Source organism: Procambarus clarkii, chromosome 84 (assembly GCF_040958095.1).
Source record: "Procambarus clarkii isolate CNS0578487 chromosome 84, FALCON_Pclarkii_2.0, whole genome shotgun sequence".
NCBI lineage: Eukaryota > Metazoa > Arthropoda > Malacostraca > Decapoda > Cambaridae > Procambarus > Procambarus clarkii.
The window spans coordinates 20,844,168-20,910,315 of NC_091233.1; the positions used below are offsets into that span (position 1 = coordinate 20,844,168).

A 66,148-nucleotide genomic window follows, 5' to 3' on the forward strand; every position below is an offset into this window, starting at 1 on the left:
CATGAAAGGCCGAGTATACCTCCATGAAAGGCCGAGTATACCTCCCATGAAAGACCGAGTATACCTCCATGAAAGGCCGAGTATACCTCCCATGAAAGACCGAGTATACCTCCCATGAAAGACCGAGTATACCTTCCATGAAAGCCTGGATATACCTACCATGAAAGACTCTTGCTCATCCTGTTATTTCATGTTTTATGTTGCTGAAAATGTTTGCAGTGACATGGAGAAATCTTTAGTTTACCCAGAAGTGCCAAAGAGATCATTTTGAACATATATTTTGTATACATTTCAAAGCCTCACATTTTTAAATATTGTTAATTTCCATTTAAAAACTTTCTAAATTTCTATCAAACTTACTTTCTACCTTTTCTGCTCCTTAATTAGTATGTAGTAGTCTCTCGATGAGAATTGACCTTTCCTAGCGTGCCCTGACCTGGCCTGGCCTGGCCTGGCCTAACCTGACCTGACCTGCCCTCCTCCCCCAAGGTCAGTACACAAGGGATGCTGCCGTAACCATCAAAGATTTATCACAGTATCAAATAATTCTTGTGTCAAACGCTTGATTTGTACTGAACTCTTAATAGAATAGTAAAATGGAGGGCCTTTAATGGTATATTTTAGGAATTAGATGCTAGGAGTGTGTGTGTATTTATTTATATTTACTATTTGAATACGCAGAATCGAGCTATTAGCTCTTGGACCCCGGCTTTCTAACAAGTATATCTTCCGCCATTATATCTGCTACATATATTTCTAATGCACACATTTTTATTTGTTTTTTTAATTTATTTTCCTTTTTTTACGTTGCAACAAGGTACAAATAAAGTTCTTATAACGTTGAAATGACGTTGCAGCAACTTTGAAATAACGTTGCAGCAACGTTGAAATAACGTTGCAGCAACGTTGAAATAACGTTGCAGCAACGTTGAAATGACGTTGCAGCAACGTTGAAATGAAGTTGCAGCAACGTCGTGGCTACGTTTTGCGTCTACTCCCCTTTTCCCCCATCACCATAAGCCACGTGGACCAACAGACAGCAAAAAGCAGTACAGAATTCACCCAAAATGAAATAATTTCTTTTATGCCACTGTCTTGAGTGTGTTTAGACTCGAGATGATGAGGAAAGAAAAAGGTATATTGCAAAAAATGAAAAAGTGAGGCAATAAGTGAGCAAAATGCAATGATTGTTGCAACTGAAGAAAACATGATAAATAACCACACTGTAAAATCACAGTAACGTGATTTCTGAGAAAATACCGAGGCAATGGAATGGGATCGAACTTGTGTCCCAGTGGAATATTCTGAGCAAAACATGTATAATTTGGTATGATATGCTTTTTTTTACCTGTTCGATGCCTGGGGGCATGTATACACAGATGCCTGGGGCATGTATACACAGATGCCTGGGGCATGTATACACAGATGCCTGGGGCATGTATACACAGATGCCTGGGGCATGTATACACAGATGCCTGGGGCATGTATACACAGATGCCTGGGGCATGTATACACAGATGCCTGGGGCATGTATACACAGATGCCTGGGGCATGTATACACAGATGCCTGGGGCATGTATACACAGATGCCTGGGGCATGTATACACAGATGCCTGGGGCATGTATACACAGATGCCTGGGGCATGTATACACAGATGCCTGGGGCATGTATACACAGATGCCTGGGGCATGTATACACAGATGCCTGGGGCATGTATACACAGATGCCTGGGGCATGTATACACAGATGCCTGGGGCATGTATACACAGATGCCTGGGGCATGTATACACAGATGCCTGGGGCATGTATACACAGATGCCTGGGGCATGTATACACAGATGCCTGGGGCATGTATACACAGATGCCTGGGGCATGTATACACAGATGCCTGGGGCATGTATACACAGATGCCTGGGGCATGTATACACAGATGCCTGGGGCATGTATACACAGATGCCTGGGGCATGTATACACAGATGCCTGGGGCATGTATACACAGATGCCTGGGGCATGTATACACAGATGCCTGGGGCATGTATACACAGATGCCTGGGGCATGTATACACAGATGCCTGGGGCATGTACACACAGATGCCTGGGGCATGTACACACAGATGCCTGGGGCATGTATACACAGATGCCTGGGGCATGTATACACAGATGCCTGGGGCGTGTATACACAGATGCCTGGGGCATGTACACACAGATGCCTGGGGCATGTACACACAGATGCCTGGGGCGTGTATACACAGATGCCTGGGGCGTGTATACACAGATGCCTGGGGCGTGTATACACAGATGCCTGGGGCGTGTATACACAGATGCCTGGGGCATGTATACATATCGTGTTGGAAGTATTGGATGTAACTCACCACTTGTTTGCACAGTTAAAAAAAAATGTATTTCTAGAAGAAAATAATCACTTTTTTACAAGTATTAACTCATTTTATCACAAACAAACATACAACAAATTTGAAGTTTAGTGAGTTTAAGTATGCAAGCTTTTGTATGAGCCAGATAAAAATAAAAATTAAAAATTCTAGAGATTTTTTTTATTTTTTCAATATTTTATGAAATAAAAAAAGCATTGGTAACTCACGTAAGATTCGTAACAAAATTTTGAGTTCATATGCCTGCCTTTATCACTAAAAAAAAAAATTAATAGAAATATAAAATGAGAAAAACGAGGATAAGTCATTTTTTTCAGTTTGTCAAGAAAACAATCTTTTGTTATTTGAAGATTGTTGCTTCTGCTGGAACAAACAGTCTGAAGCATCAGAAGAGTATTCTCACCCTTCAGTAAACAAATGAGACGAATCAACTTTATAATCATCAATCACAATCAGAATTCCTTGATTAGGGGGTCCAGTCGACTTGACAATGGTCCGGGTCGGACCGAAACATCGTCGTCTCTTCAATTACTAGTGTGTGGTCTGGTCAACATTGGGACATAAGGTTATCTTGAGGTTATCTTGAGATGATTTCGGGGCTTTAGTGTCCCCGCGGCCCGGTCCTCGACCAGGCCTCCACCCCCAGGAAGCAGCCCGTGACAGCTGACTAACACCCAGGTACCTATTTTACTGCTAGGTAACAGGGGCATAGGGCGAAAGAAACTCTGCCCAATGTTTCTCGCCGGCGCCTGGGATCGAACCCGGGACCACAGGATCACAAGTCCAGTGTGCTGTCCGCTCGGCCGACCGGCTCACCATGAATGAATTTCACCAAGAACATTCAACTAATTATACAGACACTAGGGGACTTTGAATTTATGCAACTCACATCTAAAATGCTTAGAAATTAGAGTCAATTACACCTTAAATGCTTAGAAATTAGTCAATTACACCTTAAATGCTTAGAATTTATAGTCAATTACACCTTAAATGCTTAGAAATTATAGTCAGTTACACCTAAAATGCTTAGAAATTATAGTCAACCACACCCAAAAAGCTAGGAATCTATTCCCCTGCCCACCCCCATACACCCGAACACAGGAGACACTGCGACAAGCGAAGCGTCGCTAAGAAATGGAATTTGTCTCTCAACATTTGAGGAAGACTCCGACGTGGGAAGCGACACCTGCAGAACCCGTACTGGGAGAAACTACTCCGAGTTATACTCTTAAACCAACGGATTGCAACGCAACATGGAAATATTACATTCGATTCCTGACAGTAAGTCAGGATAACGAGGTTGAAAATTGCACAACCAGCCCCTATTCCTGACAGTAAGTCAGGATAACGAGGTTGAAAATTGCACACCCAGCCCCTATTCCTGACAGTAAGTCAGGATAACGAGGTTGAAAATTGCACACCCAGCCCCTATTCCTGACAGTAAGTCAGGATAACGAGGTTCAAAATTGCACACCCAGCCCCTATTCCTGACAGTAAGTCAGGATAACGAGGTTGAAAATTGCACACCCAGCCCCTATATCTGCCAGCCAACCCACACACCTGAAGATCATGACAAGATCACAGACCGCCCTGGTTTAAGTGGTCCAGGACGGAGCGAAAGCTCCTTGTCATCGTATCCCAGCTCTTGGCCCCTTTAAATCCCAGCTCCTTGCCCCTCGAATCCCTTGCAAATGCCGTAGGGTCATACTGTCTTAGCATTTTCCCATCATAATTACCTTAAATAGTTGATCAGTATTATATATATATATATATATATATATATATATATATATATATATATATATATATATATATATATAAAACCATCAATAAACAACAAGTGATAATTGGTATAAAAACAAAATACGCATATTTTTGAAACCTCAAATACGACACAATGAACGACTGATTATGAATATATAAAATATATCCTCAATATATCATAGCAGGCCAGCATATACGAGCGACTTTTCCAGTATTTACCCATTACCAAAACAAGGCAACAAGCCAGGAGGACAAACTATTATTATATACTGTATTATATATCAAAATATACCACGCGAAGGAAAATATAGTCGGAGAGACTTTTTTTAGATACTTGGAAGAATAATGAGACAAAAAAGCAATTTAGGAACTTTATTGACCATAAATATTGAAGATAAACACTCAAGAGACTAAGGTCTAATAGGCTCTGAGATATATATCAGGTGCTCAGAGATGTACTGTGGGAACAGACCCCCACGCCGTGGGAACAGACCCACACACCGTGGGAACAGACCCACACACCGTGGGAACAGACCCACACACACCGTGGGAACAGACCCACACACACCGTGGGAACAGACCCACACACACCGTGGGAACAGACCCCCACACACCGTGGGAACAGACCCACACACACCGTGGGAACAGACCCACACACACCGTGGGAACAGACCCACACACACCGTGGGAACAGACCCACACACACCGTGGGAACAGACCCACACACACCGTGGGAACAGACCCACACACACCGTGGGAACAGACCCACACACACCGTGGGAACAGACCCACACACACCGTGGGAACAGACCCACACACACCGTGGGAACAGACCCACACACACCGTGGGAACAGACCCACACACACCGTGGGAACAGACCCACACACACCGTGGGAACAGACCCACACACCGTGGGAACAGACCCACACACCGTGGGAACAGACCCACACACCGTGGGAACAGACCCACACACCGTGGGAACAGACCCACACACCGTGGGAACAGACCCACACACCATGGGAACAGACCCACACACCATGGGAACAGACCCACACACCATGGGAACAGACCCACACACCATGGGAACAGACCCACACACCATGGGAACAGACCCACACACCATGGGAACAGACCCACATGCACACGCACCACACTTCTGTTACTATTTTCTACGTAGTGATCATATCTTTTTTCTATCTTCTAGCTTTGGAATACTGAACGCCTCTCCTCGTTGCTCGTTTCTCAGTTCTGGAAAACATTTAGTTGCACGTGTCTGCCCCTTTTACGGTTTGTTGATATGCTTGTTAATATACGAGCACCGTGCAACCGCTGCATATTCCAATTTTGGTCTCGCGAAGGTCGCGAACAATTTCTTTAATATTTCGCCCTCCATGTACTTAAAAAGCAATTCTAAAAGTTAGAAAACGTAGCACACGCTCCGCTTAGTGTGTTCTGTAAGTGGTCCTTAAGTGACACATAGAACAGTGCTTTCTAGATCAAATTCACATAGTTTTTATCTAGAACCACCACCACTAGACTTTTCTATAGAAAGATAGACGAACATTATAATTTTTGGCTGTTTGGAAAATGAAATAACATCTTGGATAGAGAGAAGAGCAGAAGAGGAAAGATAATTTAGAAATGATTGGTTTTGGAGGGGCCTGACGACTGAGTGGAGAGCGCTCGGGATTCGTAGTTCTAAGCTTCTGGGTTCGATCCCACGGTGGAGGCGGAAACAAATGGGAAGTTTCTTTCATCCTACTGCACTGTTCACCTAGCAGTAAATAGGTACTTGGGAGTTAGACAGCTGCTACGGGCTGCTTCCTGGGGGTGGAGGCCTGGTCGAGGACCGGGCCGCGGGGACGCTAAGCCCCGAAACCAAACCATCTGAAGGTAACCACTAAATCCATTTCCTTATCGCCTTTTAGCATAATTTGTAGGCTGTCTGGCCTATTTTCTCCTATTCCACATTCCTTAACGTGGTATTTAGTCACAAAATCCATTTACCAAGTGTTCCGTCATCAACCCGTTCTCGCAAATTTAATAAGTCAATATTGACTTATTAACTACGTGAATAGGTGATATTCTAAACATAATAGATACCCTTAAAAAGATTCATAGAAAACACTGACCTTACCTAACCTTGTTATTATCTTAAGATAAGCATCTTACTGCTTCGTAATTACAATTATTACTTAACCTATACCTATTATAGGTTAAGTAATAATTGTAATTACGAAGCAATAAGATGCTTATCTTAAGATACTAACAAGGTTAGGTAAGGTCGGTGTTTTCTATGAATCTTTTTAAGGGTATCTATTATGTCAAGTATGTCACCTATGCACATATTTAATAAGTCAATATTGACTTATTAAATTTGCGAGAACGGGTTGCCGTCATATTGCCATTTCATCCAGGTCTTCTTGAAGGGCATGTCAATCATTCAAGTTCATCTCCTCTAGTTACTAAAATCTGTGGCTCTATCATGGGGCCTCGTAGCCTGGTGGATAGCGCGCAGGACTCGTAATTCTGTGGCGCGGGTTCGATTCCCACACGAGGCAGAAACAAATGGGCAAAGTTTCTTTCACCCTATGCCCCTGTTACCTAGCAGTAAAATAGGTACCTGGGTGTTAGTCAGCTGTCACGGGCTGCTTCCTGGGGGTGGAGGCCTGGTCGAGGACCGGGCCGCGGGGACACTAAAAAAAAAAAAAAAGCCCCGAAATCATCTCAAGATAACCTCAAGATATCATAGAAACTTTCTGGACCGTCTTCTCGTAGAAACTTCTCCTCACCGTGTAGTTGTTTCTCGTTTCCTTGCATCACCGGTAAGTTTGAGAGAGGAAACACACACCAGGTCTCCTGGTTGGTGGTCTGGTCAACCAGGCTGTTAAACGCGGCTGCTCGCAGCCTTAGGAGTGAATCACTGCCCCGTGGATTTGGCATCATTTGGAGTTTATCAACAAGTTTCCTGCAATCATTTTGCACTATTTTGTAATTTCATGCAAATAGGGGGGTCACAGGGCTCGAACCTCAACCCCCTAATATGACCATCCTCGGACAAGGACCAGCTACCCTTTAAGATTTAATGAGACTAGCCGCAAACATCTGGACATAGATTCACGAAGCAGTTACGCACGTACTTACCAGCGTGTACATCTTTTCTTTAATCTGTGACGGCTTTGGTTACATTTATTAAACAGTTTACAAGCATGAAAACTTGCCATTGAACTGTTGTTATTGTTATAAACAGCCTCCTGGTGCTTCGGGGCTCATTAACTGTTTAATAATTGTAAACAAAGCCGCCAAAGATGGAGAAAAGATGTACAGGTTCGTAAGTGCTTGCGTAACTGCTTCGTGAATCCGGCTCCTGGTGCCTAACTCAAATTCTGTATTATAGATAAATATATAGATATACATAAATAAGGTCACAGCAGAGTGGAGCCCCAAGGTGACAGCCCTGAGATGACAGCATCAGTATACTGCCTTCACGAGACCTTCAGACAATCCATAGAAAAGAACCCTAACAAGAAGCTGCAGAAGCAGATCTTAGTTAACACTTTCTAGAAATAAACATCTAGAAGACAGTTCCCAGAAAATAGTCCCTTGGAGGCTGTACCCATCAGATAGCCTCGTAGAAATAGCACTCAGAACGCAGCTTCTCGGAAGACGGTCCAGAAAGTACTGTACCCATCAGATAGCCTCGTAGAAATAGCACTCAGAACGCAGCTTCTCGGAAGACAGTCCAGAAAGTACTGTACCCATCAGATAGCCTCGTAGAAATAGCACTCAGAACGCAGCTTCTCGGAAGACAGTCCAGAAAGTACTGTACCCATCAGATAGCCTCGTAGAAATAGCACTCAGAACGCAGCTTCTCGGAAGACAGTCCAGAAAGTAATCACCTCGAGATGTACCTCAGGAGATACCAACTTCATAGACAGCCCTCCTCAGACAGCCCCATACACACACTTGCAAGAGAGATCCACAGATACACAGTTCAATAGAGAGCCATTTAAGACGACCCACAAGTTACTACCTTCAGGTATAATCACGTCCCTCCAGGTCACACAGTACCCCAGGTGTCGCACAGGACCACCCCCCCAGGTCACACAGTACCCCCCAGGTCACACAGTAACCCCCAGGTCACACAGTAACCCCCAGGTCACACAGTACCCCCCAGGTCACACAGGACCCCCCAGGTCACACAGGACCCCCCAGGTCACACAGGACCCCCCAGGTCACACGGTACCCCCCCCAGGTCACACGGTACCCCCCCAGGTCACACGGTACCCCCCAGGTCACACGGTACCCCCCAGGTCACACAGGACCCCCCAGGTCACACAGGACCCCCCAGGTCACACAGGACCCCCCAGGTCACACACAGTACCCCCCAGGTCACACACAGTACCCCCCAGGTCACACACAGTACCCCCCAGGTCACACACAGTATCCCCCCAGGTCACACAGTACCCCCCCAGGTCACACAGTACCCCCCCAGGTCACACAGTAACCCCCAGGTCACACAGTAACCCCCAGGTCACACAGTAACCCCCAGGTCACACAGTACCCCCCCAGGTCACACAGTACCCCCCCCCAGGTCACACAGTACCCCCCCCAGGTCACACAGTACCCCCCCCCCAGGTCACACAGTACCCCCCCAGGTCACACAGTACCCCCCCCCAGGTCACACAGTACCCCCAGGTCACACAGTACCCCCCAGGTCACACAGTACCCCCCAGGTCACACAGTAACTCCCAGGTCACACAGTAACCCCCAGGTCACACAGTAACCCCCAGGTCACACAGTAACCCCCAGGTCACACAGTAACCCCCAGGTCACACAGTAACCCCCAGGTCACACAGTAACCCCCAGGTCACACAGTAACCCCCAGGTCACACAGTAACCCCCAGGTCACACAGACCCCCAGGTCACACAGACCCCCAGGTCACACAGTACCCCCCCCCCAGGTCACACAGTACCCCCCAGGTCACACAGTACCCCCCAGGTCACACAGTAACCCCCAGGTCACACAGTAACCCCCAGGTCACACAGTAACCCCCAGGTCACACAGTAACCCCCAGGTCACACAGTAACCCCCAGGTCACACAGTAACCCCCAGGTCACACAGTACCCCCCCAGGTCACACAGTACCCCCCCCCCCCAGGTCACACAGTACCCCCCCCCCCAGGTCACACAGTAACCCCCAGGTCACACAGTAACCCCCAGGTCACACAGTACCACCCCCAGGTCACACAGTAACCCCCAGGTCACACAGTAACCCCCAGGTCACACAGTAACCCCCAGGTCACACAGTAACCCCCAGGTCACACAGTAACCCCCAGGTCACACAGACCCCCAGGTCAGAGTATCATGCTTCACTCAGCTCTCACTCCAGCCAATAGTCTGAATGTCAAACTCCCTCAGGCGGGAATCGAACAGAAAATTAATATCACTTGATATGATTTCCAGCAAATACATTGCTTGTGGGAGTGTGGCAAGGTATGAACCGTCGCTGACCAGATAATGGGATATTAGGAGAGCCAGAATACAACAACAACCTCGTGTATCAACAAACTAGTGCAACACGTGTCAATTACTGCCAAAATTCTTAAGACTTTCTTACCACAAAAGACACCATTCTTTGACCATCTGTTACTTGGTGCTTTAGTGATATGGTTTCAAGATTAGTTATGGTGGCGATACTCTATCCCTTTGAGATGTCAATTCAAATATGTTTTGAGACAAAAAATACTTCAAGATCACTTGTGAGCATGGTAGAGTAGTCTCTGGCCGGGTATAATAGTGCAGACATCTGACACGGCTGTTGGGCATCTTAGGGTAAATTATTGGATTAATAATGGGTTACCTTCAAGATCAGACGTTAAGAGGAGTCGTTCATGGGACAGAAGTCATTCATCTGGTGAGGGTGTTATCTTGAGATCTTGAGGTTATCTTGAGATGATTTCGGGGCTTTAGTGTCCCCGCGGCCGGGTCCTCGACCAGGCCTCCACCCCCAGGAAGCAGCCCGTGACAGCTGACTAACACCCAGGTACCTATTTTACTGCTAGGTAACAGGGGCATAGGGTGAAAGAAACTCTGCCCATTGTTTCTCGCCGGCGCCTGGGATCGAACCCAGGACCACAGGATCACAAGTCCAGCGTGCTGTCCGCTCGGCCGACCGGCTCCCTCCGGATACCCTGTACCACAGGGTAGTGTATTGATCTTTAGTTTATAGTGTGTGTGTCTGCTTTGATGATCACACACACCTCATCCCTGAAGTTCGAGTCTATGCTGATGGCTGCACTCAAACCTCTGCATACAAAGAGGAAATATAAACCACTTTGAGGCTCGCTAATCACTTGCACCAATGTTTACTTGGGGTTATCTTGAGGTTATCTTGAGATGATTTCGGGGCTTTTTAGTGTCCCCGCGGCCCGGTCCTCGACCAGGCCTCCACCCCCAGGAAGCAGCCCGTGACAGCTGACTAACACCCAGGTACCTATTTTACTGCTAGGTAACAGGGGCATTCAGGGTGAAAGAAACTTTGCCCATTTGTTTCTGCCTCGTGCGGGAATCGAACCCGCGCCACAGAATTACGAGTCCTGCGCGCTATCCACCAGTGGGGTAGTGGATGGCAGGTTACATTTCTCAGACCCAAGGCAATAGGGGGGGGGACACACAGCATATTACAACATGCAATTGCAAAACATTAATGCCGGGTGATGAAGTTCAGATCTGCAATGACCATAAATCATTTGCTGAACCATGCAAAGCCGGTCGGCCGAGAGGACAGCACGCTGGACTTGTGATCCTGAGTTCGATCCCAGGCGCCGGCGAGAAACAATGGGCAGAGTTCCTTTCACTCTATGGCCCTGTTACCTAGCAGTAAAACAGGTACCTGGGTGTTAGTCAGCTGTCACGGGCTGCTTCCTGGGGGTGGAGGCCTGGTCGAGGACCCGGCCGCGGGGACACTAAAGCCCCGAAATCATCAAGATAACCTCAAGAAGATGCAAGCAAAGCAGCCAATAAACTTTCTGCACTAACGCACGTCTTGTACCTTCTCGACAGCAGTGGTTGCAAAACCTTATACGTAACGCAAGTGAGCTTTCTCATCTTGAGTACGTAAGAGTGTGCCCGACCTCTGAACAAGAACGAGGAATGTTACTCCTATCAAGAGATTTCCACCCAACCTCACTACTTTGTGTGTCCTGTACACACACACACACACACACACACACACACACACACACACACACACACACACACACACACACACACAGTTGATTGACAGTTGAGAGGCGGGACCAAAGAGCCAAAGCTCAACCCCCGCAAGCACAAATAGGTGAGTACACACACACACACACACACACACACACACACACACACACACACACACACACACACACACACACACACACTAACTGCTTCTTCACACCCTTAACTCTCATCAGTTATCAGTATACATAACATTGTATGTGTGTATATCACGAAAATAAACACGTGATTAAAAATGTGACCGTGGTCTGACACTGAGGAAAATTTAAAACAGGAATTTCCTTAAGTACTTTCGTATATTAATACATCTTCAGAAGGAGTCAATATACAATAACATTGTATAAAGCACCTTGAGAAAGGTGCACTTGAAATACACTTTAATCATAAATTGGGTCTTACATTAATCTTCAAAGACGTAAATGTTACAAACTTGTCCCAATATTGCTACTGTAACCTGTCACGTAGCTCCATTAATCATTAATGGAGCTACGTGACAGTATTAATACGTATTAATACTCACGTATTAATCAAATTAATCATTTGACAACTAATCATTCATAACAACATTAACTGTTAAACATGTTCTGCTTCTTCAGTAAATGCTCTTCACATCAACATTGTCTCAACTCCATACATAAAATTACTCATCACAGACTTAGCAATGTCTGCACAATTAAGTGTACTGTAATAACTTATGTTAACCTTCAAGAATTTCCAGCTTGAGAAAATTGGTGGACCACTTAAACTTTTCTTATAAGAGTTTTCTGTTCGAGATCTTGTCAGTACTTGGAAGGGAGGAACCTGGATGCGTTAGCAACACTGCAAGGAGGAACCTGCCTGGATTAGCAGCACTGGCTTCCCATATCTGACTTTTCATGTAGTGGAGGCTGACTCCATACACAGTCATGTGGTGGAGGCTGACTCCATACACACATGTGGTGGAGGCTGACTCCATACACAGTTTCGTGGGGTGGAGGCCGACTCCATACACAGCTTCGTGGAGTTGGAGGCTGACTCCATACACAGTTTCATGGGGTGGAGGCTGACTCCATACACAGTTTCGTGGGGTGGAGGCTGACTCCATACACAGTTTCGTGGGGTGGAGGCTGACTCCATACACAGTTTCGTGGGGTGGAGGCTGACTCCATACACAGTTTCGTGGGGTGGAGGCTGACTCCATACACAGTCATGTGGTGGAGGCTGACTCCATACACAGTTTCGTGGAGTTGGAGGCTGACTTCATACACAGTTTCGTGGGGTGGAGGCTGACTCCATACACAGTCATGTGGTGGAGACTGACTCCATACACAGTTTCATGGGGTGGAGGCTGACTCCATACACAGTTTCATGGGGTGGAGGCTGACTCCATACACAGTTTCATGGGGTGGAGGCTGACTCCATACACAGTTTCGTGGAGGTGGAGGCTGACTCCATACACAGTTTCATGGGGTGGAGGCTGACTCCATACACAGTTTCGTGGAGGTGGAGGCTGACTCCATACACAGTTTCGTGGAGGTGGAGGCTGACTCCACACACAGTTTCGTGGAGGTGGAGGCTGACTCCATACACAGCTTCGTGGGGTGGAGGCTGACTCCATACACAGCTTCGTGGGGGTGGAGGCTGACTCCACACACAGCTTCGTGGGGGTGGAGGCTGACTCCACACACAGTTTCGTGGAGGTGGAGGCTGACTCCATACACAGCTTCGTGGGGTGGAGGCTGACTCCATACACAGCTTCGTGGGGTGGAGGCTGACTCCATACACAGCTTCGTGGGGGTGGAGGCTGACTCCATACACAGCTTCGTGGGGGTGGAGGCTGACTCCATACACAGTTTCGTGGGGTGGAGGCTGACTCCATACACAGTTTCGTGGGGGTGGAGGCTGACTCCATACACAGTTTCGTGGGGGTGGAGGCCGACTCCATACACAGCTTCGTGGGGTGGAGGCCGACTCCATACACAGCTTCGTGGGGTGGAGGCCGACTCCATACACAGCTTCGTGGGGTGGAGGCCGACTCCATACACAGCTTCGTGGGGTGGAGGCCGACTCCATACACAGCTTCGTGGGGTGGAGGCTGACTCCACACACAGTTTCAAGTGTAGATATGAAAGAGCCCAGTAGGCTCAGGAACCTGTACACCAGTTGACCGATAGTCGAGAGGCAGGACCAAAGAGCCGAAGCTCAACCCCCGCAAGCACAACTAGATAAGTACATCAAGTTAATTTCTCTCTACAACTTCATATAATACTAACATGCTCCAACTAATCAGACTTTACAAACTTATTCAATAACCATCAAATCTATTTAGACAATTAAAATAAAGTCAGATGACAGATTCCTCAAACAAAAAAAAAAAAAGTTTTCTTCCACATAAAAAGTTTTCAACACGCTCCCAAAACCATCAATATTTTTATTTGCAACTGGTATCTATAGTGTTTTTTTTTGTAGTAAAAAATAATCTCAGCCTTTTAGTCTCTAGCGCGCCTTTATTTTACCAACCTTTTGTTTTGACATTTATTTCCACTTCAATCTTACCATAATTTCCTGTAACGTCTACTTTTTGCTTTTGCACAATCCTCTGTTGTCAAAAATAAATGACCCAAACTGTCTTGGGTGGAAATGGTGAAAATTTCAACCTATATACAAGGAGAAAGCATCGGTTTCACTTTGAGAAAGTTGCATATAAGTATAAACAGCAAAACCACTGTTTTTCACCGTCATTGAGGTAGTGAAGGGAAGGGTAGAGGGGTATCGAACTCAGGAACGTGCCAAGAGACAACAGTGGCCTTCGAGGCAAACCCCACACAACCAATTCTGCTACAGAGACCAACGAGCACTCACACACACCTGATTCAACCCAATCACCACTCACACACACCTGATTCAGCCCAATCACCACTCACACACACCTGATTCAACCCAATCACCACTCACACACACCTGATTCAACCCAATCACCAGGAAAGGATTCACCAGTGAAAACCCGCCAGAAGCAGCGACTGTACAGTGACGCCTTCACTGTACTGCATTATCCCCCACAATACTCTCAAAATAACAACACAAGCGCAACACTACACCAACTCACCACAAAGGTCCGAGGGAGGTCTTTCTCAATTTCCTGGACCTCATTTGACCCTTTTGGTGGTCTGCCACTCACCACAAATACGCAGGTGGTTGGCAGTCATTCCTACCCTTCGCCCAGAGCAGTTGCTTCAAAACTACCCCCACCTGCTTTACTGGTTCTTGGGGCACGAAATACCTTTCCCCATGGACAGTAGCGTCCTTCGGAGTGGACGGAAGGGGAAGGGACGAACGGGAGAGAGACAGACATAACTAGATAAACAGAGCTACAGAGGTAGATAGAAAGGACAGAGGTAGACAGGTAGCTACAGGGGAAAACAGGAAAGTAGAGAGGTAGACATTATATATAGGGACGATATATAGAGCTACCCTGTCGTAGCTCAGTCGATTAAGGCAGTGTCTGGGATGCTCCCGGACGCAGGTTCGAATCCTCGTCACGGCCCTTGTGGATTTGTTCATTTATAGGGGAGCAGATAGACCCGAACTATCAAGTCCATATACGACAATGCCACTAAAAGTGTCATTATCGTAGCCCTAAGCTGCCTAATTTACACCTCACTAGAGGCAAAATCTTATCAGCATCTTCGCACTTTTCTATAATAATAGTTTAGGTTTTACCCATCGTGGGTCGAGAGTCTGAATAATGATACTCGCACCAACCATCAGTTTCATAGACCTAACTGCCTCACAAATCAACAGACTCAAATCATTCATTTTGCCCCGAAACGCTATGTGTACTAGTGGCTTTAGGTATTGTATGTACTAGATCTATCTACAAATCCAACATTATGTAACTAATCCTCTATGTATGTACTTTTAGCTGAATAAACATTTCATTAAACTTACAGACCAGAACATTCCGCGACAAAGATCAACACACTTCTAGAACCACAGAAGAACAGTCAAGCTTACTAACTAATAGATTTGTAAATATCAAATTCTAATTCAAATCAAATTCAAGTCAAACTAACAGAGGGACTTAACAGGGGAAAAACACCGATGATTGATTAGATTAAGTCACCCAAAGCTATAAATAACCCAAGAGGTGGCACGGGCATGAATAGCCCGTAAGTGGTGGCCCTTTGGGAGCCATTACCAGTATCAATAGATGATACTGGAGATGTGTGGAGGTGCGACTGCACCCTGCGTGACGGGAGATGTCTCCCGTCTGGGAAAGCGCCAAGCCATTACGACTATATAGCACTGGGAAGGGGTCAGGATAAGGCTTTGGGATGGGACGGGGGGAAAGGAATGGTACCCAACCACTTGTGGACGGTTGGGGATTGAACGCCGACCTGCATGAAGCAAGATCTAGCGAAATTACCATTTCAGTGTTGAATTCCAGCCTGATAAACACTCCTTTGCAGTGAAATACTGCAAAAAATCATTATGTAATGCAATTACAATTTGCATTCAGCCAAGTTGCCATTAAAGGTTAAATTACCTTGAGAGAGGAGAGCAAGTTTAAAGAACATAGACCCAGTTCCTTTGCGGTATTTTTGTGATCTTACCTTATGAAAGCCGTAAATGGTCTGACCTTCTATGGCCTGAATATATAAATCTTGAATGTTGATTACGTGGGAGGCGGAGCTTCCTTTCAAGAGAATTCAAGGAAGTAATCACAAAGACGTGGAGACAAGCCCCGGAGCGGCGATCAAGGCCGCCTTACCCCGTGAAGAAAGAGAAAGATGGAGAGAGAGAGAGAAAGAGGGAGAGAGATTGAGCAAGAGAGATTAAGCAAGAGTGCGCGCGAGCAAGAGAGAAAGAGTGAGAAACTTACATTCACTACCCTTTGTGTCACTATCCACTCTGACCAGAGAGCAGCCACGACCTCTTGCTGTTCAGAGTTCGATCCCCCAATGGTCGAAGAGCCAGGGTTCCATTACAACTTCCATATCCTCATAACCCGGTCCTAAATCCATCTTCATTTCCATCCCTTCCGAGTGCTACACAGGCATACCAACTGAGACTTTTCTCGTAATAAGTAATTTTGCATTTGTGTTTCTCTATTTCCAGCGTTTCCAAATCAATGCAAATGTTACACATTTCAGTCACAAAATTACTGAAGATTGAAGGTTGTAGCAGCAATCTAATTCCTTTACCTGAAGTTATTTTCTTCAAGGTCATGAGAAGTTTGCTTATGGCGTTAAGGCTAAAGAAGGGCAGAGCAAATGAAGTTGTGATCAAGAGACATTCTCGTTTCTTGCAAGAGAATTTACAGCATCTCGTAGGAAGAGGTGTATCAGCCTCCATGTTAATTTAAAATATAAACATTACAAGAATACGAGTCAATAACTGCACTACAAGCCATTAACCCTTCCCCTCCTCCCCTTCAGCTGTGGGTCTGGTATTTAATACATAAAATATTATTAGGAAGCCGGTCGGCCGAGCGGACAGCACGCTGGACTTGTGATCCTGTGGTCCTGGGTTCGATCCCAGGCGCCGGCGAGAAACATTGGGCAGAGTTTCTTTCACCCTATGCCCGTTACCTAGCAGTAAAAATATGTACCTGGGTGTTAGTCAGCTGTCACGGGCTGCTTCCTGGGGGTGGAGGCCTGGTCGAGGACCGGGCCGCGGGGACACTAAAGCCCCGAAATCATCTCAAGATAACCTCAAGATAACCATTTAAACACCCTAGTTTGTCAAAAAACACAATCAAATTTTATATATAAATTTATAATTAAATACTCATTTAAACTAAAGCTGAATCTGCTCCTAAATAATATTTCACATTGATTTGCGGGGAAACCGAGCTTTACTCAGTGGACTTCAGTGTCAAATTGGAGGATAGAATTACCCATAAGGTCTGAGCTAACAGCGACACTGTTGACTGTAGCTCAATACATTTCAACAACATTTCCTATTCAGTTCATTTAACTCAGGATACTAAGGTGTTCTCTCAATGTAATCACACGTGGAACTTTTTTTTTTTTTTTTTTTTTTTTTTTGAGATATATACAAGAGTTGTTACATGGTTGTAGAGCCACTAGTACGCGTAGCGTTTCGGGCAAGTCCTTAATCCTATGGTCCCTGGAATACGATCCCCTGCCGCGAAGAATCGTTTTTTCATCCAAGTACACATTTTACTGTTGCGTTAAACAGAGGCTACAGTTAAGGAATTGCGCCCAGTAAATCCTCCCCGGCCAGGATACGAACCCATGACATAGCGCTCGCGGAACGCCAGGCGAGTGTCTTACCACTACACCACGGAGACTGCTTAACTTAATCACAACGTTTTATAACATTTGTTTACATTATTGCAAAAACGTTATTATTACGTTATTAAAACGTTGCAAAAAGTAACAGCTAAAAATGTGGTGATATTGTATTCACTTAGTTAATCTAGTATATATAGTTCGTTGATTCACTTGAATCCTAGTATACATTAGCTATGGTGTATCGTAGTTCAGTGGGTTAAGGCATTCCCGTTCTCAAACAAAGGCTAAAAGTCCATTCCATCCACCCGCCAAACCCACCTGTTTATGGAATGAAAAACGGTTTACACACGACTCGCAACTTACGACATTCGAACACTTCCGGAACAAGTGCTTCACTGACTACTTGTGTTCGAACCACAACGCTGTAAATGCTTCACCCACGTACTACAAATACAAATAATCGCCAACAGAACCTAACCTATGCCTAAATATGCACAATTTGCTAATATATATTAATTTACATTTGAGAAAATTCCTATTTTGAATGAACAGCATGTTAAAATTCATGAATGCATCTGTGGGGTCGACCGCTGGATGGAATGAACACAGACTGAGGACGGATTGGTTTTAGTCTTTGCTTGGGAGTACCCAGGCAGCATGTTCGAGTCCGCAAAACTCGCATCCATTTTTTTCACTGACGCATCAAAATAATGTGAATTCCTTGTGTATCATACGACTAAACTTAAAAATTTATAGAATAAACATTTACCAATATAAGGAGAGGATTATTTTTCCAAAATACTGGACCTTTACTATCCTCTCATATCCGCACATTTCAAGCTACCGACAGACAGCTATCCTTTGAAACCACACACATTTAACTGTGAGGACGGGACCCATCCGGCCTCGCTCTCTAATTTGTTTCTGGATGAAAAACATGAAAGTTTGTGGCATATTTCGTGTTTGTTTGCCAATATCCACCACTATAAAATACTCCCTACCTCTCAATCTCTCATTTTATAATATATATATATATATATATATATATATATATATATATATATATATATATATATATATATATATTATATATTATCTAAAAGGGGTACCACCACTTGTGCAAGTGTAGGGACCCATAGCCTCGGAGAAGAAAATAAGGAGTACTCAAAAGACCTTGTGGATCCTCACTGAACCCTTTGATATTTTCTTTTCCTACCACCCCTATTCTTTTTGTGTATTTATTATATTATTAATATATTATATATTATATATATCACTTAAAATTTCATTACACAAAAAGGGTTACAACATTTGTTACATGCAAGGTACAAGGCTGCTTGTCACAGGTTGTAGAGCTCCTCCAGCTCCTCAGATGGCGGGCAGGAACCATGGATGTAGTGAGCATGTCCTCTCTGGATCGCCACACTAAGGCGCTGAGAGAGGAAACTGGCACCTCTAGGGTCTCTTAGTTTCAATTAGCTTGGACCCCAACTCCTTCAATACACCAGCAGCACTTTTACCCCAGGCACCAAGTGTCTCTGAGGCAATGGGGACAAAATTGTAGTGGTGATCAAGGTCTCTGTATTTACGCGACTTAGCTGCTTCCCGGTGATTGGCAGCACCTCCTGCTTGTGTAGCACTGAAGTTAACATAGGTGTTGACTAAAGTTGAAACGCAAGTGTAGTCCCACACCAAATGTCTACCATTCTTCCAGGGGTTCACCGTCATCCCGTCTGGGCGACCGACAGGCTCATTAAAGTTGCCGGGCATTAAGTAACGGGGCTCTCTCTCTGCTGGACAACCGGCTGTCGTAAGTCTTACTACAAGCAAGCAAGCAACTACTACAAGTATGCATCTTCAACTACCCCTTTTTGTTTTCATCATTTTGTTAAAACTAATTTATGTACGAGTTTTGTTAATTAATGATATGGAGATTAGGCTTCACATACATGTCTATACATTTGTTCTGGGCAAATTAACATGGCACTTAAGAGATCTTTGACGTCCCTAACATCACCACTCCACCCTGTGTCATTTGAGCCAATTAGAGGCGACCTGTGGTGTCAAAGGCACTCTTGCATATGACTGCTCGGCGAATGGTCTAAGGTCATTGAGACTCATGATTAAGGACATTGAGAGCGGCGCCCCGTCGACCTCGGCTCGCAATCTTAAGTCTTACGTAACTTAAGGAAGCGAGGTATTCAACTTTGAGCAAGGACGATCTGAGAATGTCATCCCCTGCTTGAGAGAGCGAGCCTACCTTGAGGTTACCTTGAGGTGCTTCCGGGGCTTAGCGACCCCGCGGCCCGGTCCTCGACCAGGCCTCCTTTTTGTTACACACCCCCAGGAAGCAGCCCGTAGCAGCTGTCTAACTAACAAGTACCTATTTACTGCTAGTAAATAGGTACCTGTAAACCTGTACCTGTGTATAGGTTACTGCTAGTAAATAGGTTGATCAGTCCGGCCTGGTTGCCGGACTGATCAACCAGGCTGTTGGACGCGGCTGCTCGCAGCCTGACGTATGAGTCTCAGCCTGGCTGTGTTAATGGCACAAAATGGCCTTGATCCGGATGAGGTGAACGAGCAGTGGGCTACCTCGTATGAATAAGGCCCTGGGGGTCAGATTCACGAAGAGGTTACGCAAGCACTTACGAACCTGTACACCTTTTCTCACTCTTTGGCGGCTTTGTTTACAATTATTAAACAGTTAATGAGCTCCGAAGTTGATTGGCAGGTTTTCATGCTTGTAAACCGTTTAATAAATGTAACCAAAGCCGCCAAAGATTGAGGAAAGATGCACATATTCGTAAGTGCTTGCGTAACTGCTTCGTGAATATGGCCCTGCCTGTGAAGATAATGATACTGGCAAATACGCTGATGGTGACCCGGTTTGGTCAATACTATTAGTTCAACAACGCGTCAATAATGGTGATGTAATAAGTAATGTGAAACTTAGCAACGGAGTCTCCAACTCTGCTACTCCAAGCAGCGGCCGACCCCAAAGACACATTACCGAATTTGAATACAAAGTTTAAATTGAGGATTCTCATAATTATTAATTGTTTTAAAGTTAGACGTATATTAGGTGTTTAGGTTTTATTGGCATTTTTGTAGTTCGGGATTGAAGCATTTGCAGAGAGGCAATTCGAACAGCGAGTCACTTATCAATGTTCGAATGCCATCAGTTGTGAATCGCGTATAATGTGTCTTTTTCACTCAAACAATGAGATTTAGCGGAACGTATATGAAATGAACAAAACAAGGAAATACAGCACTTTAAAAGCATACATACAAAACCATTTAGACACCATTTAAAAAAAACCATTTAAAAGAGGAGAGACAGCACTCTTAAAAAGTTTACATTTTCAAAGGATTCCCGCCAAACACACCGAAACTACGACGTTGCTACAACGTTCGAACAAGTTTTAACACTTCCTAAAGAGTTATAACAACCAATCTAGCAAGTTGTAACAACGTTCTAATACGTCATAAACACGTTAAGCCAAGATGTAACAACTTTATTACACGTTGTAACAAGCGGAAAATAGAGACAGTTTCGGTTTGTGTTTCCAGGGTTTAAGATGTGAACCATTGTATTAAATGGCCGACGACTGGAGAGTTGGAGTACAAGAGCTTGGTGCTGCAAAACAATTTATAAGAAATAGGTGAACACACTCAAACATGCACTCTCATATGCACTCTCGAGGACAATTTTGCAGTTTCTGATTGAGTGAACACCAACGGAAGGGCAGAGCAACACAGCCAATCACTAATGGGAGGGGAGAGTGGATCACTGCAAGGGAAAGGGAGAGAGAAAGAGGGAGAGAGAGATATGGGTGTAGAAATTGAATCAGAAAGTACACACACAAAATATTTAACAACAATCATTTGGATACATTTGTAGTGTGAATAAAGAATCATTTGAGGCAAGGGGCAAAACTCAGTCAATTAAGGCAGCGTGTGGGATCCTCTCTGACGTAGATTCGAACCCTCGTCACGGCCCTTGTAGATTTGTTCATTGCAAGGGGGGACAAACTTTTCTTTTCCAAGAGGTATTCCAACATAGGTCTTAAAAGCCACTGACAGACTGGCTATAAGAAGCTGAAGAACATGTGAAAAATAACTTAAGAACAAGCTATCATTCAAGATAAATTATTTACCCATAAAAGCATCCAGAAATGCTACAAGTGTGTGTTAATAGTTGGACACTAACCAGAGAAAAGGGGTTAAGGGGACTTATACAGTGTTAGACCACATAGAAACGTATTGTAGATGACCCGAGACGCGAGCAGCCGCGTCTAACAGCCTGGTTGATCAGTCCAGCAACCAGGAGGCCTGGTCGACGACCGGGCCGCGGGGACACTGAGCCCCGGAAGCACCTCAAGGTAGGAATGACAAATGGAAAGAACAGTACAGAGAAGCTGTAGATTGGATGTTGACCGAGGTGGGAATTAAGATTAATTAAGAATATACAAACATGAATGGTTTTTAGACTATTAAACCAGGCACGCCCAGTGACGCAAAACTCAGTGACGCAACACCACCCCCCAGTGACGCAACACCCCCCCAGTGACGCAACACCCCCCCAGTGACGCAACACCCCCCCAGTGACGCAACACCCCCAGTGACGCAACACCCCCCCCAGTGACGCAACATCCCCCCCAGTGACGCAACACACCCCCCAGTGACGCAACACCCCCCCAGTGACGCAACACTCCCCCAGTGACGCAACACCCCCCCCCCAGTGACGCAACATCCCCCCCCCCCAGTGACGCAACATCCCCCCCAGTGACGCAACACACCCCCCAGTGACGCAACACCCCCCAGTGACGCAACACCCCCCCCAGTGACGCAACATCCCCCCCAGTGACGCAACACACCCCCCAGTGACGCAACACACCCCCCCAGTGACGCTCAACCCCGTTATTAAAGACAACTGCACAAAGTATAGCTCTGGCTTGCAAGATTCAAAACAAAAAACAGGAAAATAAAAATTTGCCACCAATTAACATGATTATTCTTAAGATTTTAAATAGACCAATAATGTGTGACTTATGAACCTAGGGCCAGATTCAGGAAGCAGTTACGCAAGCACTTACGAACCTGTCCATCTTCTCAATCTTTGGCGGCTTTGGTTACAATTATTAAACAGTTAATGAGCTCCGAAGCACCAGGAGGCTGTTTATAACAATAACAGTTGATTGGCAAGTTTTCATGCTTGTAAACTGTTTAATAAATGTAACCAAAGCCGTCAAAGATTGATGAAAGATGTACACGTTCGTAAAGTGCTTGCGTAACTGCTTCGTGACTCTGGGCCCAGGTTCGTAAGTGCTTGCGTAACTGCTTCGTGAATCTGGCCCCAGGTTTGTAAGTGCTTGCGTAACAGCTTCGTGAATCTGGTCCCAGGTTCGTAAGTGCTTGCATAACTGCTTCGTGAATTTGGCCCCCAGGTTCGTAAGTGCTTACGTAACTGCTTCGTGACTCTGGCCCCAGGTTCGTAAGTGCTTGCGTAACTGCTTCGTGAATCTGGGCTCTAGCCAACAGCCGTCTTCAAAAACGAGACCTGGGAACCAATCAACAGCCTGAACTTGCTGCCTCCTAACTCCCAGAAAAGTCCAAGACGGAATCTGGTGCCTTTTGAAAGTGTGTTGAAGAAAGAGGAACTCGATTAAGTGAAGTCAAGCACCAGAAGTATAGCCTTTTACCTCTCAGTTCCCTGACCAGTGATTAAATGACCGTTTCATTGCCTTTTTGAACAACTGAATGAATTGTTACACCTGTCTTAATTACTTCCTTAATTACCTCCAATATCACGTCTTCCACTTACATAAAGTAGGGTAGCATCAGTCATTGCGAAAAACAAGTAGATACCTTGGAAACACAAACCGAAACTGTCTATTTTCCGCTTGTTACAACTTGTAATAAAGTTGTTACATCTTGGCTTAACGTGTTTATGACGTATTAGAACGTTGTTACAACTTGCTATATTGGTTGTTATAACTGGTTAGGAGGTGTTAAAACTTGTTCGAACGTTGTACCAACGTCGTAGTTTCGGTGTGTGTTTGGCGGGTACGACCGTCAATGTAGATGTTAAATATTAAAATAATTAAAGATGTAATTCACTTAAAAAATGTAATTCTCTTAGTCCATTATACAGCATCACCGGTGAAACTGACTGAAGATTGTAAACACTGCCCAACCACTTGAGCTGGACGGTAGAGCGAGAGTTTCGCTTCATGCAGGTCGGCGTTCAATCCCCGACCGTCCATAAGAGGTTAGGCCACCATTCCTTTCCCCCCCCCCCCCCGTCCCATCCCAAATCCTTATCCTGACCCCTTCCCAGTGCTAGTCGTAATGGCTTTGCGATATCCCTGATCATTCCCTTCTCTTTCGCCTGACCTGTACGGGTCTCGAACCCTGTTACGACCTCTCACGCTGGGGTACCCGGTTCAAGTCTCTTTGAGCCCAGGGGCCAGATTCACGAAGCAGTTACGCAAGCACTTACGAACGTGTACATCTTTCCTCAATCTTTGACGGCTTTGGTTACATTTATTAAACAGTTTACAAGCATGAAAACTTGCCAATCAACTGTTATTGTTATAAACAGCCTCCTGGTGCTTCGGAGCTCATTAACTGTTTAATAATTGTAAACAAAGCCGCCAAAGATTGAGAAAATATGTACAGGTTCGTAAGTGCTTGCTTAAGTACTTTCGTGAATCTGGTCCCAGAGTCGTGGAGCAAATTCAGCTCCTTTAATTTCTCTTGGACGAGGTGTTATGGAGATCAGAGTAGTGTTCTTCCATCATCAACACGCTGTCAACAAACACAAATGCAGTATCTTTCCGAAACCCGTTTATCTAATCATTTCTGGCCAGTTAATGTTAGTAGATATAGGGCGAACCGGTTAGAACACAAATAATCGACTCAATAAAGGTAATGATTTCTTGGTCCTTATCTATTATACAGTGTTTTCTCTGATATAGCTGTCATATATTAGGATTCTGGCTTTACAGCTAGCACCCTTTGACAAACAATTAGAGGAAGCAAGACTTGGAACAACAGTTACTTGGGGTATAAGGAAGCTAGCCTCACTTGGGGTATAAGGAAGCTAGCCTCACTTGGGGTATAAGGAAGCTAGCCTCACTTGGGGTATAAGGAAGCTAGCCTCAAACGAGGATAATTTGGTGTCTACATCCTGGTTATACATGGTGAACTAAGCCTGCTGTACAATAAGATAAGGAACCTCCTCAATGTATACCAATATATGTAGTTTAATACTGTAGTTTGATTGGCTGCATATATATAAATTTAATATAAACCCCCTCCCCTAATGTGTAAGGATCAATTTGTGAGATTATTGCAGAAATACAGTCCACTTAACATCATACAAATTGCTATCGAAAGATATAAATTAACGTAAATATAACGCTTATCATACAAATTGCTATCGAAAGATATAAATTAACGTAAATATAAATTCATATAAATTAAATATAAATCTCACAGGTCGGTTCCAACACCCGCATCGTGATGTAAACTTCTCATTGTAGAGCCTCTTGGAGTTTACTGTAGCCGCTGCTGGACTTTGTCTTGGGCAAAATTGTATTCGCTGGTTGGCCTTAACCTTCCAGAGGTAGACGGGCCTTAATAACTCATAAGAGCCTGATGAGCCTTAAGTCCAACGCCAAATCAAATTGATGATTTTTTAGGGCACAAATGTTTCCCGTACGCAAGATAGCCACTCCCGCAGCAGCAGGGCGGTCAAGATAGCCGCCCCCTACAGCGCCGCGGTCAAGATAGCCGCCCCCTACAGCGCCGCGGCCAAGATAGCCGCCCCCTACAGCGCCGCGGCCAAGATAGCCGCCCCCTACAGCGCCGCGGCCAAGATAGCCGCCCCCTACAGCGCCGCGGTCAAGATAGCCGCCCCCTACAGCGCCGCGGTCAAGATAGCCGCCCCCTACAGCGCCGCGGTCAAGATAGCCGCCCCCTACAGCGCCGCGGTCAAGATAGCCGCCCCCTACAGCGCCGCGGTCAAGATAGCCGCCCCCTACAGCGCCGCGGTCAAGATAGCCGCCCCCTACAGCGCCGCGGTCAAGATAGCCGCCCCCTACAGCGCCGCGGTCAAGATAGCCGCCCCCTACAGCGCCGCGGTCAAGATAGCCGCCCCCTACAGCGCCGCGGCCAAGATAGCCGCCCCCTACAGCGCCGCGGCCAAGATAGCCGCCCCCTACAGCGCCGCGGCCAAGATAGCCGCTCCCCCCTCCCCCCCCCCCCCCAGCAGCACGGTCAAGATAGCCACCACACAGCATAGTGAAAAAAAATATATATATATTACGAAAAAGTTTTCACACAAAAATATTATTGTTGACTATGAAGCATTAGACTTAAAACAAAAAATTAACACAAGCTGTTCCTCCAGACTATAATGTTACCGGGATGCTCCTAATGAAAAAAAAGCCTCGTTTCCAGAGCTCGTAATTCCTAACAACTCCCATTTCATTTTCACGCCCAAAAGGCTTGGTAAAGATCGGGGGGGGGGGGGGGGGGGGGGGGGGGGGGGGGGGGGGGAAGAAATGAATTATCAGGAGAAATGCCAAACCATTACGACTATATAGCACTAGGAAAGGATCAGGATAAGGATTTGGGATGGGACGGTGGGCAGGAATGATGCCCAACCACTTGTGGACGATCGGGGATTGAACGCCGACCTGCATGAAGCGAGACCGTCGCTCTACCGTCCAGCCCAAGTGGTTGGTAGGGGGGGGGGGAAGAGGGATGAGGACTTGAAACTCAGGCAATAGGTTGAAGATGGGGAATGAGTAGGTGGAAAAGTTTAGTTGCCTGGGGCCAGATTCACGAAGCAGTTACGCAGGCACTTACGAACCTGGGGCGAGATTCACGAAGCAGTTACGCAGGCACTTACGAACCTGGGGCGAGATTCACGAAGCAGTTACGCAAGCACTTACGAACCTGGGGCGAGATTCACGAAGCAGTTACGCAGGCACTTACGAACGTGTACTTCTTTTCTCAATCTGTGGCAGCTTTGTTTACAATTATTAAACAGTTAATGAGCTCCGAAGCACCAGGAGGCTGTTTATAACAATAACAGTTGATTGGCAAGTTTTCATGCTTGTAAACTGTTTAATAAATGTAACCAAAGCCGTCAAAGACTGAGGAAAGATGTACACGTTCGTAAGCGCTTGCGTAACTGCTTCGTGAATCTGGCTCCAGGTTCGTAAGTGCTTGCGTAACTGCTTCGTGAATCTGGCTCCTGTCCCTCTTTGACTGGGATTTTGGTTGCTGTAGTCTATGGTTATCTCAAGGTTATCTTGAGATGATTTCGGGGCTTAGCGTCCCCGCGGCCCGGTCCTCGACCAGGCCTCTTTGTTACACATCCCCAGGAAGCAGCCCGTGACAGCTGTCTAACTCCCAGGTACCTATTTACTGCTAGGTAAACAGACGCATCAGGGCAAAAAATTCTGCCCATTTCTTTCCGCCTCCACCGGGGATCGAACCCGAAACTTTAGGACTACGAAACCCGAGCGTTGTCCAACTCAGCTGTCAGACCCCACAAGTCTTTGATACATGTTGCAAAGAAACACCAATCAAAGAAAGTCCTGTGTTGCTGAGGGTCAAGCCTGAGCAACTTGTAGGAACTTGATATGATTGATATGATTGATATGATTGATATGACACGCAACATGGAAATGTCATATCCCGGCTGGAGTTTGTAAACTGCTCTCAAAATTGTGTGTGATTTTTTCAGGCATTCTAATATTGCTTTATTAATAATATTTGAAATGTAATTTAAAACATTTGTTCAAGTCGCTACTTAACGCTAACTTTGGAACCTGTTAGAAATTTTTATTTTTTTTTTTTTTATTTAACGTAAAGTGTTTTTTATTTATTTATTTTTTTATTTATATATTTTTTTCTTCTTTTTTTGCTGTTTTCTGTAGTTACGTTGATAACTAGTTTTTTTTATTATTGAATATCTCTTCTCGGCGATTTTATTTTATACAACTTTCGTATTTATTTTATATATATATATATATATATATATATATATATATATATATATATATATATATATATATATATATATATATATATATATATATATATATAAAGGTGTTTTTTGGTACATACGATATTTTATGTATATTCTTCTTAATGTGTTTTATGACTGGAAATTTAAGAACCTGCCGTAACCAGATTGTACGTGCGTGTGTGTGTGTGTGTGTGTGTGTGTGTGTGTGTGTGTGTGTGTGTGTGTGTGTGTGTGTGTGTGTGTGTGTGATGACACTAGAACAATTGGAAGGGATATGAAATACCAAATTAAGGGACGCACTACCCACTTGGACCATCGGGAATCCAACCCCGACCCTGCAAGAAGCGAGGCTCTCACTTTAACAACCAGTTCAAGGAGTTGTGGAGGTGTAATATAACGGGGTTACCTTGCGATGATTTCGGGGCTCAATGTCCCAGCGGCCCGGTCCTCGACCAGCCCTCCTCCAGCCCTCCTCAAGGTGGTTGTACACACACACACACACACACACACACACACACACACACACACACACACACACACACACAGGGACCTGGTGGATAGCGCACAGGACTCGTAATTCTGTGGCGCGGGTTCGATTCCCGCACCAGGCAGAAACAAATGGGCAAAGTTTCTTTCACCCTGAATGCCCCTTGTTACCTAGCAGTAAATAGGTACCTGGGAGTTAGTCAGCTGTCACGGGCTGCTTCCTAGGGTGTGGTGTGGAAAAAAATGTAAACAGTTGATTGACAGTAGAGAGGCGGGCCGAAAGAGCAAAGCTCAACCCCCGCAAACACAACTAGGTGAATACACACACACACACACACACACACACACACACACACACACACACACACACACACACACACACACACACACACACACACACACGTGTCAGAGTAGTTAGTAAATGGAATGCATTAGGCAGTGATGTGGTGGAGGCTGACTCCATACACAGTTTCAAGTGTAGATATGATAGAGCCCGATAGGCTCAGGAACCTGTACACCAGTTGATTGACAGTTGAGAGGCGGGACCAAAGAGCCAGAGCTCAACCCCCGCAAGCACAATTAGGTGAGTACACACTCTCAAGAGCCCAAATGGAGGAAGAGTTCAGCTTCTCCACGTGTTTCTCTAGAGTTTATTGGTTCATTAGAGACAATAAAACAGTTTAATTACTGGGCCAGGTTAATTAATACGTGCAACGGAAATTATCAGGAGAAAGGGGCTTGTTGTTTAAGATTCAGCTACTGGGAACAAAAAGTTGCAAGTAGCACGGGCTATGGCGATCCCCTGGTGGACTACCCTGGCACAGGAGCGGGGCTGTGACTTGTTAAAGGGGTCAAGCCAGTGTGATTATACACCACTTCGAAGGGGTACGAGGATAAGAAACTAGAACGTGAGAATAGGATGAAGGAACTGTGCCCAACCACTTAAGACCATTGGAGCTCAAACGCCGGCCCAGCAAAAAGCGCTCTACTGATGATTCTAAGTGTTTGCTTATTTGAAAATGATGATTAGCCGCAATTCGGCTATTTCTTACCTGGCAATTGAGCCCCACTGAAAATACGAGAGTTAGTCAGAAATCACCATCTATTGCTCTTCCGTAGCTTAGCTCTTAGGCACAAATCCACAAGGGCCGTGACGAGGATTCGAACCTACGTCCGAGAGCATCCCTTAGCTCTTAAGGCATTGCTGCAGTGAGCAAGCGAGTTCTCTCTCACGTATAAACACGACAACACGGAACAAATCCACAAGGGCCGTGACGAGGATTCGAACCTGCGTCCGTCCGGAACTTTCTTGTTTGGACGCGTGTCAGTCAATCCCTTGGGTGTACCTTTGAAGCACACTCAAGGGTGTCGTCTGGAGGTGTCAGGTCTTCTGGGTGTCGTCTGGAGGTGTCAGGTCTTCTGGGTGTCGTCTGGAGGTGTCAGGTCTTCTGGGTGTCGTCTGGAGGTGTCAGGTCTTCTGGGTGTCGTCTGGAGGTGTCAGGTCTTCTGGGTGTCGTCTGGAGGTGTCAGGTCTTCTGGGTGTCGTCTGGAGGTGTCAGGTCTTCTGGGTGTCGTCTGGAGGTGTCAGGTCTTCTGGGTGTCGTCTGGAGGTGTCAGGTCTTCTGGGTGTCGTCTGGAGGTGTCAGGTCTTCTGGGTGTCGTCTGGAGGTGTCAGGTCTTCTGGGTGTCGTCTGGAGGTGTCAGGTCTTCTGGGTGTCGTCTGGAGGTGTCAGGTCTTCTGGGTGTCGTCTGGAGGTGTCAGGTCTTCTGGGTGTCGTCTGGAGGTGTCAGGTCTTCTGGGTGTCGTCTGGAGGTGTCAGGTCTTCTGGGTGTCGTGTGTACGTTGGTCTGACCTCCAGTCAGTAGGACCATTGTCAACTAAGTGGTGATCAGGAAACTCTCACTGACGAATTTATCAGTGTCAGAGAACGTATATAAAACCATGGGTGGCCTTTATAATATATTCCCCATATTTATAATATATTCCCTCCTAACACCGAAAAAGCTTATGATATGTACTATTAGAATAATCAAAATAGAACAAACTATACATTAACACCTATCCTATCCTAACCTAATCTATCCTAACCTAATCTATCCTAATCTATCATAACCTATCATAACCTAACCTAACCTATCCAATCCTATCCTATTCTTACCTAACCAATCCTAACCAATCCTAACCAATCCTAACCAATCCTATCCTAACCTAACCCAAAATACGCAACCCAAGGCCTTACCTACGCAATCTTGGACCTAATGTATTATATAGTTTTATTATACAATGGTCAAGGAAAAGTTAAGATTTAGTTGCGGTGTTCCACGGGTCGTCGTCCTACACTCACTAATTAGCAAGTTACCTGCAGGTGCCGGGCTAAGGAGTCTGCTGCCGACTCGAACTATTGAAGCGAATCCTATTGTGTACACAATTACGGGCTCACCATAGCCCGTGCTACTTGGAACTTGTTCCGAGTAGCTTAATCTATAACAACAACAACAACGTGTACACAACAAATGCTTCATATTAAATCTTATCTCCCTCTTGTCGAGGAAGACTACTTGGGGTGGACGGTAGAGCGACGGTCTCGCTTCATGCAGGTCGGCGTTCAATCCCCGATTGATGAAGATTAAGCCACCCCAAACGTGGCACGGGCATGAATAGCCCGTAAGTGGTGGCCCTTTTGAGCCATTTCCAGTATCAAGAGCTGATAGTGGAGATCTGTGGAGGTGCGACTGCACCCTGCGTGACGGGAGATGTCTCAATCCCCGACCGCCATTGCGACTATATAGCACTGGGAAGGGGTCAGGATAAGGATTTGGGATGGGACGGGGGGAGAAGGAATGCTGCCCAACCACTTGTGGACGGTCGGGGATTGAACACCGACCTGCATGAAGCGAAACCGTCGCTCTACCGTCCAGCCCGAGTGGTTGGGCGGCGATAAAGTTCTCTGGAAGTGTTTAGTGTTGGAATCATAAACAAACCTCTCCACTCAGCATTACTCACTCTGCGTTAGAGGATGTGCCTACTCACTCCGGCTGCTTTTAACCTGTTATCTTGAGGTTATCTTGAGATGATTTCGGGGCTTTAGTGTCCCCGCGGCCCGGTCCTCGACCAGGCCTCCACCCCTAGGAAGCAGCCCGTGACAGCTGACTAACACCCAGGTACCTATTTTACTGCTAGGTAACAGGGGCATAGGGTGAAAAACTCTGCCCATTGTTTCTCGCCGGCGCCTGGGATCGAACCCAGGACCACAGGATCACAAGTCCAGCGTGCTGTCCGCACGGCCGACCGGCCCCTTTCAATTGTCCCTATCCAATTCCTTTCTGTATACACAAACTCAAGTTAATATATTGCTTGCCGCAGTTACAACTTAAGAAGTAAGGGCGGCAGAGCAGCGAATCTTCATTATATTTTAATTCGTGGAAACATTTTGAAACGTTCGACACCATTCCATCCCTCCGTCCCATCCCAAATCCTGATCCCTTCAAAGTGCTATATAGCCGTAATGGCTTGGTGCTTTCCCCCTGATAATTTCCTTTCCTTCGGCTTGGGCTCCTAGTGAGAAATATCTTTGTATATTGTACGTTGTATATTTTCCCACTCACATACATCAACCCCTTCTCGTACTTGCTTATAGTCAATATCTTACTTATTCATAAGTGCATGTGTGACATACTAATTTATTGTGAATATTTGAGTTTACCTTGAAAAGCTCAATAGAAAACTACAACTTAACCTACTTAGTATGTTAAGATATTACAATTAGTACTGAACCTATACCTTTATTGATATTAGTTTTATAAAAATAATAAAACTAAAATATTTAAATAAATTATAAAGTAACTCAGGATATTGTCAAATTTTATATGAAATCTCTATTGTTTAATAAAACAGAAAAAGTTAGTGCCTTGAGAAAAAATATGGCTTGGAATGTCACATATGTACTTATTTATAAGCAAAATAGTGACTATAAGCAATAAGTCATACATGTGCTGTCTTGTGCGAGAGCAGGTTGGACTTTATAGTGTGATTGCATAGTTAGTTCCCCGCTGAAGAGAATTCGTTGTCGTTGGAGAGAGAGAGATGTCACATCACACATTCGCTTTGATGTCTCGTGCGTTGACTGTCGGCTTTACCAACATTTCATATATAGTGGAGCTGCAACTGAGGACAAGCATTGCTTGCATTCTGTATATCCTAACATTCATATTTACCAGTAAATGTATATTTTTTGGGGGTGGGAATTTATTCTGTTTTCAGATTTGAAATTATTTGGTTAAAAATGTTCTATCCTATCTACCTGCCCCCCACCCCCCAAGCACTATCTGTGACACAAGCACGCCAGATCCCCCCTTGAAATAGGGCCAGATCCCCCCCCCCTTGAAATAGGGCCAGATCCCCCCCCCCTTGAAATAGGGCCAGATCCCCCCCCTTGAAATAGGTCCAAATCCCCCCCCCTTGAAATAGGTCCAGATCCCCCCATTGAAATAGGTTCAACACCCCCCCCTTGAAATAGGTCCAGATCCCCCCCCCTTGAAATAGGTCCACATCCCCCCCCTTGAAATAGGTCCACATCCCCCCCCCCTGAAATAGGTCCAGATCCCCCTCCCCTTGAAATAGGTCCAGATCCCCCCCCCCTTGAAATAGGTCCACATCCCCCGCTTGAAATAGGTCCAGATCCCCCTCCCTTGAAATAGGTCCAGATCCCCCCCCCTTGAAATAGGTCCACATCCCCCTTCTTTGAAATAGGTCCAGATCCCCCCCCTGAAATAGGTCCAGATCCCCCCCCTGAAAAAGGTCCAGATCCCCCCCTTGAAATAGGTCCAGATCCCCCCCCTTTGAAATAGGTCCACATCCCCCTTTAAATAGGTCCAGATCCCCCCCCCTTGAAATAGGTCCAGATCCCCCCCCCCTTGAAATAGGTCCAGATCCCCCCCCCTTGAAATAGGTCCAGATCCCCCCCCCCCTTGAAATAGGTCCAGATCCCCCCCCTTGAAATAGGTCCAGACCCCCCCCTTGAAATAGGTCCAGATCCCCCCCCCTTGAAATAGGTCCAGATCCCCCCCCCCTTGAAATAGGTCCAGATCCGCCCCCCTTGAAATAGGTCCAGATCCCCCCCCCCCCTTGAAATAGGTCCAGATCCCCCCCCTTGAAATAGGTCCAGATCCCCCCCCCCCTTGAAATAGGGCCAGGACCCGCCCCTCCTTGAAATAGGTCCAGATCCCCCCCCCCTTGAAATAGGTCCAGATCCCCCCCCCCTTTAAATAGGTCCAGATCCCCCCCCCCCCCTCTTGAAATAGGATCCACGTTAAACAACCAGTGAGTTGAGTGATTTAAATCTCGGCTAATACCTGAATATGTCGATGTAAAATGCTGAGATTTCTATTCTCAAATCTTGTTAATTTATTCAGTGTGTTTTGACAATCTCTCTTTCCTCCGATTGTATGATACGAGTATTGTACTACTCTACACCTGTGCACTCCATCCACACCTGTAATTGTTGGCATATATATATACTTACGAATGTATCTTCTAAATCTAAATTCATCTGATAAAAGCCCTTATAGACGATGAGTTACATAGAATCATCTACTCTTGGAGTTTCTTTTCATTGAGTCTACTTGCAAAAGTTCTCCGTTTAACAATGGATTCTAAGAAACAGTTTTGTTTTATTTTCTTTACATATACATTACCTATTTTTGTAGATTAATGTAGATATATTAATACCTGTCTTATTACAAATTACGTGTGAATTTGGCCGTTTACCCTTAAGTCCGAAAATGGCCGTAATTTGAAAATGAAAAAAAAAATTAAATAAATTTTGGATATTTTTTCTAAAATAATAAGTTAAAGGTCCTCTAATAGGTTACGAGGGTAAGAAATTCTCCTAAAGTTTCAAGACATCATGAAAAATGTTAATTGAAAGTTTCCTCTCCTAACTTAACCGAGTAAGCCGGACGACTCAAACAGAAAACGGGACAGTACGTCACTTTCGCGAGCAGATTTCATTTCAATACGTCTATTTTTGGCCATAGCGCGCATACGAGCGAAAAGCGCCGTTATTTCTAAGAGGACTTAGAGGTTACTTTAAGACATCGTCCTAAGAACTACTGCAGATTTTTATTTCTATTAACTCCTATGGTTAACGCCAGTAGGCCTGGTCGACGACCGGGCCGCGGGGACGCTTAGCCCTGGAAGCACCTCAAGGTGGTATACTGCAATATTTTCGACTTCCGCCTCACTTTCTTACCTTATATAATAATTTACTTTCTCTGCAACTCAGTAAAGGCGAGAGATTTATGCGTTAAGTCCACTACGGGCTCACCATAGCCCGTGCTACTTGGAAATTTTTGTTCCCAGTAGCTGAATCTATATCATCTGCCACTCTTTCACCGATGATGGTCCAGGATGAACCGAAACGTGGGCACTTCATTTATTTTCAGGTGTGTAAGGGTTGGGTGTCAGATGTGTAAAGGTTGGGTGTCAGATGTGTGCACGATTGGCGTCAGATCTTTCCAGCCACGATATTGTAACTTACTTACTTTACATCGCTTTTAATACTAAAATTGGTAAACAAATATATCTTAGACATGGTTTAATAGTTGTTTTCTGAATAATTTCACGTTGTTGTACAATCTGCAAAAGGGAAATAACTTAAAATAATCCACTCAACCATAAACTCTATAATCCTTGACTTGAAATGTTCATTTTAAGAGAACGCTTTAGAGTCCTTGTTGATCTAAAGAGCGAGAGAGCGAGAGACAGACAGACAGAGACAGACAGACAGACACAGACAGAGACAGAGAGAGAGACAGACAGACAGAGAGAGACAGACAGAAAGAGGCAAGCCAACAAACAATGTTTTATTAACATACCCAAACCGATACATAGTTTCCAAGTAATGGTTTAAGTATTCTTTACGATATCAAAGCAAACGGAGTATCAATGTCTTGGCTCTTAAAATACTTCAACACTATTTTTAGACAAACCTTCCATTATTCCCCGATACACAGCGCTAACTACCATACGCTCAAGCTCCAGCTGTATTCAGATAAGCAACACATAAGCTCATTAAGATCTAATGACGACTTTAATAATCTTTCCCGCGGGTGAAAGGCCATAAGCCTAAACCAAACTCCATTCTTAGACACAACACTACACACAGATCACAATAGCGTGATGCATCAAATTGAACAAATCCACAAGGGCCGTGACGGGGATTCGAACTTACGTCCGAGAGCATCCCCAGACGCTGCCTTAATCATTTTAACCATGTCGTAGAGCTCAGTCGATTAAGGCAGCGTCTGGGATCCTCTCGGATGTAGGTTCGAACCCTCGTCACGGCTTTTGTGGATTTGTCCATCCTTAGTTTCTGTGGACAGAAGGATAGCGAGCAAGCGTCTATCCACGTGTACAGAAGAGGTGACCGTAACATCATAGCTGTCCCGTCAAGATGGTACAAAAACTCAACTCATGAACCACTTATTTTGATGTAAGTGAACAATAGGAGGACAAAGATGCACTTACAGCATCAGCAGCATCACGCCTCTATGCCCAAGAACATGGGGAAATAGGGTCCAGAAGTGGAGAGGAAATTGGCATTTCTCAATACCCACAACAGATCGCTAAAACATCTAACACACTGAAGCATTACACACCATCTATGAACATTAACAAAAACACTAATGTGTGTTTTGTGTAAAATACACAAATACATAATATAGGATAAACACTCACACACTTGTGTCTAAGAAGACATTATTAACTTAAGTAATGGTCAAATTATTAAGTTATAGGGGCCTGACAGCTGAGTGGACAGTGCTTCAGATTCGTAGTCCTGAGGTTCCGGGTTCGATCCCCGGTGGGGGCGAAAACAAATGGGCAGAGTTTCTTTCACCCTGATGCCCCCTGTTCACCTAGCAGTAAATAGGTACCTGGGAGTTAGACAGCTGCTACGGGCTGCTTCCTGGGGGTGTGTAACAAAAAGGAGGTCTGGTCGAGGACCGGGCCGCGGGGACATTAAGAAATCATCTCAAGATAACCTCAAGAAGATAGTAAAGAAGTTATTAAATATATTGGAGATAACCTTATTGAAGCCAACAGGAGTGATAACTTATTCAAGGCCAGACTGAACTGAGTATGCAGGCGATGAGTCACAATAACGTGGCTGAAGTATGTTGACCAGACCACACACTAGAAGGTGAAGGGACGACGACGTTTCGGTCCGTCCTGGACCACAATCGACTTGAGAATGGTCCAAGACGAACCGAAACGTCGTCGTCCCTTCACTTTCTAGTGTGTGGAATGGTCAAAATGAACCGAGTACGACTCAGTGAACCAACCAGCTCTGAACCCGAATATCCATTTAGAAAACCTAAAAAAACATGATCCAAGAGCTAGAGCTCATCTCTTGGGCACTAGCAGGTAACAACTGATAGGTCAAAACCAACAAATACATTCTATATGTGTATACATTTAGGCAATTCTCGCCTGAAACATTTCAAAAACAATATTAACTAATCACAATGGGGTTTCACTTAATTACTGAGAGAATCCTTCCAGCCTTAATACAGCGGGAAAAATACATTAATTTAACCGCAAGTAATCAGCCATTCCGTTTCATAATTAACTTATATCCATTAGGAAATTAAACGTGGACCGTGTAGAGTAAAAAACGTTTCATAATATACAAAATGGGAACGCCAACAAATTATGCAAACAATACACGAAATGTTTAATGATATTGTCAGAATTAAACATTTTTTAGGCAAAGAAATTTATGGAAATATAAGTGTGTGTCAACTAGACAAGTCATTCATTCTCAGGACAGGATGACTAGTTGAGTAGTTAACAGGAAGTTATTAAACGAATTGACTAATTCAAGCCAGAGATAGTCCCATCCCCCAGGGCCAGAGTGTGTTTACCAGGGTGCTGAAAGAATGTGAAGAGTCCTTGTTTACCAAATTCAATAAATCATTAGAGGCAAGCAGAGTATCAGAGTGTTGGACGGTTGCTAATGTGGAACCTTTTTTGAAGAAAGAGATACTGAGAGATAGAGACAGAGAGAGAGAGAGAGAGAGAGAGAGAGAGAGAGAGAGAGAGAGAGAGAGAGAGAGAGAGAGAGAGAGAGAGAGAGAGAGAGAGAGAGAGAGATAGAGACAGAGAGAGAGAGACACAGAGACAGAGAGACAGAGACAGAGAGAGAGAGAGAGACAGAGAGACAGAGAGACAGAGAGACAGAGAGACAGAGAGACAGAGAGACAGAGAGACAGAGAGACAGAGAGACAGAGAGACAGAGAGACAGACAGAGAGACAGAGAGACAGACAGAGAGACAGAGAGACAGAGAGACAGAGAGACAGAGAGACAGAGAGACAGAGAGACAGAGAGACAGAGAGACAGAGAGACAGAGAGACAGAGAGACAGAGAGACAGAGAGAGAGAGAGAGAGAGAGAGAGAGAGATCACTTGCACAGAACTATCTAGGGTTATTAAAGCCACTACAATAACATTGGCCAACTATCCAGTTTACTTTTGTCCTGAAAATAGTCCAGGATATGTTGTTATAAATTCAGCTACTTGGAACAAAAGTTCCAAAGTAGCACGGTCTATGGTGAGCCCGAAGTGGACTTACCTGGCACAGGAGCGGGGCTGTAACTGCCCAGTCCAGAACAATAGTAAACTGTATGTATACCGAGGAGTGTGTCAACGCTGTGTAAACCTTCGAAACGTATGCAATTTCTTTAAGAATATCATTGAAAGAAAGATTTCTTTATTTAAAGTTTTCCCCCCTTTATTTATTGTTTTTAAATGACTTATTTTGGTAAATTATGAGAGCATATTTTCATGTGAAAAATTCATGTGTTCCATTAACTTGTCTTATTTGTTGACTATCTGTAAATTATGTTAAAAGAATTTCCAAACTTGTTATGCATATAAAAGTTTCCAAAGTATCGAGTCTAAATTTGTTTGATTCTCTAAGTAAATAATGAAAAAAATCTGATCATAATCTTCTCATTAATTTTGGAAACAATCTGGTGTAATTATCATCAACCTATCTCGTATTGATCATAATTACTCATCGATACCTAATTTCAGCAATATACCACATTGACATTGAACCGACAAACCAATAATTATATGTACGTCATCATTTAAGTGTTACTTTTCGTTATATGCTAATATAATAATTTTGAAATTACAAAATATGCACATTAACACGCAACCCTGTACTAAGAACAGGCAGAGATATTGACAGACATCAGTAATCTGTAATAGTCCAAGTGTTCAAGCAACTCTCAAGTTGAAGAGTAGCATTGTGCCATGATAAGTGTTTGCAACAATATGTTCATTGCTTTCTGTTCATATTTAGCCATGAAAGCGAGACATCAGATGCATTCTGAGGTGCATTCTATATGCATTCAGATGCATATGCAGGCGATGAGTCACAATAACGTGGCTAAAGCATGTTGGCCAGACCACACACTAGAAGGTGAAGGGACGACGACGACGTTTCGGTCCGTCCTGGACCATTCTCAAGTCGATTGTGAATGGTCCAGGACGGACCGAAACAACGTCGTCCCTTCATCTTCTAGTGTGTGGTCTGGTCAACATACTTTAGCCACGTTATTGTGACTCCTCGCCTGCACAATCTATGTTCATTGCTTTCTGTTCATATTTAGCCATGAAAGTGAGACATCAGATACATTCTGAGGTGCATTCTCTATGCATTCAGATACATAGATATTATAAAATCAAGTTATGCCCCAACACCAATACTGAAACCCTTCCTTGGCACTTTCCCAAATGTAAACAAAACCTATAATCAATACCAGTTATTTAAATTCATTTAATGCCAATAAAGAAACGTGGGAATTATGAATGTAATAAAATGACAATAGATCTATCTCTAGTCTCCTTATCAGGTTCCACGATAAAAGAATATTGGTTCAATATATCAGCTGGTTCTGGTAAATATAGGAAACAATACTTATATTGTTATACCTTATATCACAAATATATTGTTATACCTTATATCAAATATATCATTATTCTTATATCACATATTTCATGTGATATTTGCAGGCTCTAGTGTAGCAATTTTTAGTTCCTGCTGTAATAAATTTAATTCTTGCACCATTATCTATAAATATTCAAATATTATGCTGGTAGCATGATAGAAGGTACCATACTTATTTTTAAATCATCCCACAGTATTGCATCAATATTTTCTCACTATTGTCATTCTTGTGATTGCACAGTTCTACTTGTGTATGCTATAATCTATTGACACATTATGCGCAAAAGATCAATAATTATATCTTGACCGCCTTCCCCGTAAAAAGAAAGAAGAAAGAAGAAGAAAGAAGAAAGAAGGAAGAAGAAGAAAGAAGAAAGAAGAAAGTAAGTTTTTAAAAAGAAACCCTGAAAAAAACAAATAACACCCAAAAAATGGTTATACAAATTTTCTTCAAAAATGGGGTTTCTAATTACCAAAATAAAAAACAATAAATCCCCCCATGCAGGGAAAAAAAATGTAAAAAGAATCCCAAATCCCCCAAAATAAATTATAAAAAGTAAAAAAAAAAAAATAAAAGAGAGGCCCAGGTATTAAAAGTTATAATAGGGTGATTAAGAAGAGATACAGGCATAGTGGTGGACCCGCGGCCCAGAGGCTGAAGGTAGTGTGTCTCAAACGTCCTGTCTTGGCCCCTTCTTCCGAGGGGGGAGTCTCCCCCCCCCCCACCCCCCACCACCGAACTATGTGTGTAACACAGGTTATCTTGAGATGATTTCGGGGCTTTAGTGTCCCCGCGGCCCGGTCCTAGACCAGGCCTCCACCCCCAGGAAGCAGGCCGTGACAGCTGACTAACTCCCAGGTACCTATTTACTGCTAGGTAACAGGGGCATTCAGGGTGAAAGAAACTTTGCCCATTTGTTTCTGCCTCGTGCGGGAATCGAACCCGCGCCACAAATACGAATCCTGCGCGCTATCCACCAGGCTACGAGGCCCCTACAGGTAGTTAAGACGTTACAACCTCAAGCAATTATCTCAAGATAATTGCCAGATAAACTACCTGAAAGTGAACAGATCATGACAAAAATGTTGCCGAGTCTTACTCATATATTGCAACAGACGTGAAATAAACACGATTATTAATCACAAGAAAAAAAACGGAATTCAGGCGAGTTTGGAATGTGTTGAAATACATAATATTTACATAATTATGACACACACGAGGTAAACGTGTCTTCCACAGCTCTGAGTATGACTGATCGGTTTGTCAGGCGATTAAATCTCATCTCCCACCCAGTTAGCGGATAATTAATTAAACGTGAAAGAAGTTTTAGTCTGAATAATATATTACTGCTTGAGGTCCTCGGCGGAGTTAGCCATGCACGCACAGAAAATGGGAAAGTCATAGAAAACTGGAGTTGTGGTGATGTGTGTTCCAGTAATGTATAAATAGTATTTTTATCTTATTTTATCTGAAGATGGTCGAGAAAGATGAAGAAAGAAAGAGAAAGAAAGAGAATGTGAGGCACGAGCTAAGAGAAGGAGAGAGAGTTCAGGAGAGACTTGGGAGAGAAGTTACAAGGGATTATAAGAGATTACGAAGAGTTACTAAACTATTAAAGGGGATTAAAAAGTAAGTCAAACAGCAACATAGAATTAGATCTAATTAAGTTGTGTGTTTATGGAGTATTTATGTCGGGACGAACATTGCAAGGACTAAAATAAGGAAGAAATGTGTCGACTATTATTAAATGTGAACAAATTAATAATAATTTGCAAGACATTGTACGAATTACAGTTTTTTAAAATTTAATGTTTAAGTCAAATAGAGACATATGTTTGCATATAATTGTTAAACGAATATTTCATGCAAGGTTTTTTGTTTGTTTAAATGTGCTTAAGATCAGCATTTTACACATTTTAAAAAATATTTGTAATTAGACACTTAATTGCCCATTTTTAAACTCAATGGATTCGTCGAGCAGAAGCTGAATATCCTCGTTTATCATAATCTTCAATGAAATTAACTAACACTTTATACAACAACCCAAAATGAACAAATCCACAAGGGCCGTGACGAGGATTCGAACCTGCGTCCGGGAGCATCCCAGACACTGCCTTAATCGACTGAGCTACGACAGGGTTAAAAAACTGTGTGAACCCAAAATGTTTTTTGTAGGAGGAGGGGGGGGGGGGGGGTTTGAAAACTAAAAAGATCTGAGAGTAAAGTCTAAAAAAAACAATTTCAAACTTTTCACTTTTCGGAAGTGAAAAGTTTCACTTCCACCTTCATCTCCCTCGACCTCTACTCTGGCCATACAATGGCTTCCTTCCCTCTATATCATAGCTCTCAGTTGGTAAAGGTGCAGCTGGCTGGGTGAAATGTTACCAATCTCCCGCCTTCTCGTTCGTGGGGGAACGGGTGATATAATTTGACATTGCGGCCGAGCAAATAAAGTGTGACACTGACGTACCCAATGTTGCAACCCAGTTCCCCACATCACTGCAAGAATGTACCCAAAACGTTGCAAAAACGCACCCAAAACGTTGCAAAAACGCACCCAAAACGTTGCAAAAAACGCACCCAAAACGTTGCAAAAAACGCACCCAAAACGTTGCAAAAAACGCACCCAAAACGTAGCAAAAAACGCACCCAAAACGTTGCAAAAACGCACCCAAAACGTTGCAAAAACGCACCCAAAACGTTGCAAGAAACGCACCCAAAACGTTGCAAAAAACGCACCGAAAACGTTGCAAAAGCGCACCCAAAACGTTGCAAAAAACGCACCCAAAACGTTGCAAAAACGCACCGAAAACGTTGCAAAAAACGCACCGAAAACGTTGCAAAAGCGCACCCAAAACGTTGCAAAAAACGCACCCAAAACGTTGCAAAAACGCACCCAAAACGTTGAAAAAAACGAACCCAAAACGTTGAAAAAAACGCACCCAAAACGTTGCGCCCCGAAATCACGTAAGATCGCCTCACCCAACTTTCACACGGGAAGCCTAGGAATGGGGTAGAAGTACAGGAGGGGGGCCTCGTAGCCTGGTGGATAGCGGGCAGGACTCGTAATTCTGTGGCGCGGGTTCGATTCCCGCACGAGGCAGAAACAAATGGGCAAAGTTTCTTTCACCCTGAATGCCCCTGTTACCTAGCAGTAAATAGGTACCTGGGAGTTAAGTCAGCTGTCACGGGCTGCTTCCTGGGGGTGGAGGCCTGGTCTAGGACCGGGCCGCGGGGACACTAAAGCCCCGAAATCATCTCAAGATAACCTCAAGATACAGGAGAGTCATATAGGGCCTTCAGGGTCGCCTCAAGTATCACACTTTAAATACTATTGACATCTAACCCAACCTCCTGGTGCACCAAGTCTGAAATGTTGGTCTTGTTGTCCGTAGACTGAATTCAGTTCGTTAAATAATTTTTACGAGAAATATAGGGGCGAGAGGAAGGGAGAGAGGAAAGAAGAGGGGATGAGAGGAGGGGATGTTTGAAGAAAGGAAAAAGATGGAGAAAGGAAGAGATTTGAAAAAATGGGAGAAAGGGGAAGAGAGAGACCCCGGACAAAGTCGGGAACCCACTCAAGTATAGCACAAGATATACAATAAGTTTACTGTATAGTACAACTGACTGGTCAATAATTACCGCGTCTTGGAGGCGACATTAACAATCTTACTCCTGTGAATTGCTCTTGTTAACGATAATACATTACCAATTGTCAAAGGTAGTCAAAAGTTTATTTCTAAACTCTAATAATCTTGGATGTAATTAATCAAACTGAGAGCATATGATGAAGAATAAACAGAGATGGAGAATGAAGGAGAGAGATAAGCTTGGGGGACTATGAGAGCAGACGTATGAGCTGAGAGAGAAGCATAATTTAGAGAGCTCAGAGAGAGAGAGAGATAGAAGGATAATTTAGAGAGCTGAGAGAGAGAGAGAGAGAGAGAGAGAGAGAGAGAGAGAGAGAGAGGAGAATTTAGAGAGCTGAGAGAGAAACGAAAGAACAAGTACAAATAGTAAGAAAAGGCAGTTTAGCCACAATATCAAACGGAAAACGCAAGAAAATGAAAAAGAAAACTACCTGAAAAAACGAGAAAGGGTGAGAAAACTCGAGAAAGAGAGAGAAGGCAAGAGAGAAATCGTGCCTCACGCCAATCCCACGAGCAAATTTCAGAGAACGACGAGGTGTTTGCTCTCTCAACCCGGCTTCTACCTTCCCACATGGGGTAATTTTTCAGGCAAGGACATATCAGGTGGTGAGGAAGCCAAGGCCACGCTATCATATTCCTGTGTGCGAGGGAATGGAAGCCATATTGATAGTGGTCAGGGGCCAGATTCACGAAGCAGTTACGCAAGTACTTACGAACCTGGGGCCAGATTCACAAAGCAGTTACGCAAGTACTTACGAACCCGGGGCCAGATTCACGAACCAGTTACGTTACTACTTACGAACCTGGGGCCAGATTCACGAAGCAGTTACGCAAGTACTTACGAACCTGTGGCCAGATTCACGAAGCAGTTACGTAAGCACTTACGAACGTGTACATCTTTTCTCAATCTTTGACGGCTTTGGTTACATTTATTAAACAGTTTACAAGCATGAAAACTTGCCAATCAACTGTTGTTATTGTTATAAACAGCCTCCTGGTGCTTCGCAGCTCATTAACTGTTTATTAAGTGTAAACAAAGTCGCCAAAGATTGGGAAAAGATGTACACGTTCGTAAGTGCTTGCGTAACTGCTTCGTGAATCTGGCCCCAGGTTCGTAAGTGCTTGCGTAACTGCTTCGTGAATCTGGCCCCAGGTTCCTAAGTGCTTGCGTAACTGCTTCGTGAATCTGGCCCCAGGTTCCTAAGTGCTTGCGTAACTGCTTCGTGAATCTGACCCCAGGATTTTTTATACGATAATTGGATCCTTAATTGTTGCTGATTTTTTTTTAGTAATGTCTGTTTTTTTAATTATCTTTTATATGGTTCTGGCTTTTTCAAAAAGTTATTTTTTTATGTCCTATTCACGCATATTTTCATTCTTTATATCTGTTCTCTATTTTTAAATATATTTATCCATTTCTCTCTCGAGAAAACGGCAATTAATAACTTTTGAGATCAACTTTCCTGTCGACACCAAGAACCAAAAATTAAACACTTAGAAAATGTTAAAGTTTTATTTCATAAAAGACTTTTATATCAGTTTAATTATATACACAAAAACATTTTCAAATATATAAACAGCGCTGACAGCTTTATTTAAATTAGAATTAATATACTTTCTAATATTTCCCTCTAATTTATATGCCAAGCAAGGGGTTATCTTGAGATGATTTCGGGGCTTTTAGTGTCCCCGCGGCCCGGTCCTCGACCAGGCCTCCACCCCCAGGAAGCAGCCCGTGACAGCTGACTAACACCCAGGTACCTATTTTACTGCTAGGTAACAGGGACATAGGGTGAAAAACTGCCCATTGTTTCTCGCCGGCGCCTGGGATCGAACCCAGAATCACAAGTCCAGCGTGCTGTCCGCTCGGCCGACCGGCTCCCTACGGCCGACCGGTTCAGGGTTCTAGAAGAAAAAACTCTTAGAAGTTACTGGCTACCTTCAAGTGTTTCTCAAACTTTGCAACGCAGTTAATTGCAGTGAAAGTTGCAGGAGAGATGTGCATTGTTGACAATTTCAAAAGACAAAGTCATCCACTTAATGTGTAACATTAACACGATTGGAAATAATACACATCACCAATAATGAAAAAAAACATTTAACGTATAGAACGACGTGCCGTTGTGTTTAGCATGAACGTCAAAGATTACGTCTAGGTGACGTTCGTGGATTAGTGATTACGAAATTGAATTGAAATAAGTTTGAGGTAAAACACACACAAAGGGATGAGGTAGCTCAAGCTATTCTCACCCCGTTCAGTACATCGTGTTAATACATACATAGACACACATCACAAACAATAAACATATTACCAAACATTCTGAGAGAGATATGATTACGAGGATTATGTCTATCACAGACCGTAAGCCAGGTATGTATTGTGCCACCACGGCTACAGTCAGGTGTGTGGTTCTCATGACCAAGTGCATGGTATAACAGGCAGATATATCAACACAAAATAGAACACAAAACGATAGAAATTGGATAATTTTAGATGCATATGCCTGGGGACCATTCAGGCTTGTTCACATAAATAATAATCATAATAAATTAGTATTATATATATATATATATATATATATATATATATATATATATATATATATATATATACATATATATATATATATATATATATATATATATATATATATATATATATATATATATAACCTAGAAGGGGTACCACCTCTGGTGCAAGTGTAGGGACCCATAGCCTCGGAGAAGAAAATAAAGAGTACTCAGAGAAGACCTTGTGGATCCTCACTGAACACTTTGATATTTTCTTCTCCTACCACCCCTATTCTTTTGTGCATGCATATATATATATATATATATATATATATATATATATATATATATATATATATATATATATATATATATATATATATATATATATATATATATATATATTTGTAAACTTGGCATAAAAAATTCGTGTCCAAAGGCCATGTGTAAATAAAGTATAAAAGGAAGATGGATCCATCAAGGCACAAGACTGCTGCGAGGGGCACAGTAAAGATGGATTGATCCCCGGATCAACCCGACGACCGCCACAGGGGCGCCGTTGATCCCTTCATCACAACAACCCTAACACGAGTCTCAGATTACATTACACCACCGATGGTAATTTATGCATTCGACCCCCGTCTCGGGCGAGGCGAGTCTGTGAAGACAACCTGCCTCAAGGAATTAGTTTTAACGGGTTACAGAAATGGCTAAACAAATCACAAGTTGTTGTTGTTGTTGTTGAACAAAGCCACAAGGGTCGTGGCGAGGATTCGAACCTGCGGCTGAGAACATCCCAGACGCTGCCTTAATCGACTGAGCTACGATATGGTCCATACGAGGCAGCTCCTATTGGTCCACATACGAGGCAGCTCCTATTGGTCCACATACGAGGCAGCAGCTATTGGTCCATATACGAGGCAGCTCCTATTGGTCCATATACGAGGCAGCTCCTATTGGTCCACACGAGGCAGCTCCTATTGGTCCACACGAGGCAGCTCCTATTGGCCCATATACATGAAATTTTGCAATTCAACTTCTAATACGGTAACATGTTAAATTAATAATTAGAAATTGGGATAGCAATGATCGACTCCTGACGGTCACTGGTATTTAGAGCAAGATAAATAGAACAAGGATAATTTAATAATAATTGACACCTGAGACACATTAATGTAAACATTACATAGAACTGGGTACATTTACAGTCATACAGGTGAACAGGTGATGAGTGGCTTGTGTGACTGGGGATGAGTGGCTTGTGTGGCTAGGGATCCGGGTGAGTGTGAATGTTGGTCATAGAGGTAATTTACAGCCACATACAATGCCTTGCTAGTTTACTACTACTCGCTCCCGTGAGGACCAGACCACACACTAGAAGGTGAGGGGACGACGACGTTTCGGACCGTCCTGGACCATTCTCAAGGCAAATGCCTTGAGAATAGGTCTTGGTTTTGATATAATGGTCTTGATAACTGATTTGATATTGGTCCAAGACGGACCGAAACGTCGTCGTCTCATCTGCTGGGGGTTTCTGATCATCATATCTTCAACCATGTTATTGTGATTCATCGTCTACTTCCCTCCTACCCTCTCTCTGTCTCCCTTCCCTTTTACTCTCTCTCTCTCTCTCCTTCCATCCCTTTTTTGGCTTCTGTCAGCCCCTAGAGTGTTCAATATCCGGAACATTCTAGATTTTGGAAGCTGGAGACCCTCTGTAAACAAGATGGACCTTTGTTTACAGAGGGGCTCCTGTTCTCTCACTCGAGAATTCAACTTTGATCAGAGAGGGTCCTCTCTGGAGTATTTAAGTGTTGAGAGAATGGACAATTGGATTTTATACCCATTTCATGTTTAACTTCCTAAGAATATGATTTGTTTTTATTGATTTTTGTTAGTGTGAGCGTTGTGGGTGGTGTGTGTGTGTGTGTGTGTGTGTGTGTGTGTGTGTGTGTGTGTGTGTGTGTGTGTGCGCGCGCGCGCGCGCGCGTGTTCACCTAGTTATATTCACCTAGCTGTCCTTGCAAGGGCTGAGCTCTGACAGTTGAGAGCCGAAAGCGCAATCAATCAACTGTTACTAAGTATTTTTCACACACACACACACACACACACACACACACACACACACACACACACACACACACACACACACACACACACACACACACACACACACACACACACACACACACAGATAGCTGCTACGGGCTGCTTCGTAACACCCAGGTACCTATTTACTGCTAGGTAACACGGGCATCAGGGTGAAAGAAACTCTGCCCATCTGTTTCCGCTGACGACCTGGATCGAACCCAGACCCTGGGATTACGAGTCCCAAGCTCTGTCCATTCACCCACGGAGCCTTACGTACGTACGTGTGTATCCGTGGATTGTACTTTAACAGTTAAATCCCTGAATGCTTTGCCAAAATCTTTAATGAACACTTATCACTGATAATGAACATTTCAGCTCACTAGTACTCATCACAAACAATACCATTATAATTAAACTTTACTTGGAACAAATCAAAGCAAAAAATCTGTCTTGATAGGAAAATCAATTTCAAATCCACCTCACTCAAAACTTTATAAACAAAAAATCGTCATTGTAATAGGAAAATCAATGTCTCCTGCCCCAAGAACATTTCCTCAGCACCAGGACGAGGAGGCGGAAGTGCGCACCAACGAAGCGAGACCCATATTAGACTGCTTCGTTACCCACCGCTTAATTTCATGAATAAATCACCACCACCGTCTTTGAAGCCATTAACGGCAATTCCGTTACTTGAGCATCGTGACCAACGTTGACGGTACCAGAGACATTAGTTATTGCCTTGTCTGCCTCCTCGATGGACATTTTACCGAGATAGATAGATATATATTATATATATATATATATATAAAAAGGTGAAATATGGATGAAGAGAATGGAAAGGGACAGTTAAGCGAGATTAATACTGCAGGCTAGGAGAGGCAAAATTAATAGCATTTTATTAAATTTTGAACGTGCTTTGAGTCCTGGCATCCACTTAGCTATTTCGGTCTAAAAGGCGCAAGGCAGGAGGAATTTTGGGTGAAGTTTTATGGTTAATGTCCCCACGTGTTGAGTCTGGTTGAGGTGTGAGGGTGGAGTTCAACGTTAAGTGATTCAGCGAGGTGTAGTTGAAACAGGAGTGATTGAATATATAGTGCAAAGAACTAAAACACTCATTCAGTCTTCGTGTCTGATCTATTCTCATTGCTCTCTCTCTCTCTCTCATTATCAGTCATTCTCACTATCTCTACGTATCATGGGCACGACCCCACAAGCTAACATTATATGATGCTTCACAGTTATTACATTCCTCTCATTCCAGCCAAAAAAAATGTAAAATATGTCTCGGTGTAGACACGAGACATCTGCTTCCCCGAAGCCTAGAGAGACGACACAGCGTTCATCAACCGCCCGCGGACAGTAATAAAACGAGATAGTTTCATCATTTGATAAAACCAAATGATTCATCATTTGGGACGAAGGGGTCAACGACTTCATGTGAAGACACGACGGACCGAAATGTGGTCGTTTCTTGACTTTCTGATGAGTAGTTTGGTTATCATATCTTCAGCCCCGTTATTGTGACTCATCGTCTGCAGGGTGGAGGGTTTTGGGCAAGGGAAGGACCCTCACTCTCAGGATTGGTTCTTTAATTCAACTTTATATAGTTTGGAAGAGGTATTGAACTCGTGCCTGAGTTGAGGGGTGATATCCGAGTGTAAGGAATTAGGTAACATATATATGTACACATATATACACACACTACTGTATCTGGTGAAGATGGTGAGGGAGTAGTACATCTTGTGATGGTGATAGTGGAATGTATCTGTTACTAAGGATAGTGAGGCTGACTGCTCCTGTCAGTCGTGGATACTGAAACACGAAGATCAACTTCCTAAGACTTTTAAAGGCCGTTCTGATTTTAATGTCCAAACACTCAGGTCTCAGGAAAGAAATTACCGACTCCCAACGACCTGAAAGTACTAGGATAAAAAGCTATGATTTGTTCAGATCTGAAACCTATATCTATGGGCAGCACAAAACGTGGACCAGACTGTGCGACACAGTGGTTGCCAGGATCAGGTTGGGTTACCATTACCTGTGGCAGGTGGCTACCGTTACCCGTGGCTACCGTTACCTGTGGCAGGTGGCTACCGTTACCCGTGGCTACCGTTACCCGTGGCAGGTGGCTACAGGTGACGGATCTCCCAATCCTGAGCAGTCAAAACTGCAAACTGATCAGGAATTAGATAACGCCCACCACGATATAGAATCTCCAGTCATTAGACCTCAACAGACCTGCCGGTATGGAAGTACCTGGAGCGTTGCATCTACACTATTTCCTTGGGTCGTGTTCTTGAGAAAACATTATGCTCCCAGAGCTCACCAGTGTGGGACATATGCTCCTTGATGACTAAAACTTCTAGAAAATGAGAATTTTTTAGCGTCACGTGAACAAGTAAGCCTTCATATAGTCTAGCGTAGATAAATGAACTTGTATCATGTAGTTAGCTTTTGCCATACACAATGTGATCGTTCATGTAGTCTGAGGTAGAGGTTACCTTGAGGTGCTTCCGGGGCTTAGCGTCCCCGCGGCCCGGTCGTCGACCAGGCCTCCTGGTTGCCGGACTGATCAACCAGGCTGTTGGACGCGGCTGCTCGCAGCCTGACGTATGAGGTAACTGCGTAAATGTGGATGTATCAAAACATTAATAACAAATGTATTTCACATTAACACTGATACAACATTCATTAACCTTTAGTTCTCCTCAGCTAAGCATAGAATTGACTTGTGTTAAGCATAACTGAGCATTTTTAAATGGAGAAAATTGTTAGTACAGAAAACTGTAGTAACAATATATGCTAAAAAGTTTTCTTCGATAGATTTCGATAAATGAACGGAATTCTCAGGTATACTAAAATAGTTTTCTAATTCCATATTTCTCATCAGTTATACACTGTAGAAACAAACTTAAGGAAACAAATCAAATCTAACAATGGAGAGAGAGTAGATAATGTGACTAAATGGTCATTCTTAATCCAGTTGTGACCGTATTTCCTCCCAGAAGACAGGTTGCTCGCACATCAGAGGCGATGTGGATGGTTCACCCGTCATCACAACACTTTACGTTGTAACAAAGTCAAGTTACAGTGTAAGAAATACATGTGATTGCTAGGATGGTCTGGACGCTCATGTCTCAACCCGTTCTCGCACTTTCTTACAGTCAATATTGACTTATTAAATACGTGCATATGTGACATACGTAAGTCAATATTGACTATACGAAAGTACGAGAACGGGTTGCATATCTAGTCAGCTAGTACGTTGCTACAACGTTGGAACAAGTTTTAACACCTCCTAACCAGTTATAACAACCAATATAGCAAGTTGTAACAACGTTCTAATACGTCAAACACCTAATAAAGTTGTTACATCTTGGCTTAACAAGTTCTAACACGCGGAAAATAGACACAGTTACGGTTCGTGTTTCCAGGGGTGTCTAGTCTGCTATGGTTGCCTACACAACATAGGAGATGTTACACACAGAAATCACAATAGCGTGATGCATCAAATGAACAAATCCACAAGGGCCGTGACGTGGATTCGAACCTACGTCCGAGAGCATCCCAGACGCTGCCTTATTCGACTGACCTACGACATGGTCATTTTAAAAATGTCGTAGCTCAGATGATTAAGGCAGCGTCTGGGATGCTCTCGGACGTAGGTTCGAATCCACGTCACGGCCCTTGTGGATTTGTTAATAGATGTTGCTTTCGTAGGCAATATTAGATATTGTCCGATAGATGTCTCTGCCCAACCACATCTAATATAAACAGTGTATATACCTCGTAGCATCTTATATCCGTGAGCATTACAGATAACCGTTGGGTAAATTTGGATTCCAAACATAATCCCAATTACACATAGATCACACTAACGTGATGCATCAAATGAACAAATCCACAAGGGCCGTGACGAGGATTCGAACCTGCGTCTGGGAGCATCCCAGACACTCCCTTAATCGACTGAGCTACGGCAGGGTAAAAGGGTTGAAACCGAAGTTCTACTGAACTGTCGTAGCTCAGTCGATTAAGGCAGTGTCTGGGATGCTCCCAGACGCAGGTTCGAATCCTCATCACTGCCCTTGTGGATTTGTTCATATTTAACTCTGGTGTAAGGAATTTCATAAGCAGCTTTAAGAATGATAAAGGACGAAGATTTCCTTATCTTATCACGGCAGAGTTGACCTTGAGAAGTCTATAGCACGAGTCTGGAGCACCACACCACAACGTTTCCACAACATTATGTTTAAGTTGTAACATAACGTTGCTGCAACATTGGAGCTACGTTGTGTGTGTTTACTGGACTATTTCATGGGGGTAGAGAGACTCAGTCAATATCATGGACAGAGAACAATTTTGCATCAGTTTCAACCGGCTGGAGAATTCGGGAGAGACAGTTCACTGACTGTTACATGAGCCGACTAATGAGTATAGTGCCAGAGGGCCCCCTGGAAACACAAACCGAAACTGTCTTATTTTTCACTTGTTACAACGTGTAATAAAGTTGTTACATCTTGGCTTAACGTGTTTATGACGTATTAGAACGCTGTTACAACTTGTTATATTGGTTGTTATAACTGGTTAGGTGGTGTTAACACTTGTTCGAACGTTGTACCAACGTCGTAGTTTCGGTGTGTGTTTGGCGGGTCGGGCCACTGAGAAGAGACCACTCACTCTCTCTGTCCCCTGACAGATCTTGCAAGTGTGGAGCCGAAAGGTCATTGAGAAGGTGATCACAGACTTACGTCATAGAAGACACGCTTCAAATTCAAAACTATCTTAATTTTTATCTCCCCGGAACAGATAAATAATTGCCAAATGAAAGGACTGGTCGCGTGGCGAGTTTTATCACCCACAATCACGAACTTAATTGGCGAGTGAGGCAGTGGAAGGTAATGTAATATCTGTGACATGGTTTTGGGCTGTGATTGGTAAACACGCTAAGTGTGTTATTAGGGGGGAGAGAGAGAGACAGAGGCAGAGAGAGAGAGAGAGACACACAGAGGCAGAGAGAGAGACACACACAGAGGCAGAGAGAGAGAGACACACACAGAGGCAGAGAGAGAGAGACACACACAGAGGCAGAGAGAGAGAGACACACACAGAGGCAGAGAGAGAGAGACACACACAGAGGCAGAGAGAGAGAGACACACACAGAGGCAGAGAGAGAGAGACACACACAGAGGCAGAGAGAGAGACACACACAGAGGCAGAGAGAGAGAGACACACACAGAGGCAGAGAGACACACACAGAGGCAGAGAGAGAGACACACACAGAGGCAGAGAGAGAGAGACACACAGAGGCAGAGAGAGAGACACACACAGAGGCAGAGAGAGAGACACACACAGAGGCAGAGAGAGAGACACACACAGAGGCAGAGAGAGAGACACACACAGAGGCAGAGAGAGAGAGACACACACAGAGGCAGAGAGAGAGAGAGACACAGAGGCAGAGAGAGAGAGAGACACAGAGGCAGAGAGAGAGACACACACAGAGGCAGAGAGAGAGAGACACAGACAGAGACACAGACAGTAGTAATGTAGTCATTATCAGCCCACTACCTATACCAGTATCACCCCCCCCAGCCTGAGGCCAGGCAGCTCCCACAACAGAAGCTGCGGATGGCTCACTCGTCTAAACTTTAATCCTTCACAAAGGCAAATTCTTAAACCGTGTCGTTCTTCCCATTCTTTATTTCCACCACTCGCATCGTAAAGAACTTTCCCCCCCCCCCCCCCCGACACACTTTGACTCGAGTCCTCCGGCACAAAGTCTACAAACTGCCCTAACTTGAAAGATTAATTTACTGTTTATGGTGACACGGAGTTTGGCAGCCTTGTGCCAGGGTGTGTGGTTGGGGGGAGGGAGGGGGGGCAGGTGTGGAGGAGCTGGGGAAGGTGTGGGAGGGAGGCGGGGAAGGTTTGGAGGAGGCGTACAGTTGTGGGGAAGGTAGGGAAGGGGGTTACTGATGACACTATTCCTGTGTCAACAGCTAATAAGGAATGTGTTAATTACTCTACAAGTGTCATGATCCGGACATATATCATGACACAACCGTCTTGTCCCTCTGGCCCTTGAAGGAACCTGTTGACAAATGGGTTTTATAGAAATAGCAATATCGAATATACATCTACCTCATATTAAATGTATACGATGTAGAAGACATTAAATTTATGATGCAAAAAAAAAAAAATATATTGAATAATTATCCAACTCCCAAGCATGATTGGAAAGGCAATACCGTTCATAGGAAATAAAAAATATATGCTAGAATGCTTATAAGTCTCGTAATTCAGCCTTGCCCAATCTCCTAAAGGTTTTGAATCGTGAGATTTAATAATCGGTGCATTCTGGGATTCGATTCACCAGAAAATAGATTGGTACTATTCAGAAACTAACTAAAACCCTATTCTTGAAAATGTTAATATAAAAAAGGGATAGAATGTATTATCTCAGATGTTTCTGACAATGTGATAAACTCGAAAATAATTATCACTGGCGGCTTTACGTAGAGCTACAGTGTAGCTTAACATAGCTTTAATCCTCCTCCTTCGTAGCTTTACTCGTCAATGTTCAATATACCACGTGAAATGTCACAGTCTTTAACACACACAACACAGGTCTTCCCAGCACAGCACACGCCTCTCCTCCCAGCACAGCACACGCCTCTCCTCCCAGCACAGCACACGCCTCTCCTCCCAGCACAGCACAGCGCCTCTCCTCCCAGCACAGCACAGCGCCTCTCCTCCCAGCACAGCACAGCGCCTCTCCTCCCAGCACAGCACAGCGCCTCTCCTCCCAGCACAGCACAGCGCCTCTCCTCCCAGCACAGCACAGCGCCTCTCCTCCCAGCACAGCACAGCGCCTCTCCTCCCAGCACAGCACAGCGCCTCTCCTCCCAGCACAGCACAGCGCCTCTCCTCCCAGCACAGCACAGCGCCTCTCCTCCCAGCACAGCACAGCGCCTCTCCTCCCAGCACAGCACAGCGCCTCTCCTCCCAGCACAGCACAGCGCCTCTCCTCCCAGCACAGCACAGCGCCTCTCCTCCCAGCACAGCACAGCGCCTCTCCTCCCAGCACAGCACACGCCTCTCCTCCCAGCACAGCACACGCCTCTCCTCCCAGCACAGCACACGCCTCTCCTCCCAGCACAGCACACGCCTCTCCTCCCAGCACAGCACACGCCTCTCCTCCCAGCACAGCACACGCCTCTCCTCCCAGCACAGCACACGCCTCTCCTCCCAGCACAGCACACGCCTCTCCTCCCAGCACAGCACACGCCTCTCCTCCCAGCACAGCACACGCCTCTCCTCCCAGCACAGCACACGCCTCTCCTCCCAGCACAGCACACGCCTCTCCTCCCAGCACAGCACACGCCTCTCCTCCCAGCACAGCACACGCCTCTCCTCCCAGCACAGCACACGCCTCTCCTCCCAGCACAGCACACGCCTCTCCTCCCAGCACAGCACACGCCTCTCCTCCCAGCACAGCACACGCCTCTCCTCCCAGCACAGCACACGCCTCTCCTCCCAGCACAGCACACGCCTCTCCTCCCAGCACAGCACACGCCTCTCCTCCCAGCACAGCACACGCCTCTCCTCCCAGCACAGCACACGCCTCTCCTCCCAGCACAGCACACGCCTCTCCTCCCAGCACAGCACACGCCTCTCCTCCCAGCACAGCACACGCCTCTCCTCCCAGCACAGCACACGCCTCTCCTCCCAGCACAGCACACGCCTCTCCTCCCAGCACAGCACACGCCTCTCCTCCCAGCACAGCACACGCCTCTCCTCCCAGCACAGCACACGCCTCTCCTCCCAGCACAGCACACGCCTCTCCTCCCAGCACAGCACACGCCTCTCCTCCCAGCACAGGACACGCCTCTCCTCCCAGCACAGCACACGCCTCTCCTCCCAGCACAGCACACGCCTCTCCTCCCAGCACAGCACACGCCTCTCCTCCCAGCACAGCACACGCCTCTCCTCCCAGCACAGGACAGCACAACCACCAACACCCCATGAGGTCAACTCTTCAACTCATCACACAGACACTATGCACAACAAATCGTTACAGTTCTGTCTTGACCGAACAGGTTGTCTATAAACCATTCACTCCAAGCCATAAATTGCAAACAGCATGAGAAAATATCGAGAGCGGGCAATGGGAGCCAAGCTCGCATTCCCCTGGACTGCCACCAGACCGATTGCCAGGGACGCGGGTTCAATCCCATTGCAAAGCCTCAAGACTTTCATAAATACATCATTTTCGTGTGATTTAATTCGTAAAACAGGTAATTATTCGGAGAGCACCCATAGCTTTATATTAATTATATAGCACTTGACGGACACGAGGACAAGGAGCTAGTCTACCTATTCTATTACTCAGTATTACTCCGTAATTACGGAGTATTACGGAGTCTGCGCCACTCCGTAATACAGTGTTACGGAGTGGCAGAGACTGTGTTGGCTGGTAATGGGTCTAAGAGCTCAAAGCTGCCCGCTGCTTCCTTTCTCTTGCATTACTTCAAAAGAAAAACAAATAAGATTTTTTTTTTTTGGGGGTGGGGGTTGGGGAGGGAGGGGTCACCCAGAGGCCCCTGTTGGTGAGTGCGTGCGTGCGTGCGCGAGTGAGTGAGTGAGTGAGTGAACTCCACTGTGGCCTTGTTCAACTCCAATATGATGATGCCGTATCCCCACAACCTAATAACGTCATCTTCACTTTACCCTCGTTGTTAGAACGTTAACAATGGTGTGGTGTCGTTCAGTGGTTGCTACGCACGCTTAACTACCAAACTTTGCCACAATGCTGCCCACAACAGTGGCCTTGCTCCCGGGTGCCGATTTACTCCTACATGAACAGAGGGATCGAGCGAAAGGAAATATGCCGAACCATTTCTCTCGCGCGCACGGGGATCGAACCCGGGCATGGATACTTTATTTCCTGGCAATGGTACGACGCGCTCCGACTGGAGCTGAACCTAACCGGTGATTTTCAAGGGCTAGGTGCGTGACCCTACGTTGCCCCAACGCTTCTTGCCCACGTTGCCCCAACGCTTCTTGCCCACGTTGCCCCAACGCTTCTTGCCCACGTTGCCCCAACGCTTCTTGCCCACGTTGCCCCAACGCTTCTTGCCCACGTTGCCCCAACGCTTCTTGCCCACGTTGCCCCAACGCTTCTTGCCCACGTTGCCCCAACGCTTCTTGCCCACGTTGCCCCAACGCTTCTTGCCCACGTTGCCCCAACGCTTCTTGCCCACGTTGCCACAACGTTTCTTGCCCACGTTGCCACAACGTTTCTTGTTTACATTGTGGTTACATTGTGTGTTGGGCTTCTATTCACATAGTGTCCTATGAACGTGTTCTTCACACTTGTCACACTCCACATCGGGCTTCCAGCACAGGAAGAACCTTTACATCAGCGTGTGCATGGCTTGCAGACTCGATAATCAATGATTGCATTCACCAATATTTCACCACCACCTTTCCCTATGCTGGTCTCCAAAAGTCGTTCTGAAGGCTAATAACCAACATTTCCCAGTAATTGGATGGAAACTCGTTCAACTGAACTTCACCAGCAAAATACATTTCTACACATGTTTAACTTTTGTTGATTCCGGGGATCAGTATACCCCGCGGCCCGACCTCTGCCCAGGCCTCCTGTCTGGCAGTGTGGTCAACCAGGCTGTTGGATGAGGTACGATTTAAAGCAACCCTCTTAATATCCAAACCACTTAAGTCCATATATTTTCATAAAAAAATTATCCAGAAAAACCCGATTAAGAGAACGAAAAAACTAATTGAAGACTCGTCCAGCGAGACCAAAATTAGCAATATACCAGAATTAGTGCAAAGCATACATAATCAGATTATTTACTAATGTCAAATTTTCTGCCTAAGCGGCAACTCCAGCATGAATACGCCAAGAAAAATAATCAAGAGCATCATGTATTAATGCACAATATATTACGGGCTATTCATGCCCGTGCCACCTCTTGGGTGGCTTAATCTTTATCAATCAATTGCACAATATGTATGATGCAGGGGAATACGGTGATGGAGATAATGTGTACACAGTCCACCACGTGCGGTGCACAACCAGGATAAAGAGAGTCTGACAAAGAGCAAGAGTGACAAAGAGCAAGAGTGACAAAGAGCAAGAGTGACAAAGAGCATGTTATTGAGAGGAAAGTCAACAGATTTTATCAGTTACCATTGTCTTCAGTTCCCCCCAAAAAATTGTAGCGGGACTGAAGCCTTTTAAAATGCCTGAAAGCCGTCTGATAACACAGTCGGATCAAAACGGTCGAGAAATCATTCAATATATATAATTCTTTTTCCAGGATTCAGTCATGTCAACTCAACCTTGAAATCTTAATAAACTACGAGATGCCAAAGTGACATTTACAACTTTTTATATTGAAATGTTTACATTCAGCGAGCATTGAATGTAGAGCAGACTGTTTACTGCCTGTATATGCTTTTTACAGCCTGTCGTTAGGCAGTGGCTGAGCGGACAGAACACTGGACGCGTGATCCTGTGGTTACGGGTTCGATCCCGGGTACCAGCGAGAAACAATGGGCAGTTTCTTTCACCCTGATGCTCCTGTTACCTAGCAGTAAAATAGGTACCTGGGTGTTAGTCAGCTGTCACGGGCTGCTTCCTGGAGGTGGAGGCCTCGTCGAGGACCGGGCCGCGGGGACACTAAGCCCCGAAATCATTTCAAGATAACCTCAAGATAGCACCAATGGCCAAAGGCTCGTCAACCCAGCCCACAACATCCCTACCTTGAGGTTACCTTGAGGTGCTTCCGGGGCTTAGCGTCCCCGCGGCCCGGTCGTCGACCAGGCCTCCTGGTTGCCGGACTGATCAACCAGGCTGTTGGACGCGGCTGCTCGCAGCCTGACGTATGAGTCACAGCCTGGTTGATCAGGTATCCTTTGGAGGTGCTTATCCAGTTCTCTCTTGAACACTGTGAGGGTTGATCCCTCATTAAGATTGAAAATTACTTTCCCTAATGACTTCAATTTTACTTCAGAAAGACGAGAATTCAGAGATATAAACAATCATTCCTCCAGAAAGTAATCAGGTCAACTCCAGTTAAACAAACTACGAAATTACGACGTTGCTACAACATTCGAACAAGTTGTAACCACGTTCTAATGCGTCATAAAAACGTTGTAACCACGTTCTAATCCGTCATAAAACCTTGTAACCACGTTCTAATCCGTCATAAAACTTTGTAACCACGTTCTAATCCGTCATAAAACTTTGTAACCACGTTCTAATACGTCCTATAAACGTTGTAATAAAGTTGTTACATCTTGTTATAAGTTGTAACAGTTACGTTGTGTGTTTCCAAGGATCCTCCAATATCGGGTGACTACGGGCTCACCATAGCCCGTGCTACTTGGAACTTTGTTCCAGGTAGCGAATCTTTAACAACAACAACAAACTCCACTAGTGTGATAAGTCATGGCTACTCTCCTATAGAGACTCTCCTATAGAGACTCTCCTATAGAGACTCTCCTATAGAGACTCTCCTATAGAGACTCTCCTATAGAGACTCTCCTACAGAGACTCTCCTATAGAGACTCTCCTATAGAGACTCTCCTATAGAGACTCTCCTATAGAGACTCTCCTATAGAGACTCTCCTATAGAGACTCTCCTATAGAGACTCTCCTATAGAGACTCTCCTATAGAGACTCTCCTATAGAGACTCTCCTACAGAGACTCTCCTACAGAGACTCTCCTACAGAGACTCTCCTACAGAGACTCTCCTACAGAGACTCTCCTACAGAGACTCTCCTACAGAGACTCTCCTACAGAGACTCTCCTACAGAGACTCTCCTACAGAGACTCTCCTACAGAGACTCTCCTACAGAGACTCTCCTACAGAGACTCTCCTACAGAGACTCTCCTACAGAGACTCTCCTACAGAGACTCTCCTACAGAGACTCTCCTACAGAGACTCTCCTACAGAGACTCTCCTACAGAGACTCTCCTACAGAGACTCTCCTACAGAGACTCTCCTACAGAGACTCTCCTACAGAGACTCTCCTACAGAGACTCTCCTACAGAGACTCTCCTACAGAGACTCTCCTACAGAGACTCTCCTACAGAGACTCTCCTACAGAGACTCTCCTACAGAGACTCTCCTACAGAGACTCTCCTACAGAGACTCTCCTACAGAGACTCTCCTACAGAGACTCTCCTACAGAGACTCTCCTATAGAGACTCTCCTATAGAGACTCTCCTATAGAGACTCCTATAGAGACTCTCCTATAGAGACTCTCCTATAGAGACTCTCCTATAGAGACTCCTATAGAGACTCTCCTATAGAGACTCTCCTACAGAGACTCTCCTACAGAGACTCTCCTACAGAGACTCTCCTACAGAGACTCTCCTACAGAGACTCTCCTACAGAGACTCTCCTATAGAGACTCTCCTATAGAGACTCTCCTATAGAGACTCTCCTATAAAGAATATAAACTACTAAAGCTACTCTCCTATAGAGAAAGCATAACCCTCCAGGGTGGGAGGCGTCAAGCTTGGATAAATATCCACTTGCGAAACCTGTACATTTGTTCTCGATCATGGCGGCTTTGTATAGACAGTTCACGAACTTTAGAAACTTGGTAAGCAAAGTTATTATTCATATCGATCATCTCCGGGCACTTTGGAAATCATAAAATGTTAAATAAATGCAAACTATGCCGATTTGATCGAGAAAAGATGTACAGGTTTCGTAAGCAGAACTTTATATTCTGGGAAAGAAACTCCTAATGAGACTTTATCCAATTAAAAATGGTCAAGGGCCAACACATTTTCCACACAATGAAGTAATTACAAATACCTGAAGGTTTAATTATTTAAAGCAACCATGTCTTGTACACCTGGGGGCCAGATTCACGAAGCAGTTACGCAAGCACTTACGAAACCTGGGGCCAGATTCACGAAGCAGTTACGCAAGCACTTACGAACCTGGGGCCAGATTCACGAAGCGGTTACGCAAGCACTTACGAACCTGTCCATCTTTTCTCAATCTTTGGCGGCTTTGTTTACAATTATTAAACAGTTAATGAGCTCCGAAGCACCAGGAGGCTGTTTATAACAATAACAACAGTTGATTGGCAAGTTTTCATGCTTGTAAACTGTTTAATAAATGTAACCAAAGCCGTCAAAGATTGAGGAAAGATGTACACGTTCGTAAGTGCTTGCGTAACTGCTTCGTGAATCTGGCTCCTGGATCGCAAGGATGTTGTACAGTGCTTAGTCACTATTCAAATTTGTGCCTAATCCACCCATTATTACCTAACTACTTAGGCTGGAGGGTAGAGCGACGGTCTCGCTTCATGCAGGTCGGCGTTCAATCCCCGACCGTCCACAAGTGGTTGGACACCATTCCTTTCCCCCCGTCCCATCCCAAATCGTTATCCTGACCCCTTCCCAGTGCTATATAGTCGTCAGGACTTGGCGCTTTTCCCTGAAAATGCCATTTCTACCCTAACTTCTTGTTGTAGCCGAGCTCATGACAAACATCCAAATTACGACGTTTTTACCTAACCATAATGGAAGGAACATATACTGACCCACAAAACCCTAGTTCGAACCCTTGTTAAGGAGGCGGGACCAAAGAGCCGAAGCTCAACCCCCGCAAGCACAACTATGCGAGTACAACTAGGCGAGTACTAGGTTTCCATTTTCCGCTTGTTACAACCTGAAATAAAGTTGTTACATCTTGGCTTAACGTGCTTATGACGTATTAGAACGTTGTTACAACTTGCTATATTGGTTGTTATAACTGGTTAGGTGTTAAAACTTGTCCGAACGTTGTACCAACGTCGTAGTTTCGGTGTGTTTGGCGGGAACACACCTTAATTAAATAAGAAAATAAATGTGAATTTTGAAAATGTTTTTCCCAGTAAAGTCATTCAATACTCCCCCAGTTCCTCTCGCCTCAGGATTCGTCAACAATTTCACAGCAGGTGATATATCTACGAGATCATTAGAAGACTTTTGAATCGTCCCTCTGACCTCAGAAGGAAATCAGAGCCCGTTGCCAGTGGCAACTTTCTTCCAGCTTCTCGTTGCCAGGGGTAATTGCCAAATTATACGGCCTTCTTGCGTCCAACCATCCTGAAGGCGATTATACTTTTGGTCGGGATCGCCAAAGACGTTGGGAGAAATTAGCCGGGTGTAAATGGTGCTCTTAAATCTTCCTTGGAAGGAGGAGAATATCTAATTTATATTGGGGTACCACCTCTGGTGCTAGTGTAGGGACCCATAGCCTCGGAGAATAAAGAGCACTCGGTACTAATTTATATTATATATTATTTCTGACCTCAGAAATAATATGATCTAATTTATATTATGTATTATTTATTACATATCGTCCTTAGAGGGTGAATGTATAATATATTATTTATTAAAAATCTTCCTTGATAGGAGAATTATATTTGTTATGTTACATTCACCGTCCAAAGAAGATTTACCGAGTACTATTTACACTTTGCTAATTCCCCTCAAAGCCTTTTGATTTTATACTTTAATCCTGTTAAATAATTAAAATTAAATTGTTTCCCTCTAATCGCATTGAAGTAAAATGCGGATTTTTATTTTTGCGTTACGCTAGTAGTCCATCAGTTGGGTATAACCACAGTACCTTATATTATATACTTAGTTACATTAAATAAACTCCAAATAACACTTCAAGGATTCGAACCAAGGCCGCCATGCAGCTTAGTACAGTACATACTTATCCATTTGGGATTCTATTGAAAAACTGATGTATGGGGGACAATTCAAGCTTTACACTGAAATTATGCAATCTTGGCGTGTTCAATTAATGAAATAATGGTGTCCCTTCTCCACGAGTGTAGCCGGGTGTTGGATGGATTTCAGATTCACGACCATTCAACACCCGGCAACACTCGTGGAGTATAGGTACCATTATTTCATTTATTAACTAAATACGCTAAGATTGCAGAGTATCACACTGTGTAATGTTTAAATGGTCTCCAGCTATAAAATTTCTCAACAGAACTCTAAATGATCCCTCAAGGACTTGAACCATATAACATTTATACGTAATCGGTGGTCGAGTACTTATAGTACTAGCGTGGTACCCTGGTACCCCAGGTTCGAACATAACTGTTAAACACATTGGACATTACTGAAGCCATGACACGAGTCGCTCACTCATCCACCACCTGAGTAAGGCAAAAATGAGTAACTCTTACTGGGCCAGCCAGAGACTTTACGCCTGCGAAAGATTATTCACCCCCAAATAGAACTTGAGAGATTTTGTTTTAAACTATGTAATTCGTACTTTTGTATCATTATATACAGATTTTTTAAATCAGAACTTCCAGTGACTTATCGCTTCTCGGTGAAATTACACTAAATGTACTTAATCTCTAGACTATGTTCAAGACTAGACCAATAGACTAGTTGGTCAGTAAGGTATTGTGATGGTCTTAAGGCCTATAAACCTCTGGAGGGTTATTAAGACCACCACAATACCTTACTGACCAACCACCAAGTTTGCTGTTGGACTTAATAACCCTCCAGAGGTTGATAGGCCTTAAGTCCACCACCACCAGGCACTCGTAAATTTGTGGAACGTGCGTAAGTTAATTACAAATGTCTACTTCCCTTCTCTGAGGCAATATGGACCACCTGAAACGAGAGACAGCCCGCCAAACACACACCGAAACTACGACCTTGGTACAACGTTCGAACAAGTTTTAACACCTCCTAACCAGTTATAACAACCAACATAGCAAGTTGTAACAACGTTCTAATACGTCATAAACACGTTAAGCCAAGATGTGACAACTTTATTACAAGTTGTAACAAGCGGAAAATAGAGACAGTTTTGGTCTGTGTTTCCAGGGCTAGGAAACCCACAGTGGTGTAGATGATTATGTATCAATAGAGAACGTCACCAAGACTGAAATAGAAGACTGGGAGGTGAAAATAAATCGAAGTGAAGTGTGTGTGTGTGTGTGTGTGTTGGGGTCAGATTACAGCCGCCTATCTCGGCCCACAGAGCCTAGGGAGGGGGGGGGACAGAGCCTAGGGAGGGGGGGCCACAGAGTCGAGGGAGGGGGGGGCCACAACAGAGCCGAGGGAGGGGGGGCCACAACAGAGCCGAGGGAGGGGGGGCCACAACAGAGTCGAGGGAGGGGGGGCCACAACAGAGCCGAGGGAGGGGGGGGGGCCACAACAGAGTCGAGGGAGATGGGGCCACAACAGAGTCGAGGGAGGGGGGGCCACAACAGAGCCTAGGGAGGGGGGGCCACAACAGAGCCGAGGGAGGGGGGGCCACAACAGAGCCGAGGGAGGGAGAGCCCCACAGAGCCTAAGGAGAGCCCCACAGAGCCTAAGGAGAGCCCCACAGAGCCTAAGGAGGGCCCCACAGAGCCTAAGGAGGGCCCCACAGAGCCTAAGGAGAGCCCCACAGAGCCTAAGGAGAGCCCCACAGAGCCTAAGGAGAGCCCCACAGAGCCTAAGGAAAGCCCCACAGAGCCTAAGGAGGGCCCCACAGAGCCTAAGGAGGGCCCCACAGAGCCTAAGGAGGGCCCCACAGAGCCTAAGGAGGGCCCCACAGAGCCTAAGGAGGGCCCCACAGAGCCTAAGGAGGGCCCCACAGAGCCTAAGGAGGGCCCCACAGAGCCTAAGGAGGGCCCCACAGAGCCTAAGGAGGGCCCCACAGAGCCTAAGGAGCCCCCCACAGAGCCTAAGGAGCCCCCCACAGAGCCTAAGGAGCCCCACCACAGAGCCTAAGGAGCCCCCCCACAGAGCCTAAGGGGCAATAGCTACGAAAATGTTAGATCGAGATTAAAGGACATATGTTCATCTTATGAAGTGCTTTATTATTTAAACATATGATAAAATAACACGATTATGAAAAGTATAAAACCGAATATAACAAAACTCCAGAGTTTTCCAATTTTGTCATGATTCAGGAAAGATGTACATGTTCCGTAAGTGGTTGCCCAAATGCTTCATGACTGCTACAAATTTAGTTGAAAATACAATGTGTTTTTATTATATATAACCATTATTTTTTAAGCTGTGTTGTATATTGTGTATAAAACTTTTTCCCATGATTAATAGGAATGGTTCCTTCAATTACTTCAATAAATCTGTTTATATTAAAATTAATATCCTTTGATGCTAATTTAATTACCTTTTAATACAAATCCTAATTACATTCATAACGACTATATTTCTATACAATATCAAACTCAAAATTTTATTTGAACAAGTTTAACAACTCAAAGGTTGACCAAGTTGCTCTTCACATTCGTTTAGTACCCAGGTGAATACTTCCATGGAAACAAACCGAAACTGTCTAATTTTCTGCTTGTTACAACTTGTAATAAAGTTGTTACATCTTGGCTTAACGTGTTTATGACGTATTAGAACGTTGTTACAACTTGCTATATTGGTTGTTATAACTGGTTAGGTGGTGTTAAAACTTGTTAGAACGTTGTACCAACGTCGTAGTTTCGGTGTGTGTTTGGCGGGATCGTCGGTGTGGTGTCTAGTATTCATTTGGTTTACTAACTTCTTTTCTACTTATATTTTATATATATTGTTATCTACCTATCTCCTATCTACTGATAGTTTATATTGTTATCTACCTTTTTCCAAAAATAAATGTCATCTGGATGTATGCTGACACGTTCTTTAGTATAGATTGTTAAATTCACGTATTTTTTCCCCCTCGATTGATTGTTAAATTCACGTATTTTTTCCCCCTCTATTGATTGTTAAATTCACGTATTTTTTCCCCCTCGATTGATTGTTAAATTCACGTATTTTTTCCCCCTCTATTGATTGTTAAATTCACGTATTTTTTCCCCCTCGATTGATTCTTAAATTCACGTATTTTTTCCCCCTCGATTGATTGTTAAATTCACGTATTATTTTTTTATTTTATATTTTTATTTTTTTTATTTTTTCTGATTCAGTGACCATGAATTCAAAGATTTTGTCCTATTCCCATGACCATGTTATGCTAGTTGCTACCACATGTTCAATTGAACTCTTGTGTGTCGCCTTTTTTTTGGAGTTACAGTAACCAAAAAAAATCTTTGGCAGAGCTAAAATATGATTTTTTTTTATTGACAAATTTAGGATTTGGGACTATGACGTCACGCCGGTAAGTTGACGAGCGGGAGAGAGAACAGTGGTGGTGGGGGGGGGGGGGGACCAGTGGGGGAGGGGAAGAACACTGGGGGAGGGGGGAAGAACACTGGGGGGGGAGGAAGAACACTAGGGGGGGGAGGAAGAACACTGGGGGGGGAGGAAGAACACTGGGGGGGGGAGGAAGAACACTGGGGGGGGGGAAGAACACTGGGGGGGGAAGAACACTGGGGGGAGGAAGAACACTGGGGGGGGAGGAAGAACACTGGGGGGGGAGGAAGAACACTGGGGGGGGAGGAAGAACACTGGGGGGGGAGGAGGAACACTGGGGGGGGGGAGGAAGAACACTGGGGGGGGAGGAAGAACACTGGGGGGGGAGGAAGAACACTGGGGGGGGAGGAAGAACACTGGGGGGGGGAGGAAGAACACTGGGGGGGGGGAGGAAGAACACTGGGGGGGGGGGAGGAAGAACACTGGGGGGGGGAGGAAGAACACTGGGGGGGGGAGGAAGA

General features: G+C 44.7%; 2 protein-coding genes across 2 annotated transcripts; both read left to right on the forward strand.

The window, feature by feature from the left end:
- Positions 1 to 19,786: 19,786 nt before the first annotated feature.
- Positions 19,787 to 55,619, forward strand: LOC138358605 (pneumococcal serine-rich repeat protein-like). Its single transcript, XM_069316674.1, has 5 exons — positions 19,787 to 19,846; positions 25,377 to 25,916; positions 39,510 to 39,605; positions 40,698 to 40,852; positions 54,110 to 55,619. Exons 1-5 carry the CDS (start codon positions 19,787 to 19,789, stop codon positions 55,617 to 55,619), a joined length of 2,361 nt encoding a protein of 786 aa, XP_069172775.1.
- Positions 55,620 to 60,073: 4,454 nt separating this feature from the next.
- LOC138358606 (putative surface protein bspA-like) lies at positions 60,074 to 64,268 on the forward strand. Its single transcript, XM_069316675.1, has 2 exons — positions 60,074 to 60,115; positions 63,885 to 64,268. Exons 1-2 carry the CDS (start codon positions 60,074 to 60,076, stop codon positions 64,266 to 64,268), a joined length of 426 nt encoding a protein of 141 aa, XP_069172776.1.
- Positions 64,269 to 66,148: the final 1,880 nt, after the last annotated feature.

Bases quoted from the DNA above. Each gene is read 5' to 3' on its own strand.
- LOC138358605 (XM_069316674.1), top strand. From the start codon at position 19,787: ATGATTAAGGACATTGAGAGCGGCGCCCCGTCGACCTCGGCTCGCAAT. The intron at 19,847-25,376 runs GTAACTTAAGGA...ATGATTTTTTAG, and splicing joins CTCGCAATCTTAAGTCTTAC to GGCACAAATGTTTCCCGTAC. The intron at 25,917-39,509 runs GCCGCTCCCCCC...TATGCGCAAAAG, and splicing joins ACAGCGCCGCGGCCAAGATA to ATCAATAATTATATCTTGAC.
- LOC138358606 (XM_069316675.1), top strand. From the start codon at position 60,074: ATGGCGGCTTTGTATAGACAGTTCACGAACTTTAGAAACTTG. The intron at 60,116-63,884 runs GTAAGCAAAGTT...AGCCCCACAGAG, and splicing joins TCACGAACTTTAGAAACTTG to CCTAAGGAGGGCCCCACAGA.